The 64,517-nt window shown below is 44.1% G+C and overlaps 2 protein-coding genes across 4 annotated transcripts; both read left to right on the top strand.

Annotated features, from left to right (window-relative positions):
* The first annotated feature begins 8,745 nt into the window (after positions 1-8,745).
* lrrc75bb (leucine rich repeat containing 75Bb) lies at positions 8,746-33,883 on the top strand. The gene is made up of 4 exons (XM_061080347.1): positions 8,746-9,035; positions 14,475-14,603; positions 17,739-17,851; positions 33,286-33,883. The coding sequence occupies exons 1-4, from the start codon at positions 8,751-8,753 to the stop codon at positions 33,881-33,883; spliced, it is 1,125 nt and encodes a 374-aa protein (XP_060936330.1). The 5' UTR covers positions 8,746-8,750.
* A 14,239-nt stretch (positions 33,884-48,122) lies between these two features.
* On the top strand, positions 48,123-63,990 carry rnf34b (ring finger protein 34b). Of its 3 annotated transcripts, none has more exons than XM_061069434.1 (8): positions 48,123-48,231; positions 53,535-53,674; positions 55,293-55,511; positions 57,838-58,341; positions 60,651-60,713; positions 60,817-61,018; positions 61,105-61,128; positions 62,997-63,990. In XM_061069434.1, the coding sequence occupies exons 3-8, from the start codon at positions 55,308-55,310 to the stop codon at positions 63,179-63,181; spliced, it is 1,182 nt and encodes a 393-aa protein (XP_060925417.1). In that variant the 5' UTR covers positions 48,123-48,231; positions 53,535-53,674; positions 55,293-55,307; the 3' UTR covers positions 63,182-63,990. The 3 variants fall into 3 exon arrangements, with proteins under 3 accessions (XP_060925417.1, XP_060925410.1, XP_060925401.1); XM_061069427.1 differs by having other exon boundaries at positions 53,463-53,674; XM_061069418.1 differs by lacking the exon at positions 53,535-53,674.
* The last annotated feature ends 527 nt before the right edge of the window (positions 63,991-64,517 follow it).

Here is a 64,517-nt window from a genome sequence, read left to right as displayed (position 1 = left end):
AAAAAGCCGCCTGGAGTATTTTAGCCTAATAATACCTCCAAACCCTAAAGCCCACTGTCATGCAGATTCCGTGTCTGTCAAAGGAATGAAACCGGATTATGTAACCAGGCAAGTGAAATGACTTGGTTGCACAACACCAGAGATTCTGTTGCATATTACAGCGCACAAGCCACTTATATAAAAATCGCTGCAGCCTGCCTCCACATCTTTTACTGCCACAAAAGAGACACCGATTAAAACCTGTTAAATTGCCCGACACAAATTCTTATATGTAATAATTCTGTGATTCAGATTCGACTATTCCTCAGAAATTGCAGCTCCTGAATCGCTGAGACGAACGACGTTCTCTCTTACCTCAATTCCTCTCGGCAGGCCTCAGCAACTGGCTGCTCCCTGTGAGCGGTTGCCACGATGTGCAGCAGTTGATAGGTAATAGGGCTTCCGTGGTGCTCAATATGTAACTACTACAAAGTCATTAAACTTTAACCCACCCCACCATAAAACCCTAACCTGTGAGGGATAGCAAACGCACACACGCAGGCAGAAGCGACAACTTGAGGAGACATTTCGAGCTATCATTCAAATAATTAGTCATCTGTGCTCAATCTTCGCATAGCGGGGCAATTCCATGACCTTGAAACTGAGTGTAAACAACAAATCCGCTGGATGAATGGTTCATTATCTGCAGTGACACTTAAACGTATCCGTGTCAACATTAACTAGCTGTAGCCTCACTATGCTGGTGGTTCATTTCAAATAGATGACATATGACTGGAGGTAGTCAACAGAAAATTAGAAGGCAGGGCCCCTGTTTCACATGCTCCTTCCATGCAACGCAGCCCCATAGAACAAACTGTTTTTTTGTGCACAACTGCTGGAAAAAAACCTCTGATATTTAAAGTTTGAAATAAAGAGCCTCCTCACCGGGAAAATGAAGGCTTTCAGGGCTGCAGGGAGAGGATCACATCTGCCACGAGGGGAGGGAAGAAGAGCAAACTGCAGGGGGAACAGTGTGAAGGGGCGCAGCGCTGGACGAGCAGGGTCAGTTAAACAAGCAGGCAGGCCAATAGGTGGAGGGCAACAGGGACGGTGCCTGGAGAGACTCTCAACTCTGACTTAGGGAGCCCAGGGGAAATTAGGAAAAAACTGCTCAAAACTCTAATTTGTTTAAGTTCCACACGGCCTTGAATGTGTCTCCTTATCCAATTGTTATGTTTAGGGTCATAGGTTAGCACTTAGTTCTTTGAAGAAAAAACGGAATCTTCTCATTTCCAAAAACAAAATGAAATGTTATTGTGCCATTTTGGCTTTAAAAGACTCGGGAAATACTGGCAACACTTAGATTTGAAACTGATAGCGCCATCTTAGAGGTCGCAACAAATGCCGCCTCTTTTTCATTCATGTTGTCCTTGCGTAGGACAGTGAGCTCCAGCTGCGATAACACTAACAGTTGTGTTTTCACAGCTGCAGCCCTTCAGCTGCACTAAATATCTCTGGAGAGTCACAAAGCTCCGATGCAAACAGAGACACATGCAGCAGTGTGCCGCGGCCACGTGTTGGAGAATAAGCGCTGACATCCGAGCTGCTCCAGCCTCAACCATCACAGGGTCGGCCTTCTTTTTTTTTTGTGAAGTGACAAGTTGATGGCTAAATGTTTTAAGCAAAAAAATTCAAATAATTTAGCAAAGGGTTAGTTCAGGGCTGGTTGTTTATTTCAGCTGTTGCCTCAAATAGCTAAGGGAACAGGTTTTATTGGCCTTACGCCGTTTTATTGTAGTCCAACTAAAACTGATACTTAGTGTTAAATTATTGGGTAAGGTTATATTCATTCTGTGATTTTCTTGTGTGAATTTGTTTAGACTTTCATTTCGATTTCGATTGTGGCAGAATTGTTTTCCGCTATTGATTACTCGGCTTTATCAGCCAATAACAAAAACAGGGTCACTACAAATACTAGTTGTCTTCTGAGCTCTGCCCTGACGCTGGCGGCACACACCGGAGGGTTCGCCATGAGTGAAGAATTGTGTTGATGACATTTCTACAACGTGACAGAAGCAAAAATGTAAAATAAACTAAAAGAATACAAACATCTCGGGACAATACCGCGGTTTCATAAACGTAGACAACACAGACGAAGACGTCAAGAGAGCTTTTGGTGATAAGTGCTGTCCCCAGTGTGCCATGTTCTCCGCAGCACAATTAATACATTAGATCCTGCCTGCCAGCTACTTTTAGAATACAAAGAATAGATGACAAGCTTGATGATACATGACAAACTCATCCATGCCACAGTGGTGCTACAAAACCAAGGAAACACTGGTCTATAAATCACTTTGTGTGCTGGAGGGAGGTTTGTGAGACCACTGAGACACCTAGACGGAGAAGAATGAGTCAGGCCTGACGCTGTACAGAGGAGGACCACGTCTCCCAGAACAACCAGGGCTGTGATTCACCTCCAGTTTAAATTATTGTGAACTCATAAACCACAGAGTTGAAACTGGTGTCCCTCCTGTACTGAGAGCAGCCAAGGAGTTAAAACTAGAGACCATGAAAACTTATTTTCCCCCAGTGTAGTACAACTGCTCCTGGAGCGTGATTCTGGCTGCCTAACCCTGACACATCCAAGTTCACTGCATCTGTCCAGAGACAATAGGAAAGGTCAAAAATATTGTGTGCGATATACACAGTTGCAGCTCACAGCCTGTTTTATTTCAAATTCTGGAATATCCTCTTGTGCCTGTAGTCAGCCATCACAGCCAGCTTCCCAGTGAACCACCTCACATCACTTTTCAGGCCTTGCTGGTCGCGTTTCTCTTCAGCGGCTCCCGAACAGCAGCACCTGCCTTCTGCCATTAGCAATAATGATGCTGTCAACTTTATGCAGAGTGGGCAAACACAATCCTTCCCTTAGGGTTGCTTGAAGAAAGCCGGCGCTTCTTGCAGCCCAAAAGGAGACAGGCTAAATTGGTTGAAACATTGTTGTGATGAGAGTGCAATTTTGTCCCCGGACCAAATACCGTGCTCAAATCCAGATTGAGGAAAAAAGCAGCAGCCCTGAGCAAGAGAGAGCCAATTAAATCCCTAAATCCAGACAGACAGTGCCAGTGAGAGCCATTAGACTTTACTACAAGCATCACAAGGATACGCCAGGTGCTGAGGGATGACTCTATTATACTCTATTCTCCAGCATAGAGCCCACTATTGTTTCCATGGCTTTGCATTTAGTCTGGGAGATCATGGCAGGGATTTCATCTGTTTGGGGATGTATTATACATGTTGTATTTTGTCATTCATGAATTAATTATCCAAGGAAACAATATTGCAATGCCCATGTAACAATTAGAGTTAATACTGGAAGAAGTAGTAAGGACATTTTTGCATATTTCTGAGTGATATATCTTATATAACATATTTAGCAGCATGTTATACTTATTATTTATCACCTTAACCTGAATCTAATATGAGGCTTCAATGGTGTGAAGCCAAATTCTAGGTAGAGCATGCAGGAGGCCAGACATAGTCTAGTCTAAGTATAAATTATAGTGTTTTTTAAAGTTCTTGAATCTCATTGTGTCTCAAAGTTTCCTCTACGTGTATGGTCCCTCCTTTTTAGATATTTTTATTATTTTTGTCCTTTTCAGTTGTGCATCCGTCTCGTGTTAGAAACGTTGATCGTAGGAAACCTGTTTTAATATGCATATTAGCACTTGACTAGAAAAACTGTGAACATTTCCCATAAGGTTTAGTCATCCAGGGCATGATGGGATTAGATGCTGTTAGAATGACAACATTTACAGGATTGGAAGTCTTAAAGAGTAACTCAAAACCTGGCTGAAAAAGATGTGAGACGTCATAGTGGGGGATTGCACGTCAATGTCACTGTAGCAGGGTGAGATATTAAACCACTCGGGCAGCTGCTGATTTGTTACTGTTTAATGAAATACCACCGAGCACACGAGTCTCCAGATCACACATTCAGAACACGTTTGACTTTAATCTCATCATAAATGCACAGACACTAACAGAACAGAATCCTGAACCGGAGAATCAATTTACATCACAGATCGTAACACAAATCAAGAATAATATTTAGTTTATCCACGACAGATACAATTATGCATCAGCCAGTTCAACTTAATTCGAATATAAATTGTGGAGATGTGAAGCCCCAAGCTTACGTTTCACCACCAGCGTTTCATGGTAAACTAATGTGCCGCTGCCACTCGTCACAGGTATTAATAACTGTAAAACTATTTCCCCGCTCACCTCACTCTTATTGTTGAAACAGAATTGTTCCTCTGAACTGAGAACAAACCACTTTCACACACTACTAACCTGAAATACAGGAGAAAGGGATGAGCCAGAGAGATGTGGGTTGTTTTCGCTAATTCTCCATCGCTAGGAGGAGAATTAGGTGGAGCATGATCTTTTGACTATGACTCCCGTTAAGAAAACCACAGTATCGCTTGGGGACCTACTGTCGAAAAACTCCTCCAGCAAATTCATTTTATCACGCTAAATAACGAGATGACTAATAAGAAAAGTGAAAGCAGGATTTTACTCCTAGCTCTAAGAAAATACAGATAAAATATGTGCACAAGTACACATATTTTCATTCACACAAATGGGATTCACACGTTAGTGGGCATTACAAACAAATATGGCTCCCAAAAAAACCCACCAAATATGACCTTGAACCCATTTCAACTGTTATCTAACAGATGTGCATCATGGGAGAGAAGTATGCAGATGGAGCAATAGCTGCACGGTAAGTTAGCATGTATGGTGATGGTGTGTGGGAGTGGCACACTGATGGCTCAAGTCGCATATCAGAAATATTTGTGGAGTAAACCTTCTAACATCTGAGTGAATGTGTCCAACATGGGGGGGGGGGCAAGGGTCGAGCTTCTGATTCACAGTCCAGTTACTCATTGTTTTTATTTACTTCCTCACACTCTCTTCGTCCTCAAGAGGCCTCTGAGCAGGTGAGTGCTGCCTCTCAGGTTCATTCCCCTCTGGTACCAGGGTAGCTTGTGGTTAGATATCGGATACATAGTGAGTGTCTTTCCAGGAAGGTGTTTTGACAGCTGAGCGTGCCCATCCTCTGTTTGTCCTTTCATGGTTCGGGTTCATCTGACAAATGCTGACTCGCCGGAAGGTAGAAAGTACTTTCTCTGCAGGTATCCCAAACCTGTAACCCGAGTTTCAGTCTTCCTTGGAATCACTATCTAAATTGTCACTCATGTCTGTTGTTTTTGGGTGTGTGCCATTCTATGTTTTATTGTCTGGATGAGTTTTCCTTTCGGCCTGCCAACCAGCAAATCGACTTAAAGACGTGGATGGCACAGAGGAGGAGCTGCTTCTCTTCCTTTGTTCTTGGTGGGGTTAGCCCGGGCGCATCTTGTGCAATGATCAACCGCAACTCGAGTGCAGAGTCTAAATGAGAGTCTGGGGAAAATATGTTGAGAGCTGCAAGGCAGGCAAACCTCCTTGAACCATACCCAAAAACTCCCACTTTAATATTCTGGTGTCGAAATAGGAAAGCTCCCTGTTCTGATGCAATCCAAAAGTAGCATGAAGGACATGTTCAGACACAAAGACAGTCGGGTGATAAGGAGGCTTGTGTTCAGTGATATAATCAACACGCTCTCAGGGTGGTCGCAATGGGATCTGGATTTTCCCTGGCTTAGTTTGGAGCCATTCAAAGATTGGCTTGGTGATTTGGGAAAATCCATGAGTGGTAATAGCCCAGGAACCCAAGTAGTTTCCCCACTTCACCAACTGTCTGTGGTGTCTTGCTAGTCAGAGTTGATACAGCTCCCAGGTGTCATTTGTCAGTTTGTTTGTTAGTTTAATTGAACTTTGCTGAGGAACTCAACATCTTCATCACATGTTTTTGCATAAAAGAAAGTAATCAACATGTGGGCATAAGCATTGGTTTTTGAGGGGGAAGATACTCTCCTCCATGCTCTGCTGAAATGCTGCAGGGGCATTTGATATTCCCAATGATGTGAACCCATTCATAGAGACCTTCAAGGGATGATGAAGGCAGTGAAGTGATGTGAACCCTCATTAATGGATTCCTGATGGAAGGTTTAAACTTGGTCAAAGATACTCAACCAGGTGCAGCCACCAAGAGAGCCTGTCAGGATCTGTTTCCTGGGAAGTGGCTGTCAATCTTGGAGCGTTTTCTTATTCAGGAGGCGATTGTTAATGCACAGATGCAGGCCACCATATTTCTTTCTGACAGAAAACCGGGGCGGAATAAAGTAACACTGACTTTCCCTCAGGCTTTCCCGCCGCATTAACAACACTTCATGTACGTACTCTTTCATATCTTTAAAGGGATCTCGTCCTCAAGAGTGATTGACATCTGTAGGCTTGGAATGTATCCAATATCCCCATGTGAAAGCTCAAGTTTCCTCACAAAGCATTTTGTTGATTGTTTTAATCTTAGCCAAGGTGACCGAGGTTGATGAAGAAAGCCTTTTAGCCCTCCTGCAGTCAGATCATTCTTATTCATCAACATATAGGTTTTTGTGAGGACAGTGGTGATTAATGCACAGCACAGAACTTACTCTTCATCCATCACAAGTGACAGACACATCCATGGCGTCTTCATCACATGTAGCGGACGGTACAGCCGAACAATTCATCAGTAAGTGGGAATGATATTAGATCTTTCTGGATGACGCTCGCTGGTTGCATCACTGGACCAGATACCAGCCTCATGTTGGGAGTGATCCAGCTTCCAGAAACACAGGAAAGAAGGATGAGACAGATGTAGCTTATCAGCCAAATACTCCACAACTATACCACAGATACAAATCTCAAAATCCCCCCAAAAAAGCAAAAGGCAGCAAAACTTAGAGGGTCAGTGAGTCTCGGAAGAAACACAGACAATTCTCAAAAACGGGAGGAAAACGGGTCCTCAGGGAAATATTGGGTTTAGATAAGTCAGAGAAGTCACACAAGAATGGAATAATAAGAAGATCAAATATGAAGCAGCACATTTGGCGTTGGCGACCAAATCAGTAGAGCATGAAATGGAGTGGACACTGATTTCATTTTGCTGTCGAAACACACAGTCCTGTTCCAATGAGAAAATAGTAATAATAATATTAATAAAATTGACAATATTGATAAGAAGAAGAAGAATAGGAATAAGAATACATTTAATAATAATAATTATCTCATGACAAAACAAAACCTCGTAATAATAATTCTTCTCTGACATTTATCTATCATTGATCCTTATCCATCATCCATCCTTTTATCAATTTACCCACCATCCATCCATCCATTAATCCATCCACACATCATCCACTCCTTCCATCCACTCCATCCACCCATCCATTAGTTAATCCATCCACCCACCATCCATATATCCATCTATCTATCTATCTATCTATCTATCTATCTATCTATCTATCTATCTATCTATCTATCTATCTATCTATCTATCTATCTATCTATCTATCTATCTATCTATCTATCTATCTGTCTGTCTGTCTGTCTGTCTGTCTGTCTGTCTGTCTGTCTGTCTGTCTGTCTGTCTGTCTGTCTGTCTGTCTGTCTGTCTGTCTGTCTGTCTGTCTGTCTGTCTGTCTGTCTGTCTGTCTGTCTGTCTGTCTGTCTGTCTGTCTGTCTGTCTGTCTGTCTGTCTGTCTGTCTGTCTGTCTGTCTGTCTGTCTGTCTGTCTGTCTGTCTGTCTGTCTGTCTGTCTGTCTGTCTGTCTGTCTGTCTGTCTGTCTGTCTGTCTGTCTGTCTGTCTGTCTGTCTGTCTGTCTGTCTGTCTGTCTGTCTGTCTGTCTGTCTGTCTGCCTGCCTGCCTGCCTGCCTGCCTGCCTGCCTGCCTGCCTATCTATCTATCTATCTATCTATCTATCTATCTATCTATCTATCTATCTATCTATCTATCTATCTATCTATCTATCTATCTATCTATCTATCTATCTATCTATCTATCTATCTATCTATCTATCTATCTATCTATCTATCTATCTATCTATCTATCTATCTATCTATCTATCTATCTATCTATCTATCTATCTATCTATCTATCTATCTATCTATCTATCTATCTATCTATCTATCTATCTATCTATCTATCTATCTGTCTATCTATCTATCTATCTATCTATCTATTTACCTATCTATCCATCTATCTATCTATCTATCTATCTATCTATCTATCTATCTATCTATCTATCTATCTATCTATCTATCTATCTATCTATCTATCTATCTATCTATCTATCTATCTATCTATCTATCTATCTATCTATCTATCTATCTATCTATCTATCTATCTATCTATCTATCTATCTATCTATCTATCTATCTATCTATCTATCCATCTATCTATCCATACAATAGTAGCATCCTGTGTGTCATGATGTGAGGTTAGATCCCACAGTCTCGGGCTGTGCAGAGAGTCGTGATGTGATTGGCTGAGGAGCGCTCCAGCACTGAGTGAAGCAGAGGATGCCAGAGTGCTCAGCCAGTGCATGGACGGATGCAAAGAGTGGGGACGACGGCGAGACCCTCCCCACGTTATTATTATTATCATAACTCTTATTATTATTATTACAGTGCTGCTTTAACAGGTCGGACTGGAAACTTTTGCAGGACCGTCCTCCTTCGGGCTGATGCGTGTGTGTGTGCACCTCGCAGTAAGTTCCAGTGTGAGATGTGTTGGCTGCACAGTGTGAAAACCAGTCTCTCCGCCACTTCCAGCCAGGAGTGACATGGGCTCCAGGCTCACCAGGCAGAGGAGCCTCGATCTGGAGAGCAGGTGGTCCAAGAGGAGACGCCAGAGGAATGACGCGCCGGGAGAGGGGGACCGGAGCGGCGGTGGGGGGGACTTCTTGTTCACCTCGCTGATGCTCAGGTCCGACAAGCTGCCGGGGATGATGCGCAGGAGCAGCCGCAGCCCGTACGTCCGCCGGGTGGCGTGGATCCGGGAGATCCAGCGGCTGCTGCGGGAGCAGAGGATGGAGCAGGCGACCGAAGTGCTCCGGCTGCTGCGGAAGGTGAGGACCAGTCTATTGTTGCTGTGCGTGAAACTTTGTGGTTGACTCTGCAAGCTGTATATGTGTGTGTGCATGCAAAAAAGTTTTCTTACTTACAAGAGGTGAGACCCAGTTTATTTTTAATCTCTAAAAAGAAAAAGAAAACACAGTAAATTTGGTGTCAGTCTGCAAATATTTCATCCATACAACATGAATGTATTCCACAATTTTCTCCATATGTCTTGTATAACATCAGTTTACATAATAATCCGCTCTTATAATAATAATATCTGACATCTGACATCAAATCATCTGAGCCACGATGATCCCAGCAGCTGGAACGGCCCTAACCCCCTCTGGCAACAGGCACATGCATCTACTGGAGTTTTTATGATAATATTTTTTTCAGAAGTTAAAACCCTTCAATCATTTACTTGTTACAACTTCTCACACGGGTTGTAGAGTAATCTTCACTCTTCAGCTGTAAAGACATGCACGGACTGTAAAGCAGAACTTGCAAATGCCTCTTTTGTTTGAGGCGCTGGTCTGAGTCCCCCACCTGTGCTGTGTGAAAGGGAATGGTGGTGGAGCCAGTTCATGTTCTGAATATTCAGTGAGCTCCAAACAACACTGAATACTGGGTCTTTTACGCCAACTCTTTAATATATCACAAAATGATTTAAAAGAAGACTCAGCAACAGACGTTGTTTTAATCCTTAAATCTGACCAACTTCCTGATGATTTGTGCACAGAGTTCAACAGAAAAGGAAATTTAAAGCATATGTTATCTCAGGTTTCCATTTAACATCGCAAATCAATTCCATATCTTTTCCATTGGCATGTTTGTCCACTATGAGTTGGCAGATTGCAAAGTGTCTACCTCACAAGAATAAAGGAGAGGAAACAGAAGATGGCAAGATCACATCATCCAGAGACTCCTGTTAACACCGTCTTTTCAGGGTTAAAAGAAAATCTTAGATGAATGACACGCTGCAGGTGCATCTGCCCCCTTTTCCTGACATTGTTTACTGCTCCCTGCTGTGAAGACGGTTTGAAATAAACATAAAAGAGAATATTAAATACATCGAGCCACATGTGGAGGTGCAGTTAATCCAAACTCAGATGCCACATATAGTTAAATAGTTCAATTCTGCCCCTGTTGCACACGCAGAATGGTGCAAACCTATGTATCCCTGCTTCATTGCTCCCATCTAAAGCAATAAGGTGAGAATGTTTCTGTCTTATCTGGTGCACGTCACTGTGTAACACCTTCCCTGGTTTAATCCTCCTCTTCTGGAGATTTATTCCAACTAGGGAGGAAGTCGTGTTTAGGGCTCAGCTTGAGCTTTCATGCTGCCTGCTGGTGTCTGCGCATTGATCAGACAAGAAGAGTTTTGAAGTTCAGACAAAAGCACTTCTGATCAAGAGAGGCCCCTGTCATGAAGCTCCCTGCCCATCTGTACAGTGCTGTGGAAGGAAATTATACAGATGTGTGCAGATTAAAGCAGCAAACGGCCCTGATGGGAAGTGAAGACGGCGGCACTGCACTCAAACAATAGACCGAGGGTACGAGACGGCGGGTGAGGGATGAATTTACATCTGTAAAGCTTTATATTCATATTTATGTGAAGCAGGAGGGACTCATGCGTATCTTGATCTACAACTTCAGAGTTTCCCCATATTTATTAAAACGGTCCAGTTATATATTGTTCAAGAAGGGGGAGAAGCATCTTAAAGATCAAGATGTTGATTTGCTGCTCATGAGCACGGGCGCCTTTCTCCTTAGCTCGGCATTTAAACTGCTCACGAGGCACGAACACTGTTGCCATCGCTCACTGAGGTGAAGCGGGAGTGCTGCCGCTGGTGTCTGTCGTTGGGAGTGAAGCCAAGTGTCTGACTAACAACACGTCAAGACTGTGGGGAAGAAGAAAAAACAAGCTGGCACCGGATCGCCTGTTGTTGTTGTTGTTCCTCTCAGGGACGGATGGATTCAGAGATAATCACCTTGAGATGATGGATGCCGGAACACGTTTCCTTCAGAAAAAAAGGGAAGTCATTACAGGAGGTGACTAATAACAGCAGCCTCAGTGCTGTACACCTCCATCGCAGATCTGCCTTCTGGGCTGTTAAGTTGATTAGTTTGGGATCTTCGAGGTATTCATGAGTACACAGAGAATAAGCAAATGGTCATATCAATTACACTACGGCGTGCTCACTGAGTAACCAATGGAGGGGACGCTAATTAAAGGGGTGTGGATGAGGAACATTTTTGTCATGATGTTTATTCATCCAGGCTTACACAGTTGTTGCATGTAAAGCTGCAAAGGTTTGATGATCAACAGAAAATTCATATTCATTCAATATAATCAACAAAAAAATTTTAAGTAGGAGGATAGAAGAGGATAATCACCGTTACTTGGGAACTCCTCCTGCTCTTTCTCTTTCACATTTCCAACCTGCTTCATGTCAACAGATTAAAAAAAGGAAACTCTGTAATGTATGATACACTGACAACAAAGTTAGATGAGAAGACTGATGACTCATGTCAGAGACTTCACAGCAAGCGACTGGGTGTGTTGGTGACCTTTCTACAGTGCGCAAAACTGAAAATATAAATTGCAAAAGAACATGTAGGCTGATTAATATGTAATCTCAGAAAGACAACGAGTTTCAGGAGCTTTTGCTGAAAAGGACAAACGGTGTCAACAAAACCATTTGCTTTCCACAGCAGAATTTATACATCACGTCCGGCCTTGTGTATTCTCCAAGCAAACTCTGGAAAATATCTTGACTCAATTGTCCAGACATTTTCTGAAGTTCATGTCTGAAAAAGGCTCCGGTGAGTGGGGTCTCAGCAAAATGCAAATACACATGTTGCCACCCGTTGCATGAGACCTACTGAAGTTAAGGAAGTTGAAAGCAAAAGAGTGAACCTTCAATAAAAATGCGGATTGGTGTGGATTTAAAGATGTTATGTAGAAAGTTCTCCTTTATTTTATGGAAATATTACATATACAAGTGTAGCAATAATAATGGAGATGTCAGCTGTATGCATTTTTCTCGAGCCATATAGTCGTGTTTCAGAATGTATAAGGAGAAGCTATCTCCTACACGTCCTGTCACTTCTGACTAAGCTGACATATTGACCTCATCCTCCGCCAAAGCTTTGTTGCCCCCGGCTGTGGGAATATGTGTCTTTGAAACTTCCGCTTCATGTTCTCACATGAAAACCACAGAGTCTCGGATGATTACATTGAGGATCCCAACAATGTGTCAAGTCGGTAGAGAACATTTAATCCCTCAGTCCGAGAAAGAAAGTGAACAAAGCCGGAGTTCACCTGTCAGCTCTGAGATGTTTCCTCCGGTGAAGCAGAAACACTGTGGCACTGGATCTGTGGCTCTGTGCAGTATATTTAATTGGATTCTAATGAACTGCATGTGTGGGATGATGCTCGGCAATCCGGAGCTCGGGCGTTTTATTCAGACTTGTCGTGATGAGGCAGACATCAGATTGGATATGCAGCTTTCACAAGGACATTTGAAGCGAGATCTGAAGTCGTCCATGCAAGTGTACAGCTCGGATCCTGATGGTGACAAGGACGGAAACATTTCATGCTTTCATGATTAGGAAGCAGCCAAATTAATCCGTGGGATCAGATCTCTGATGTGTGTATTTTAGTTTCAGCTGCGAATCCCCCACAGAGCTGCACAGGGGGAAAAAATCATATCTGATACTGCAGCTGCACAACACACACATTATCATCATTGCAGAATAGTCTCCAATTTCCTCTGTGCTCCAATATTTTTTTTATGGACACATGTGGAAGCCAGAGTCTGCACTAAATGAGGTTTATTGAAGGGCGGGCAGCGGGCTGGTCTGGAGGATAGCCCAACACCAGGGAATCCCACAGAGCTCAGCTGTGATAAATCTACTCAAAAGCTGGAGGAGGAGAAAATGCTGATGGGAGTTTTCCTCTTTGCCTCCGCCGTGCCCCAAAGTGTGAGGGGCTGTCAGGGCTCATAGAGCGTGTTTTACACAGGCTCAGCCTCCAGCCTGCTGCTGGGTAAAAGCTTTTCATTTCCTATAGAGCTGACACTATTTACTCCTCTAGCTGCTGCAATTTCACATGACAGAAAACACTCAAACGAGGGGCCGGTGGTCCCATGAAATGTGTTTTTCTACTCAGCAGCAGTTTATGTTAATGATGTAACATTGTGCATTGGCGGAGGAAATCGTCTTGTAACAGTTGTTATGGATTAACAGAGACGTAATTCATTTGACTTTCTTTCCTCAAAACATTTCATCTTCATCTTATTTTGTTTCATCTGCTTCGCCTCATGTCTTCCCTGCTGTTTGCTGCGCTGCTATTTTAATCTACTTTGTTGGTGTGTGTGTGTGTGTGTGTGTGTGTGTGTGTGTGTGTGTGTGTGTGTGTGTGTGTGTGTGTGTGTGTGTGTGTGTGTGAACTCGTTTCTTACCTAAGCTCGATCCATTTTTGAAATTTTTTTTTGTTGAAATCAATGTATATAGCTGCACAAACTTGTGTCCGTGTGTCTGGGTCTTATTCATGTTGTGGGGACCTAAATCGCCTATCTTCCTTTTATAGGGAGAATTAACAGAAATTATTTTAAACTGAGGATATGCTTTAAGGTTAGGTTTATGTTAGAATAAGGTTTTTGTATAAGGCTCCAGGAAATGAGAGTAAATCAGCGTAATGTCTTCTGAAGTCATGGAGATATGAGGGCACGTGTGAGTGTGTGGCTGCTGTTTGCTGGTGGGGCCATTTCATGTGTCTGAAGACATTATGTCATTTTATGTTAATGGCGCTCCAAGCCTCACCTGAAGAAGCAGCTTCAAAAACATTGCACTGCAAATAGAAACTGACCGAAGATGATATCGTTAACTCCTGGGGATGTTTCCTGCTTTTATCCACCGACTTTCTATACAGAAGTGACTCCTGAGCCACATCCGCCTCAATTAGTAAAGGGATTGGAGGTAGAAGTCAGAAGTGCATTTATCTAGAATCAAAACACGACGAGATAGTTCAGAGTTGTGTATGTGTAATGCTACAAGTGAAGAAAAGACAACACTGCTTTTAGTCTTATGTAAACCTCGCTCTCAATGCACACACAGACACACAGACACACACACACTAACACACACACACACACACACAAAGCTCAAAGAAAGAGCAGCCCACCCCTAATCAGCTGGGTGTTATCACGACTCCAATGGCAGAACCTTATCAGCCGTTGGCCCGATAAGAGAGCGAGATGAAAGGGAAAATAATGAACAAAAGCTTATAAACACTGACAATCTCTTTCCATTAAACTATCCATGAAAATATCAATCGAATATTGAATTAAGCTCGGCTCAGACACGACTGCTTTCATCAAACGAAGAGAACAGAGATAATCAAATCACTTCCCTGCCTCTCTCTATTTACTTTCCTCTCTCAGGACCTGGGCCTCCAGGGGACGTCGCTGAATGACATCTTGTACAAGAACGCAGCCTTTCTCAACCTGGTGGACCCCATTTCTCACGAGCTGCTGCTGAGTCTGGCTCGGGACCTGCAGTGTCCCAAAAGGGTAAGAATCTCTCTGACTCTGCATGAATGCACAGATCAGTAATTGGAATTTTATAACGTACGCAGTCAAGCTGCAACGTGTCCGTGTTAATTTGCCAAGACTAATTACATGTGTCATGTTTGTTGTCGGGCTATTGTGACAAAAATCAACTGTCAGTTTGTTTTAAACAAAAACAGAAGCTCGGGGACACACTGGTCATTTCATGATGTCTTTAAATATTTAAATTTGTATCATGGACGGAGCCTGTTTACTCTTCACAAATGTCATAATTGACTGGTTCATGTTTTTAACGAGGAAATGCCACAGCACAACATTTTAGGTCTAGTCAAGGTAATTTATTTACACAACACAAAAGCATACATTTGTCAAAATCCTTTACAATTTTTACAACACACACAACATCCTTTATCTCTGGAAAAGATGGACAGGAACACATACAGTAGATAAGCAACGTGTGTCACATAAGATCATCAGTTTCTTAGACGATCGTTTAAGAATAATAAGTAAAATAAGTAACTTTGTGCTTTGTGGACATTTTCAGCCGTTTGTACCGACTGATCAAAGTACATTCTGTAAAGTTTACGAGAAGTTTTAGCTTCTCGTAAACTTTACTTTTAGTGCAGACATTTTAATTCTTAATGTGGAAAATCTGGAGGTCAAAACTCGGACTACCTCATTCCCAGCTGTAAAGAGGGACACATGCAGGCTGTATGGTGGGGGGAAGAGAGTTCTGGATGGATTGTGAGGACACAGGGACCACGTGGGACAGAGTTTGACTCTGCAGCGTCACTCTGTGGTGCGTCTGCACACAGGGGGAAGCGGCAGAGCTCCAGCACCTGCAGGTTTGCGAATGAGATCATGTGGTCCGGTTGCTTCCTACTGGCAAGTGGAGGAGTTGCCCAGTGGCCGTCCTGCTGAGGTCAACAGGGCTGCTGGCACTGAGGCCTGTGAGTGACGTGGCTCTGGCACCGTCCGTGAGGGCACTTTGAGGGCTACGACCTTGTGGCCTTGGAAGAGGGGTGATGCTGGAGAGACCTCTCTTGTAAAGAACTGTGCTAACACTAGACCTATCCAGGGTGCGCCCCACCTTTCACCTCTCACCCAATATCAGCTGGGGCACGCAACCCTCGAAGGATAAGCTGTTTAGCTGATGGATGGATGGATGTAAAAATACTAATAAGATGGAGAGGCCCAGACAGTGGGCGGGGGTTTGTAGGTACACTAGTCTGACTTTTATAGCAGAGAAGCTGTGGGTTTTATTTCTTCTCATGTGAAATGTATATATATTATTTCAGCGTTTCTTTGCTTTAGTTACATAAACCACTTTATCATAAAAGAACATGCGTCATGGAGTTGCACTTTGCCATAAGGAGACGACAGCAATTCTGTGTATCAGGGCTTTATCAGTGTCTGCATTTATTAACGTCCAATGTCTAAGGTTTGTCCATATCAGTAATATTAGTAAACAACAGGATAACGAATGCACAGAAAGCAGATTTTTCATCATTTCATCTGCTCATGAAGGTCAGGTTTATTTGGTTGATACAAATCAAGGATACACTATCGGACCAAAAGTCTGCTCATCCGCTTCTAACTTGGCATACAAATCAAAGGTATTAAAATTCTAAATACATCTCAGAACTCGTGTATGAGGGCGAAGAAGCTCCAGCGGCGGCTCAGAGAAGCTGTAGAACATAGACCTCGGGGCCATTCCAGCCTATTATGGTCTTATCAGATTGAGGAAAAGATGGTTTCTCCTCCAGATAAAGTCGCTGTGGTGTCGTTTTCTACTTTGCAGAGCTCTGATGATAATCACCTGTAAGAAACTGATCCGATCTGTGTGTTTTGCTTGGGCGAGGTAAAGCCCAGGAGGACGAGATGGATAGCGAGGAGCTGGCAGCTCAGACTGGCCGGTGACCCGTGGCAGGATTCTGAGTCCGACGTGACGAGGATGTAGAGAGGCAGTGAGCCGGCTTCTGTGGCCACTGGTTTCCACTACACTGAGATTTATTCAGATTATATATATATATATTCAAGGACATATTGAGGGCTACAGCACGCATCATTTATAATTGTACAGTCATGGTCGTTACACTGGAATCTAATGTATGTTCCGTTTGCATACCATCAGATTTACAAACCCATGATTCACTGCTAACGTTGCTTTTAGAGTTACAGTGCTGTACATTACATGGTTGAGTCCTCCACACCTCAGTTTCCCAACAACGCTCTCACAACGTGAATCTGAGTGTGCTGCTGTAACGTTGTGCTCAGTCATCCGAGCGTCCGAAACAGCAGCGCTGAACGATTTCAGAGTATATGAGGCATGTTTTGTTTGTCGCCCAAGAAAAGAAGTGGCAGCGGGAATGGTTAATCGCCTTTAGGTAAATTGCCCCTGTCTCTAGCTCTCTCTCTCTCTCTCTCTCTCTCTCTCTCTCTCTCTCTCTCTCTCTTTCTCTCTCGCAACAGTGCCTCCTTCTTGTTGTCGTGTTGTACCATTAATTAGATTTAGCCTGCTCAGCGCAAACCCGTTCCGTTTAAAGCCTTTGACGGGGGAGGAAGAAGAGGAAGGTAAAGGCGCGGGGGAAACACAGAAGAAGACGGAGGCAAAAGGGAAAATAATTAGTGTTTCTATGTGGAAAATATTTGAAGCAGTTGTTTTCATGTGACATGAAAGAGACATTTTGTTACCTTGTGAAAATCCGTACATAGTTTGCTGGAAAAAAAAAATTTATAAATGACTTCTGCTTTGAATACGTTTAATCTTTAAGTTTATTGACATTTGAGTTAAGTTTAAACATGTCTATGAATCATATATGAATCATTTTACATCATAGATCTGCTCACTCCCTCCGTCCTCCCTCTACCAGACATGAACTGAAAAACAAACAGGTTCTTACAGTTCACTGTATGTGAGTTTTCCTGCCAGCCCACGAGCAAGAACTCTGGAGAACGTCACAATGAGCCCATAAGAGAAAACAGCACAATATTTCTCATAAGATATTTCCTATGGATATTTTCCAGAGGATATTTCCAGAGAAGGTCCAGGCCCAATTTTCCAGAATTCATTTCTGAAAACGATTTAATTTAACATTTTGTCATGTTCCGCCCTTTGTGTGTGTGTGGTTTTTGCAGGAGAAAGAATCCCTCAAGTCGACCAACAAGATCTGCCGCCAGCTGCTGTACCACCTGACCCCTCACTCCAAGTGGACGAGACAGAGCGTGCCCAGGAGGAAGTCTCAGGCGTGGTGAGTGTCTCCTCTCGGCCGTGCCGCTGCTCTTCAGATAGAAAAACGCCACAGATTACACGTCCTCACCGTGAGCATCAGCGCTGCTCATAATCCTCCACAGAGCCTCTCTGGAATACTCAGAGGAAGTCGGGGACAGGTCGATAACCTGGGATGAATTACCTCCAGGCATTTAGAGTGTTTAAAAGGTTGACTTAGATTTATTCCTTAGATTTCATTCCACAAGTGTAATAAATCTGTTTTCAGTATTCAGTTCAGCTGGTACACAAAGACCAGATTGTGGAGTCGGTATCGGGAAGGGGAAATGGAATCGGAACTCAATCCTATAACGACCAACAATTTATGGTTTAATAAAGCTTGAAATACATTGGCCCACCATAACTCTGAGAAAAATCTGAGGATAAATAACTTTTACTGATGAAACTTAGTTTGGTGGAAGAAAATAAAAATCCTGAGGTGACAAATTGCCCAAAAAACTGTTTCCCATTTGATAGGATTGTGATGAAAACAGCCTCACACCAGCTGAAACACTTCACCGATCCAAGCCAGCCAGAGTGTTTTTCTGCCGTTATCCCACATCATTAAGGTGTGCTCCTAAAAACTGATCTGCTGAAACACCAGGCTGAGATAACCAGCAGGAGCGAACAGGCTGAGATCTGAACCTGATAGTGATCCTTCGAGCTCGAGTGGAATGAAAGCGAGAAACGACAGAAAGCAAACAAACGAGAAAAGGCTCAAACGAGGCAACAGGTTAGTGGAGACGTTATCATGATAACGACGATCACGTGGCTCCCTCTCCCAGAGCAATTAACCCAGATTGAAAGACTTTTTTTACCGACAGCTTTGGTTAACTTCCCGCCTCTTGGTTGCAGGGTTTAAAAAAAAAAAAACACGCAACAAAATAACACAGGCAGCCTCTCGCAGTGAGCTCATTAGCGAGCTCGGCTCTGCCCCCCCCCCCCCTCACAGCCTCCACTGCCACCACCCAGACAGCCACTGTACCGCGGGACTGTTTCCTTTGCTCCACGCTCCCTGCCACTTGCAAGTTTACATGGTTTCAGGTGCTTTTCTGTTATCGATCCTCCTTTTGCTCCACCTCACCGTCCAACTTGTTCCCTGGCCCCCTGATTTCTCCCAGTTTTAAAATCCCTTCCTCGCATTGATTTCCCTCCTCTGCTCTTCTTTCCCCTGTGGGATTTTCTTCCTCTCCTTGTTTTGAGAGACCATTTGGCTCAACAGTTGCCACACAGCGGCGGTTCTGCAGTTTTGAGCCGAGGCTCTGGGGAAATTGTCTGTCAGACGGAGAGAGAGAGGGGGAAAGAGAGGTGAGATTACTGCTAGGTTGCAAGGCTTGCTTGGAATCTATCGCGAATGTGATCTGTTCATATTTAGGAATGGGAAAACCATATATTGCGCGCTTACATTCTCATTTTCTTCATGAGGCGATGGTGAGAACAATCCTTGATAAATCTAGAAAGGTGCGTTAGCCTGCTCTCGAGCCGGGCCTCCGATAAGATTGGGTTTCGTGACATATATGCAATTGGTTGCAAATCTTCCACAAACATAACACATAAATCAAAACTCAAGCTTCATTACTGTGGCTGGCTTTGCTTTTATAACCCTGCAAGTGCAAAGCAAGTGTGCCACGCTTATTAAATTATCAAGGCTATTTCATTTTTTTTTTTATTCCTCCGCAGCTGCATGTGCCAGGCTTCGGAGAAATACAGTATAGCCGAGTCCCCGGAGGATATTTTAATGTTATTGTAATTGGTATTGGATTTCAGATTCATCGAGCTCCAGCACATTTGGATGAGATTGGACTCACGACTGCAGATGCGAATTTCACTGCTCGTCTTTATTGCGAGGCAAATTGATGCTTACAGCCGCTATTACAGACCCGAGTATATTCAAAGAAATAACTGTGGTTCATGACGATTCCTCTGTTCAGTGTTTAGCGTCACCAATAAGACTCTGTGTGTATCAAAGGAGATCTGCGTCCATCTGGTGTTTCTCTCATTTAGCTGCATTAGTCAGCGTGGAAAACGTTGCTCAGCAGGATTAAGTGAAGTGCTGATATTCCGTCGTGCCGACTGATGATGAGAGCGAAACGAGTTGTGGCTCTGGCAGCTGTTGGGGCAGGTGCTATCAGCTGTGGCTGAGCATTGATAGTCTGTCTGAGTCGTGATATCTGACGCAGACCTCGCACTTCTCCGACTAAAGTGCCTCTCCTCCCACAGCTCCCTCTCTGAAGCCGGGCCAAGTCATGTTTAATTCATAACAGGCTCAGGATAGTCGCCACACACTGGGACATTAAGGACACCAGCAGTTTATCAGCTGCCCCCAAAAATGGATTAAATAACAAACAATGTCCTCGGATAACAGGAAGCTGATTGCGGCATCATTAACTACATCTGGAAACACTTCATGTCTAATGATGCACACTTCAGACACCCGGGAACATCTGCACATGGTCTCCATTGACGTCACGTCTTCAAATGTCAACATGTCAATACTTATTTATTTATTTTTGTTATTCAAACCGTCTTAATTATTTGGAGTTACAAAAACTTCATTAAACCTGAGACTGACCGCCGATTGGTTGAGTGTGTGTATCAGCAGGACTGTGACACAACAGCTGCACGACTGCACAGACTCTGGCTCCAAACGCACAAGATGGCTGCGTTCATATCTAGGATATTCTTCCTTTATTTTTGCGGCATGGGAGGAAGTGGAGACGTGTCATCCATCTTTACAAGCAGCATTTTATTGCAAATAGGTGTATTTTTCAAATTCTTCTCCGTCGTGCAAAGCATTGTTCTTGCTCATTCACATGCAAATTACTCCATAGCTGTGTAAGGGAAGACAAAAAGAGCTCAACAGAGACGTTCAGACTGAAACATTCTCTCAGAGGTGGGCGTAAAAATTCAACTCTCACACACACACAATACAGAAACTCAGATATAAAGGGTTCTGAAGCTGTTGACCCTCCGATCACCTCTTCTGATCGAAGCTTAAGTGTCGAGATGTGACACCGAACAATGTAGCGTAAGAAATGTGTCTGTAGGTCGAATAACAAAAATTTCAGCTTCCAACTTTCTCCACTAGCGTTTTTTTTTGCTCTTCTCACTGCTCAACACTTAAATCATCTCTCCATCCCAGCAGTTGAAACCCTCTTCCTTGCTCCCGTCTATACTCTCTTCCCCGACAAGAAATCCTCCTGTGCTGCTTTCGCTGGTTCCCTGTGGCTGCTCACATTTCAAATGCCCAGAAGCTGACACAGAGAATGAGACTTAAGTAACCTCGTCCAAACTGTAGAAACAAAACGCTGCACACTGTCCTGCACACCAGCCTGGGACCGCCATCGTGACCCTTCCAGACTATGCGGGTACAAATGTCCACTTTTATATCACTAATATTCATAAGATCACCACATTCTCCCCGTATCTGCTCGTATAGGATAAAAACGAATTTCCCTTAGTTGCACCAAACGTCATCCACCCTGGCGTCTTGACTAAAACTCGATCTTGTTGAGCGGGGGAAAGTTTCTGAGACGTCTGTGTAATTTTATGCTTATCACCATCTTTTTCAACGGCGTTTCAACAACTTTATTTCTATCCCCCGGTTTCCTTGACAGCGTTTCACCTGCTAATCATTAGAGAGGCGCACTGTGGGATTCTCTCTCCGGCTCCTAGCTGCTCTGCTCAGACTAATTTGCTCTAATCTTTAAAGAAATCCCTTTTCCTTCCCGTCCTCGCTGTTATTTCTGAGCTTTTCTCCCCGAACATGATCTTTCCAGGGCCACAGTGAAACTGTCACGGCACCGCTCACCTTTGTGCTCCTCACGGCTTGATGTGTTAATGATCCATGGATTTAAACTCATTCTGATGCTCATTGCCAATTTAAAATCCGAAAAATAAATTTAGATTTTTTTGTTTTTCTCTTCCATCCACAGTAAACTAGCAAACAATATCTAAACTCTGCTATTGGATGGATGCAATAAGTTATTTCAGATTCATGATTTCCAGAAAGGTAACATTATTGTTTACTGGGTAAAATTGACCCATTATAGCATCAGACTGGTTTGATTTACAATAATAAGCCATCACCCTTTTTTTTATTTATTTTTCTTAGGGTTTCCCAATGTGCAAAACACATCTAGAAATAAACAAAGAAGACAGTAATATAAATACACAATCCAATATACATACATCAAAATCAAATCAATGTAAGTAATATCAGAGAAACAGTTTTTCAAAATGTTACCACACATTTCACATTTTCTCTGTCACGCAGCCGCTGCAAAAATGAAAAAAACAAACAGTCTCTCCTACAGTCTGTTTACTCCCCATGTGGCATCTGTACACTGATCCCTGTGTCATCTGCCTTTAAAGTGTGTACGTCCTATTTCTGAAGACGACTCACCCCCCCGAGGTGAGCGCTGGAGGGTCAAACCGGCTCTGACTCAACACGCCCGACCTCTGCCGAACCCACAAGGTCAACCTCTGAGGCGTGGGCGAGAAAGTCTTGGGAAAAGAATATGTGAAAAAGTAAGAGGTCGTATTTTTCTTGGGCCCGATCGCAGACGGCAGGTTTTTTTGAGAGGGTTTTGCTCACGTCTCAAGTTGGACGTGGAATATTCCACATGACTGCACGCCTCACTCCGTCTGCTCAAGTTGCTTTTCTATGTGACCTCCACTTTTAATAGAGACTTAAAGATCCAGCCGCTATCCTCATCCATCAATAATTGAGGGCTTCCCGCGGCACAGGCTGCTGGAGGATGAGGGCGGAAGAAGGGAAGAGATGCTCGGTATCAACTGCTCCCATCTTCAGGGCACGGGGGCCGTAAAGAAATGAAAAGAAGGAGATTTTAAATTAATAGAATTTTTAAAAAGTCAAATGACTGCATTTCCAAGTTTGTTTTCATGCAGGGAATCGACCACTCTTAACCTCTCATCGCTTGGATATTAACTGTAAATCTGAGATGAAGCTGCTGCTGCTTGAGAATAAACAGAAACAAGGATTATTTTGCTCCTTATGAATCCTGGGTCTCGATCCTTTACTTTACGGTCTATGAAGATCACTCCCCACTATCCAGCCCCTCTCTCTCTCTCTCTCTCTCTCTCTCTCTCTCTGTGTGTTCGGAGCCCTGCATTTTAATTCCGGTTTCATAACTGTGCCTCGACATAATATAGCAGACCCAGGCGCACTGCTCCATGATATACAGTTATGTAATGCAAACTGTTTTCTACGTGTTCCGTCGCAGTATTCTTCTCTCCTCAGCTTCCACTTTGTCACATCAAATCAAATCAGAGGAGCATTTATAGCTCCACCGTGGAGGACATTTTGCATTTTACACGCCGCACTGTTGCATTATGGTACGCTCCGAGCCAAGCGGTTTTGTAATGGTTGGCACAAGCGTGTGTTTGTCTTGGGGCAGGATGTCAAACTATTAGGAGCGATCCATGTCACTTTCATACTGTAGAGTCCTAATAGTTTCTTTCTCTTTCTTCTTTTCGCTGTATTTGTGATGTGCTCCCCCTTCCGTTGCTTGCTATTTCACTTCAGTGCAGGTTGTGTTTTGCATTGAAGGAAAACATCCCTTTCTGTTTATGCTATTTGGCCTGTTTCCCACATTCATGTCCAAAGAGCCCATTGTCATTGTATGAAGAAGTAGCTGAAAACTTTTAACGGCCCCCTTTTCTAATTTGACACAAATGACTATTGGGAATTAATAACACTTCATCTTCAGATGGGATTTTAATGATTTGTATTTAGATTCTTCTGCTTCTCTTTCTAAGGGCACATGTGCGGCTCCTCTCTCTGCTCTGGCTTCACTCCATTTTCACATCAGCTCTGCAGAGCCCCCCCCTCAGATTTCAAATTCGAAGTTACCAAGAACCCAGTGACTGCTCTGAGATGTCAAAACACTGCACAGCCCCGAGCTGCTCTGCCGATGCCGTACAATGGTCGAAGCCTTAATCACTCCATTCGCTAAATGTTTCACTGAAATTTAATCCAAATCCAAATGAGCTTTCAGGCTTTTTTTCTTTTTCGTTTTCCTCCCCAGCACATGTGCCATTATCCCTGTGAAACTGGAGGGCACGAGATAGTATATGCAATCACCACTTTCATGTTTCCCAGAACATTTTCTGCAGAACCGTAGTATCAGTGTGACAGAGAGAAAATGGCATATTTAACGGATTTTTTTTTTTTTTTGCTCAGAGTGACTGTAAAGGATTCTCATTAAAAAATGACCCTAAGGCATGAGTTACATCATTTGATGCTGAAACGGAGTCTAGTTAAACAAACTGGTTGAGGAAGTGTTCATCTGGTAAGTCTGCAGTCACAAGCCCGAGGGCACGTTCACATAAAACACAGGCACAGAACTAAAGCCGTCCTTTCCCAGCTCACCTCTCTCTCCTGCATGAGTTTGTACATTAGACCCTCGGAGGGTCTCCCACGGCTGAGCCAGACTTCCTGTGCATGAATTAAACAGACGCCCGGAGGTAAAACCGCTCCGATCGATACGAGGAACAAACAAGTCGAGACCAAAGCGTTGATGAAGCAGACATTGATCCGGGCGATCCCACGAGTCTGTGGAGCTGGATCCACATCCAGTGTTTCTCAAGTGCTTTTATTTCATTCCCCCTGAAATGAGTCAAGAGTCTCGCTGCGCGCTCAGCAGGACGTACAGTACATTTGCAGAGTTTCTCCTCTTAGCTGAGTTATCTCTGTTCAGTGACACACGGACGTGAACCAGAGCGCTGGGCTTTTAAACCGTGTGGGCCCGGCTCAGGGTTTTTAACCAGAGCCACAGAAACAATCCTTTTAAATTATTTCTACAGAATATTAAGGTACAAATATTTTCTCGCCCGTTACTATCAAACTGCATGTGAAGCGATCTAATGAGGTTTGCTTTATAAAGAGTATAAAGTTGAATTAATGGTATTTTGTTCTGCCATATGTATCCCTCTCTAGCACTAATTTGTTCTCGCTGGCTACTCATCTATAAAACAGAGAAGAAATAGTTCCACATTTAGGGAAATGGATTAATTTGCTTTCTTGCCACTGATTAAAAAAAGATTTATATGACTGTCAGCTTTTTAAACTTGTATGTTAATTTAGGAGTTTATGTTTAAATGAGAGTGGTATTCAGACCTAAAGCAATTCATGAGTTAATCGATTAAATGACGGATGACTAATCAGCCGCAATTTTTATAAGCAATTAATAATTTAATCAATTCATCATTTCAAGCTGGGTTGTGTTCTGCAGGTTTGACTATATAATACACATGTGTCAAACACAAGGCCCGCGGGCCACATGTGGCCCGCGAATTAATTATATGTGGCCCGCATGATAAAATCTATTTACTATTAGAGCTGGCCCGCCGGCAGTGTTTTGCAAGTTCTCAATACAAAATAAGTACTGACAATTCCTGAGGGTCAGTGAACACATCGGGATGGGGCACGTGACAGTTCTAGACCAATAGCAGGCTCTCATTGGCTGACGAGTGGGCGGGTCAATGGTGAATGACAGATCCCACAATGCACTGCCCGTGTGTCGGCACGTCAATCACGGTCCCGCGACCGCGCACCTCACAGTCTGTATCACACATCACTTGTGACAACTTTCAACTATCCCGCTCCCCAAAAATGGCTAAACGAAAGGTGGCATTTGAAAACAGGAGCTTTCAAGACAGGTGGGAGGAACAGTATATGATCGCGGATGTAAAGGGTGGATCCGAGAAAAGATGAAGGAGGAAAAAAGTGAGGAAAAAAGTGAGTTGACAGCTTATCACTGCATCATACACCAGGAGTCTTTGTGTTGCAAAGCCTTGAAAACGAACATGTGATGAGCATCATAACATTAGCGGTTAACTTAATCAGAGCCAAAGGTTTAAATCACCGCCAGTTCAAGTCTTTTCTGAAAGCTCCGAAATACAACGTGTCTGTGTGACATCACGAGCCACCCGAATGCGCTCAACCTGCAGCTTCAGGGGCGGGGGGGGGCGGGGCCGTGTCATCACTGACATGTACGCTACAGTGAGGGCTTTAAAACCAAGCTGCGCTGGTGGGAGACGCAGATGCTGCAGGAAAACTTGTTTTTCTCTTGCTACTACAGGACATTTGATTTTTCTATGAAGTCAATTATTTTTGTCTGTTGTTTGCCTGTAGAAAATGTTTTCAGTGGAAATTACTCTGGAAATACTGCAGATAAAGCTAGAAAGCAATTAATGAAACTGATTTTATTACTTTTATATTTATTTATGTATTATTTATTATTTGTTTTCATTTATTTCATAATTAATGTTGTTTTATCGGCAATACTCTATAGGCCTTGTTAGTTCCAGGTTCAATATGTGCACTAAGGTTCTTTCAATAAGTTTTCAATAAACGTTGAACCCATGTGGCCCTGGAGAGAAGATCAGCAGATTAAAGAGTAATAAAAAAGTTATTGTCAAAAGCAAAAAAAGCTAATACGCAAATTTCCCAAAAATGTTTAACCAACAGCTCTAGTAGCTCTGGAGAGGTCACAGGGACCAGTGCTGAAAAAATGTAAAACCATCTTGAACACTCATGGTTATGAAATCCCCCAGTATAAATGAACACGGTCGGGGGTTATAACCTTTACCACATTCCCCCATATCCCTGGAGCTATCACTTATTCATGAGAGTAAATGGAAAGGAACATGTATTCCATGTGGGAGGGCGGATTACAAGCTTCTCCTGCCATTTCTTTAAAACTCTGGAACCAGACTAACTAAGGTTTGTGAGTAATAATGTTGCCGTGGTTTAATCCTGGAGGGTCAGCCGCCTCCACCTCCTCCTGGCTCACCAGTGTTGGTAATGTTTAAAGGTTCAGTGTATAGAATTTAGTGACATCTAGTGGTGAGGTTGGATGTTGCAGCTGAATACCTCTTACCAGTTCAGTTTGGACGATTCAAAATATAGAGGGACCATTCTCAAGTAAAGAAAGCAACAAATCATACAATTGAAATGATTACCAACATGACTAGGATTATTATATAGAAGGACAACAACACCCTTCACCTAAATCGTACACACTGAGGACATGCGAAGGAGAGTGGCACTAGATCAGGGGTGGGCAAACATTTTGACTCGCGGGCCACAATGGGTTTTAAAATTTGACAGAGGGGCCGGGCCAGGAACAGATGGATGGAGTGTTTTTGTGAACTAATATAAATGACATGGAAAAATCATTACATGAAAGGATTTGGCCTTTACCAAGTAGCAAAGCACTTATTTGCAAGGCCATTTAACAAAAACTCGTCTTCAGAGAAAGGCTTGCTAGCCTTGCTATTTCGAATGCCCCCCAAAAAACATGCCTTGGTAGATGACTCTTTAATCGCAGTTTGTCTGTGAAAAAAAATGTTGCTGAATCTGTAAATTAGTCTCCAGCCTCTGAGCTGCAGCCACCCGTTCTTGCGTTGACTGCTTGCTAGCGTAGTTAGCATGCTTCATAGCAAAGTGACGGCTGATGTTGTACTCCATGAAAACTGCGACAGTTTCTCGACATATCAGGCATACAGCCTTCAATTAGACATCAGTGAAAAACTATTTTGTTGTCGACTCCGTGTTAAACACTCGACACTCATTGTCCACTCTTCGTTTCCTTGATCCTCTAATTTTACAGAAGGGCTCACAGGGCAAAGGGAAAAAGTGAAGGGAGATCATGTGCCTTTTCAAGCCCTATACACCACACTCCCGGGCAAATTTAATTTAGCTGACGCTTTTATCCAAAGCGACTTACAATAAGTGCATTCAACCCCGAGGGTTCAAACCCAGAACAAGAAGAATCAAGAAAGTTTGATTTCTTCAAAAATAAAGCAAAACTACAATGTGCTATAAAACGTGCCATTTAAGTGCTACTAAATTTTTTTTTTTATTTAATTTTTTTTTTTTTTTTAATTATTTGGACAAGTTCGGCGGGCCGGATTAAAACCCCCAACGGCCCGTATACGGCCCGCGGGCCGTACTTTGCCCATGTCTGCACTAGAAGAAAGAAAGAAAGAGTCTGACCGCTGAAATCAATCGCTCCAACATGACCTTCAATCGAGAAGCTTTTACCATGTCTGGGAATGTAAAGCACAAAGCAATAAAAAGAAGACGATAAAGAAGAAGAAGAAGAAAATATTGTAAGCTGTGTCTCAATTTAGCGGCTGAATCCTTCGGATGCTGCAGTTAAAGAGTGATTGCGTCACAGTGGAGCAACTAGGCTTCCTAACTTCGAATTTCTCCGTCAAATGTGGCCGAACGAATGCAACCTTCCATCCTGGAGAAACAAAGAATCCAATGGATGGACCCTTCCGGGCCCAACTCATACCAACCTATCCCATTATCTTTCCTCGAGCAATGCTTCAGTATCACGCTTCAACTGAACAGAACAGCGAGGTGAATAAGAACACTATGTAAGTTAACAGAGCTTCAAACATACAACCTGCACAATCAACATCTCAATTTGAAGAAAAAGCGTAACCCTGAAAACCTCCATGATCTGTTGCAGGATTGTTAGACTGGGATCGTTTTAGCCACTTGTTCCTTTCAGGCTGAGTGTTTTTGCACAAACTCATTTCCATCGTGTTGCGTAAGAGACGCAGCTGGAGCTGATGCGTGGTGTGTGCAGTTGTTACAGTCGTCTCTGGGCATCGGAGCCTGTCTGAGTAAATCTCTGTGTGAGCCGCAGCCGCCTGTGAGATCCATCAAACCGCTGTAGGTTTTGTCAGCCTCTACAAATCCCATCCAGTGTGGCTGAAACAAAGATTGAATTGCAGATTCCTCAGCAGCGTATCCCTCAAAATTCCCTTTTATGAAATGCTTCGTTAAAACACAAGACGTCCTCTGTTTGGGGGTTTTTCCGACCTTTTCTATAATTGCGATGTCTTCGCCTGCATTCAATTTCGACAGCACAAACCCCAGATGTTTTATTTCCTACCTCTGGGGTTTGCATAACTACAGAGCGGCGAGGACCCTTGTTCAGTGCGTAAAAGTTAACAACATCCCCGAGGAAAGATAGGCTATGAAAAGCAATTAGACCGTCTGCCTGAACCCACGTTTAAACAGCCAATAGTTTGACACAGGAGAGTCGGCTCTTATTAGATTCCTGTGCTGTTGTATCAGTCGCTCCTGAGGAAGCCAATAGATGGATTCGCCTCAGTTGTTTGCTTTTAAATGAATCCAAGTGCAGCCGGAAGACGCTCAAGGTTAGCATCGTGTTTACGCCGGTCGACTACAGTTTGAAGTTGTTTGTGTCTGAGCTGGTCCAAGAGGATGTGCACCGCTGCCCACTAGCATGGCAGCCACATCAGAGGGACCCGGAATAGACGTTTTGGTTTTTTTGTCATCTTTTCGTGGTGACGGACTACAGTGTGTAAGATGTGGCTTTGGAGACGCTAGCTGCGGGCCCGGACCAGCAGCCTGTGGGTGGAGCTGTGCCCACGGAGCAGGGAGGCCCCGGGTTTGGAAGGAAGGAAGTCGGGAGTCGCCCTCACTCAATCTCATTAAAACCCACTCAGCTGCAGGAGCGACCCTGCCTGATGCCGTCTCATGGAGCGGCTCCTCCCACACAAACCCAGGCCGCTCAGACGAGAGGGCAGGGATCCAGTTGGGGCTGGAAAACCCTCGGATAAGTACGTCCACGAGAGCAGAAGTCAATGCTCATAATTAGTTTCATTACAGTAAAGTGCATAAGCGGCACAGTGGTGCAGTAAACCTCCCGTGGTCGAGCGTGCCAAGAATCTGCCCGATGCAACGTCTGACTTTTAAAAAGACGACAGTTAAAATCAATAATATTTGATTGAGCTCAGGAATGTACTGGTCCTATTCCCAGAAAATGAATTATTAAACTTCATTTCTAAGGTCAAACATTTACTGGTTTCAGCTTTTAAGTATAAGTATATATTTTCTGTTCTAGTGATTTTAATTGACTATAGGTTTTGACAAGACAACGGACATTAAATCTATGTTTTCTGTAAATTTATCAGACCAAACTTTTGGACTTTCCGACTCGTTAACCATCAAAACAGATATTTTTACAAACCACTCGAAATTACAGGTCGAAAATACCGACAGGTTGAGGCCAAAATAACGAAAGAATGAATTAAATCTTCCCATTTTTATGGTCCTGAAGAAATACATTTGCATAATGCTGGATTGTTTTCACATGAAATGCTATTCATTTTTGTCAGTTTAATCAAGCTTCACCAAATTCCACACACTCACTGATATCCACTCAGAAAAAACAGGATCTTTCTCGTTAAATGCTCTCTCTCACAATGTTAAAGAAAGTTTGTAAAATCCTGGATCTGCACCAAAGTTTCATGGGTTCTTTCAAGACCCAAATATCGCATCCTTCCACCAAGTTCTCTGGAAATCCGTTGAGTTGTTTTTGTGTAATCTCACAAACAAACAAATCAACAGAAAGACAGACAGGGCTAAAAACAGGTAGAGATGAGAGAGTGGACACAAGGTCTCAGAGACAGTGAGATTGCAAAAGAAGAAAAAGGGCCAAGAAACAGAAAAGACTTTAAAAGTGAGCGGCGGTGAACAAGAGTGAGGATATGAAAGAGGGAGAGATGAATTATAGCCTCCTCCTGGAATCAATAGTCTTGGAATCACAGCCCCGGCGGGCTACAGATCTTTTCTCCCCCCCAAACACAGCAGTGAGGGTGACTGATGTAGAGAGCACAGCCCCCCCCAGACAGACCGGAGAGAAGCAAGCGGGATGTGGGGATAATCCTCGCCTGAGGAAACAGGGACGAGGCAAAAGCAAAACAGACTCTTAAGACAAAGACAGGATCAACTTCAGGCCAGTTAAACACGACATTCTTTCTCCTGTTCGTCAGCTTCTTTAAAACAAAGTCTCACACACTTCCAATTCATCCTCACTTGTTTGGCAGACGTCTTCGCTCTGCCTTCTAAACAAAGGGGTTTGAATGCACTGCGGCCGGATCTCTCTTAACACTTCACCGCCGCCTATAGTCCTGCACGCAGCCGCCTCATAGCTCCCATGAATATGTAACCACCTTCCTGAATAGAGAGAACACTTAGTTTCACTTTGCCCAGCGGGAGTTCCAGTGATCCAACCCAACAGGTGTGATGCTCTTAGTGGTGCTCGTCCCTGAGACGGATTCACCTTACACCTTTTGTCCGAAGTCATTTGGACTGAAAACAGATGATCACTTATCGCTCTTGTTTCAGGACCGGCTTTGTGCCTCTTCAGCGTGTTATCGTCCATCCATCATCCAGCCTGTTATCCTCCCGTCTGTCCCGCACTAAAGCTCCAAAGACCTCTGACTGAGCTGAAAGGAGAAGTTTTGGGGAAATCACACATTTGCTTGCTTGGTTATAGAGTTAGATGAGAAGGCTGCTTCAACTTAAATGTGTGTGCGCTTATTAGATAAAGCTACAGCCAGCAGGTGCTAACTTAGCTTAGCATAAAGGCTGTTTAGCTGTATCAAAAGTCCCAAACCAGCATGATTAAATCTATCTAATTAACATGTTTTATCTTATTTGTTATATTTGTTGTGTAAAAATCTGGATTTCTTTGTTTATTGGTTTCAGGTTTATGTGTTGTTGCCTTGCCACACCAATGCAGATATTTTACAAAACAAAACTTTTTCCTCAGTGCATACAGTCACAAATGGTGAAATATGTGTAGGAAAGTACCAATGCAGATTAGGCCTGTTACTGTGTCCACGGCCTACAAAGGAGACGGCCTCTTCGGCCACATAGAACATGAGGGTCAAAATGAGACGGTCTGATCTACGGAGGATTTACGTGATTTGGATCACAGGCTTGTACTGCCCTTACGGCCGTTGCCCAGCAACAGAGCTGCAGCTGGACACAATAAGAACATTTTAACGTATACTGTTAGCTGTTTCATTTGGCCTGATACTTACTTCTAAAAGTGTAACCAAAGCACTGGATGTTTTGGTCTCGTCACTTGCTGCCACAACTAACTCTTCACACTGAAGAGCAAAGAATCCTAGGTTGGCCTGAGGTGGATCCATTCGTGGGAGTCTTCATTGCTCAGGGGTGGAGGGGGGTTATTTGCCGCCTTCGTTTAAAGGAGCCATTAAAATGGGAAAGCCTCAAATGCAGCCTCTGAAGGACGCAGCCCCTGAATTTGGACACAGCCCATGTCTAGGCCAGCTGCTTGTTATAGCTGCATATTTAATGTACAGATACATTGGTATCAATCTGCAATCAATCTAACTCTCAGCAACAAAGCAAATCCACACTGTATATTTCCCAAATGGCAAAACTTTTCCTGTGCTTGTTAAATCGCTCGCCACACTTCAAACACAAGTGACCTGCTTTCTTAAAATCTAAAGAAAAGGATCCGTATCTCTCCTGAATTCATGTTTTCTGTTTGTCACATTGTCCCGAGTGAACAACTACAACCACAGCACAACAAAAACAAGTTGACACATTTGCTTCTAATAGGCTCGGACATGTTTGCAACGTGTTCACTTTTTGCCTTGTTGCTCTGATCGCCGATGATCCAGGAAGAAAGTGATCCCGAAAACTGAAAACAGCTGCTGCCATTTAGACCATGACGTTCAGCCCAGGAGGCAGGATTTGTTGCTTGAGGAACTCGGACGGAGACACATTTAAAAGCAAATTCTCTGCATTATTGATCGCAACGCTTTCTACACTCTATTTCTTTTTGTGCATACGTTGCAGTTTCCCCTGTACCTGTGGGACCGAGTGGCACCTCATTACAGACCTTTATAGATCAATAACCTCTATCATTATGTAAACATTGTTTGTATTTACACACTTTGCTGACTGTTAATAGTGAAGAATTTCAAAGTATAAGTATATATTTTCTGTTCTAATGATTTTCAATTGACTACAGGCATAAGGCACAAGACAACAGACATTAAATATATGTTTTCTGTAAATTTATCGGACCAAACTTTTGGACTTTCCGACTGGTTAACCATCAAAACAAATATTTTTACAAACCACTCGAAATTACAGGTGGAAAATACCTACAGCCTGAAGCCAAAACAACAATAGAATTAATTAAATCGTAACATTTTATAGGAACTGAAGAAATACATTTGCATAATGCTGTATTGTTTTCACATGAAATAATATTCAGATTTTTGTCAGTTTAATCAAGCTTCACCAAAATTCCACACACTCGTTGATATCAGTTCAGTAAAAACAGGATCTTCCTCGCAAAATGCCCTCTTTCACAATGTTTAAGAAAGTTTGTAAAATCCTGGATCTGCACCAAAGTTTCATGGGTTCTTTCAAAACCCAAATATCGCATCCTTCCACCAAGTTCTCTGGCTGCTGACTGTTAATAGTGAAGAATTTGCACACTTGGATCATTTTGACATTTGTGCCTCAGAGATAGAACTTGAAACAAAATGAGCTTTGTTTTGTCTCCTCTGTCCCAGTCTGAAGACGACGCTGAAGAAGAAAGTGTCGGGCGATGTGGTCAACCTGTCCGGCATCCCTCTGTCCAGCCGGGACGTCCACCGCGTGGCCTTCTACCTGCAGAGCGGCAGCGACGCGGTGACGGCCGTGGACCTCAGCTTCACCGAGCTCCAGGACGAGAGCTTACGGCTGCTGCTGCCTCACCTCGGCGGCCTGCCCAAACTCACCATACTGGCCGTCAATGGCAACCGTCTGACGGTGGGCATTCTGAAGGAGCTGACGGACACGGTCAAAGATCCAAAGAAGTTCCCCTGCCTGGCCTGGATCGACCTGGGCAACAATGTGGACATCTTCACCGTGCCGCAGCCGCTGCTCGTAGCCCTGCGGCGGCGCTTCGGCCTGCGCAGCAGCCTCCCGACCATCTACGAGTACAATGAGGCGCAGGCATTCGGTCGCTACAACCCAAACATGGAGACCTCAGTGGAGGAGCCCAGCCTGTGTGAGGAGGGCGAAGTGGAGGAGAGGGAGGAGGAGGTGGACAGGCTGGAACTCCGGGCCTGGGACTTTGGGGCAGAAAACGTGTCAAAAACTGTCCCGCTGCACTTCAGTGGGAGGTGATAGCACAGAGCTGCTTCCTTTCAGACTGCCTGGTTTCCCTCTGTGTAGCCTCCTGTGTGGGCTGCTGCCATCGTGGCACAAGATGAACCCAGCTTCTGATAATAACTTGTTGTGTTTCCCTCTGGATGCTCTGACCTCCAGCGATGTGACGCAGACAGTTTGTACAAACACATTGATTCCACCTCCATTTATCCAGGAGAAGTCAGACTGAACAGACTTGCTGTTTTTCGTCTATTGTTTTTGTAGAAGCTTCCTATTATCTGTCTCTGTCCACTGAAGCAGCTGGGGGTTAAGTGCCTTGCACAAGGGCAAAAAGGCAATGGGTGTTAAAGGTTGGTTTACTAATTCACATTTCCCCTGGCACATTTTTTCTACCTGGTCCTGCTTCTCTAACAGCTTTGCTCCTGCTGCCCCTTTTCTGTGAAAAGTCAGAATAAATCAAAGCAACTACAAATCCCTCACTTAAGAAAATCAATCAGTACACTTTCTCCTCATGTTTTTTTGCTTTGACAAACAGTGTCTGAACCCGAACCTCCATATACAGGATTTATTTTTAGTCAGAACTCATCTGCATTGAGATTATGTTCAAATAGAAATATTCTTCCACGTTTTCCTGTTGGAACACAGCATTTACGAAAGAATTATGTCCTGAACACATCTGAATTTAAATCCAAAGCACCACTGCTTCAGAACACGTGGATCCTTTGATGTCGCAGCCTGACACATGCAGACGACAGTGTTCGCTGCCGATGAACCGATCTCCGCCTCCATCAGGTCTCATTAGACCCGCTCAGTCACAGATGGCGAGCCACAGATCTATTTTCTCCCCCCGCAAATAGGACTAGCCCCAGATAATTTTGTCCACTGGTGGTTCATGAATGATTCTATTTATAAAGCGAACTCATAAGCATTGAGAAACGCTCGGTTTCCAACGGCGCACACAGAGTTAAATGAAGGCATCACTAACAGCTGTTTTATGTTCTCCTGTGTGGGGCTGCAGTCTGCACATAAATCCTTGTTGTAGCATGAATAAATTGCAATGCTTTTGTTTTTTACTGGTGTCTTTTTTTAGATGTGTAGGTGATGTTTTTTCCATTTTTGAAAAGGTGGACATGACTGTTTACTGTCGGGCAATATCAGACTGCACAGACAGAGAGCGTTGAGTCCAAAGACCTTTTCCCTATTTGATTGAATAGGAAAGACCTCTATAGTATAACCTATAGACTGTGGAGGCAGATGGATGCATCTCTTGGCAAACGCCACCATCTCGTGCACAGGGAGCCAGAGTCTGAGCATGTACAGCCACTCGGGGGATTGAGCCGCAGCAGCGAGGTCGTGTTGATACACACACTCGACCAATCGCAAATCAGTCTCAGCTGTCAGTCATTGTGTTTTAACCTGTTTTTTAGCATCAAATAAGTAATTACCACCAAACTTACTAGAAAAATTGACGTGATAAGAACTTTCTAAATTGAGAGAAACCATCTTCAAAATAGATTATTTGTAATGTAGCCACCAGGGGGCGATCGAGATGCTTTGGCTTCACTTTTGGGGACCTGTCATGTCGTCCATCTTTAAAATTGCCGCATGTGAAAGCAACTCTGCCAGAGCCAACGTCGTTTCCTGCCTACAGATGTTTTCTCTCCATGCTAATATTCAGGAAAATCTGTTTGTGTTTACAGGGATGTTAATGAGCAGGATGCTTGGTGTGTGTGTGTGTGTGTGTGGGTGTGTGTGTGTGTGTGTCCATGAGAGTATAATTAGTGTGTGCTTCTGTGTGCATGAGTGAGTTCTGGACATGCAGAGTAAATTACTACCTTTGATCATAGAAATGAAATGTTTACTCATTTGCACTTTAACGACGACTCTGCACGAGCTTTGTTTTTTAGGGGGAAGTTGTTGTTGACATGAAAACACACTGATTGGCTCACATCCTCAAATCCTCAGCATTCATACAATCACTGCCATGATCAAAATATAACACATTGGTACACGTAGTTGATTTTGTCCTCATGAAATCGTGGCTTGCTTTTCAAGAAACAATGTTTGCCTGCTGTTGCTTCAAAAATAAACATGATTTGAATAAAGTGGGTCATTTGTGGACTTGTCTTCTTAAGCTGTTGGAGCATTATTTATTGTATCACAATATTATTACATTTATTTGGATTCATGTTTCTGTTCATCTGATGAATGTAAATCAAATGTTGACTCTTTATTTGACTTTTAGCTCTTTATTGGTCTTTACTATATAAAGTACATATAATAATAACTATGATTTATGAAGTGGATTCCAAGGTGCCCAATGCTGCTTTAAAGAGTTAACTAGGAGAAGAAAATACAGTAAAATTAAATAAATAAAAATAAAACCAAGGACAATGCTGAATATTAATGTGGAATATACCTTTAGCTGCTATATTAATGCTCCAATGCATTAATAAGGTGCCCCTGAGTTTGGAACTTGGGCGTGTTTAACAGGCAAAACCATTAAAGGACAGAAAAACCTAAACAGTGAGTTAAAAGACTAATACGAAGAAAGATGAATACAAACTCTTTCACATCATAAGCAGCCGTTTGAGCCATTTTTAATACAAAGATATAGACACGTCTGCAAAAATTAGTTCTATACGTAAAACCAATGTCCTCCTGCAGATGGGATGTTTTATGGTTTTGCTGTGTACCAGGATTATTTAGAAGCTTTTTGAAAATGAGCGACATGACTGAAAAAAATATGGAAATCGAATCTATCAAGAGATATCCATTCATCCATCATCCGTATCCTTTTAAAGGTCCTTGGGGGAGCTGGATCTTTATGTCTTAGGAATGTGGGAGGAAGCCAGAGTTCCTGCAGAAAAAAACCCACGCAGACAGGGCAGAACATGCACACTCCTATCGAGACGTATCACAATGATTTTATCTGTATAAACAAAGAAAGGTGGAGCATTATTTTACATTTTACGTCGACAAAACTTGCTCCAAGCACTTGATCCTGCATCACACATAATTTGGACGTTATATGAAGCTAAAAATGCTCCAACACTTCAGGGAGACATTAGAAACTCTACCCCTGCACCTGGTTTCCACGTCAGCATTTCATATTGTGTGTGGATGAAAATGTTGCCCTGTATGGACCCGTCAGAGGCTGAATAATAGCAACATCCTGCTAGCGAGGCATTTTCATATTTGCAGTGGGGGGGGGCTGAAGCCATCCATCTTCTATTCCCAGTTTGTCCCTCTGAACAGAGGAGCGTCAAATTACACAGGATCCTGGGCTTGTTTATGGCCGAGGCTCAAACAATCTGCCGACACTCTGCGGTTCAAATCGACTCGGTGCAGTTTATCAAACACAAACAGTGTCTCGTGTACAGTCGTGGGAAGTAGAGCATATACACAAGTCAGGTAAATACAGTGCAACAACACGGAGCAGTAGAGCAAACTGACAAGGCCCAACAATCTGCTCCAAATTGCACAAGATCTTAGAGAGAAGAAACCAACCAAAAAACAAATGGGCAGACATGAAAACATCACCTCCTTGGTTCGAGGTAAATATTCTATGTAGCCGTCTACTGCTTTCAAAAGGAAATAGGTCAATATCAATTCTGTTCTGTAGAAATAAAAATATATATGGAGTCTTTTCCAGAACAAAGTAGTATTAAAGTATTTGAGTTTAATCTGATAAAGCTCTCCACATGCAACAGAAACATTAAAATTGTACTCATCAATTATTCATTTTACACCCAGCTTTGAAATGGAGATGAGAGCCCATTGTTTGTGTATTTTGTCCTGTCCTCATTGCGTATGAGTTTTGCCAACAGATGCTCACGTGCATATGACCAAAACAAACGCTCCAGTTGAGTCATTATCCTCGGGTGACGGGAGCAGGACGCAGGTTGGTGCACGGTGACGTGGGAGGCAGACGGAATGTTTTCATTCCCAGAGCGAACTCTCCCACATCTTCCTGTCAATAAAACAGAGCTCGGTTAAAGACAATAATACAGACCGGGCTGGCTCACGCTGCAGTGCACGTAGCACCAGTATGAGAATTCAGATCCTTTACCTGTACTGTAAAGCAAATCGCTGGTACCGCATTCAAATACTAAAAAGTACCATCAGCCAACAACATTTTGAGGTAACATATTATTTCCTGCCACCAGGCATCAGTTTTTTTATCAGTATGAATAATCTTACAAGTCCTGAGATGATTATCGGAGAATGGGGGGTAGATTTCACAATCTGAAATGGCCTTTAAGCAACATCTTCCTTTGAAAGGTGTTAAGGTTTGTTAGATCTAGGACCCCACAGCAGACACGGAACGAGAAGTAGAGGTTAAGTAAATAAAGTTTATTTCCAGGTAACATGGAAACAGGTTGTAGTGGCAGTAATCTGGCTTGTAGATCCCGAGTGGAAGCGAGAAGCGGCGAGGCACACGACGGTCGACAACATAGTATAATCCGGCGCCGGAGTGGAGAGCGAGCCAGGCATATATGGAGGAGATAATGATGATTGGACTCCGGTGTGCCTCATCTGCCGTCGCCAGGAGCCACACCACGCCCCCTGACACACACAACACACAGGAGGAACACAACAGAGAAGGAAGAGAAACAAAACAACAACAACTCACAACCCACAATCCTCACAGTACCCCCCCCTCAATGGACGCCGCCTGGCGGCCGGCCCGGCCTGTCCGGGTAACGAGCATAAAAGTCATTAAGGATGTCAGCGTCCAAAATAAGGGAACGCGACACCCATTGTCTCTCCTCTGGGCCATATCCCTCCCAGTCCACGAGGTATTGATAACCACGACCACGCCGGCGTACGTCCAAGATCTTATTAACAGTATAAGCCGGGTGGCCGTCTATGATAAGGGTGGGTGGAGGAAGCTCAGCAGGAGGGCTTAGAGGACTGGTGGACACTGGCTTGAGGAGAGAGACGTGGAATGTGGGATGAACTTTCAAAGACAAGGGGAGTTTAAGTCTCACCGCACAAGGATTTATGATGCGATCCACCTCGAATGGACCAATATATCTCGGAGTCAGTTTACGGGATTCGGTCTGGAGAGGCAGATCCCGGGAAGATAACCAAACCATCTGTCCCGGTTGGTAGTCCGGAGCAGGGATGCGGTGACGGTCAGCCACTCGCTGATTGCGGGCTGCCGTACGGACGAGGGCTGCCCGGGCCTCGCGCCAGACCCGACGAGCACGCTGCAGATGCTCCTCCACGGATGGCACTGCCACGTCAGCTTCCTGGGATGGGAAGAGAGGAGGTTGGAAACCATTACAAACCATGAATGGCGACATACCTGTGGCGGAGCAGACCAGGGAGTTGTGCGCATATTCGATCCAGGAGAGGTGTGTGGCCCAGGAAACCGGATGTAGAGCTGAAACACAGCGTAGGGCTGACCCCAGATCCTGGTTAGTCCGTTCTGTCTGGCCGTTGGACTGCGGATGGTAACCGGAGGACAAGCTGACCGACGCCCCCACCGCTTGGCAGAACGCCTTCCACGTCCTCGCGGCGAACTGAGGACCCCTGTCCGATACGATGTCCACCGGGATGCCATGCAGCCGGAAAACGTGCACGACCAGCAGGTTTGCTGTCTCCAGGGCGGATGGAAGTTTGGATAGCGGGATGAAGTGTGCCGCCTTAGAGAAGCGGTCAACGATGGTAAGGACAACAGTATTGCCTTCAGAGGGAGGAAGACCCGTGATGAAGTCCACCGCGATGTGCGACCAGGGGCGGTGAGGGATGGGTAAGGGGCACAGCAGTCCCGCAGGGGCCTGATGAGAAGCCTTGCTACGGGCGCAGACAGAACAGGCAGCGACGAATTCTCTGGTATCCGCCGCCATGGAGGGCCACCAGAAACGTTGTTGCAGCAGAGCCAGGGTCCGACGGGCACCAGGATGACAGGCAATCCGCGAGGAGTGTCCCCACTGCAGAACTGGAGACCTGACGACCTCAGGAACGAACAACCTGTTCGGTGGACAGCCTTGCGGAACCGGCTGGTCCCTCTGGGCCCCCTGGACCACACCCTCGATCTCCCACCCGGCTGCTCCCACCACGCAGGCAGAAGGCAGGATGGTGTCTCCGGACGTGTCATCCATAGGAAGAGCAAACTGACGTGACAGCGCGTCCGGCTTGATGTTCTTGGATCCAGGCCGGTAGGTGAGTGTAAATTGAAAACGTCCCAGGAAAAGTGCCCACCGGGCCTGGCGAGAGTTGAGCCTACGAGCAGAACGGAGATAAGACAGGTTTTTATGATCGGTCCACACAATGAAAGGTAGCGTAGATCCCTCAAGCCAGTGCCTCCACTCCTGCAGAGCCAGGACAACCGCCAGCAACTCCCGGTTACCAACGTCATAGTTTCTCTCCGCAGGTGAGAGCTGGCGGGAGAAGAAGGCACACGGGTGCTCCTTCTGGTCGGTGGTGGTACGCTGCGACAGCACGGCTCCCACCCCGGAGTCAGAGGCATCCACCTCCACCACAAACTGTAACGCAGGGTCAGGGTGAACAAGAACAGGTGCCGATGAAAACAAACACTTAAGTTTAGCAAACGCCCCCTCAGCTGTAGGAGACCACTTAAAAGGAATCTTGATCGAAGTCAGCTGCGTCAGAGGTGTAGCAACAATACTATAGTCTCGGATAAATCTGCGGTAGAAATTAGCAAACCCGAGAAACCTCTGCAATTGCTTCCTTGATGTAGGAGTGGGCCATTCGGCCACTGCCTTAACCTTGGCAGGGTCGGTCTTGATTTGCCCCTTCTCCACAATGAAACCCAAAAAACTAACAGAACATACATGAAAATCACACTTCTCCGCCTTCACATATAACCTGTTCTCCAGGAGTCTTTTGAGCACAAGCTGGACATGTTGCACGTGCTCCTGGTGGTTACGGGAGAAAATCAAAATATCATCTAAGTACACAAACACAAAACAGTTAAGCATGTCCCTTAACACGTCGTTCATAAGGCATTGAAACACAGCAGGAGCATTGGTGAGACCAAAGGGCATAACCAAATATTCAAAATGACCCAGGGGGGTGTTGAACCCCGTCTTCCACTCATCCCCCTCCCTAATCCTCACTAGGTGGTAGGCGTTCCTAAGGTCCAATTTAGTAAACACAGTGGCCTCATGAAGGGGTCCGAAAGCAGAGTCAATGAGAGGGAGGGGATACTTGTTCTTAATAGTAATGTTGTTGAGGCCCCGAAAATCGATACAGGGTCGCAAAGACTTGTCCTTCTTCTCAACAAAGAAAAACCCCGCCCCCAACGGAGATGACGATGGCCGAATGAGACCCGAGGCCACCGATTCGGTGATGTATGTCTCCATGGCGATACGTTCAGGCCTGGATAAATTATAAAGCTTGCTGGAGGGGTATGGAACATTCGGGAGAAGCTCAATGCCGCAGTCATAAGGTCTGTGAGGGGGAAGGGATAGAGCATGGGCCTTACTGAACACCTCCTGGAGGTGGTGATACACGGAAGGTACGGAGCTAAGATCCACTGGCTTGGGAGGAGACAGCGGCATAGGGGGAGTGGAGGGAACGGCGGAACGTAGACAATGGGCATGGCAAAATAAACTCCAATTAAGCACGGAAACAGAGGACCAGTCAATGTGGGGGTTATGTAGCTTTAACCAGGGTAGACCAAACACCACAGGGGAAGTAGGAGACGGAATAACAAAAAAAGATATGGCCTCATGATGGTTACCGGATAACAACAGGGAGATGGGGCTAGTGCGGTGAGTAACCTGAGCCAGGAGCCTGCCATCTAAAGCAAACACCCTCTTCGGTTGAGCAAGAAGCTGACAGGGAACCTGAGCCTGTGAAACAAAACTAGAGTCAATAAAATTGTCATCCGCCCCCGAATCCACCAAGATGGGCAGCGAACGGGAGGCTTGATCCCAGGAAAGAGTACCTTTGATCAGGAGACGTGGAGGAGACGAGCACACAGAAGACTGACTCACCAACGCCCCTCCAGTGGTTGGTGAGCCCCCCCCTTTTGGCAGAACCGGGCAGTTGTCTCGGAGATGTCCATCCTGCCCGCAATAGATGCAGAGGCCCTGTAGCTGACGACGCTGACGCTCCCGTGGAGGTAGTCTCGCCCTCCCCAGCTGCATGGGTTCCTCGGCGCCGGAAGAAGATGAAGCAGAGGCGGTCCGCTGAGGAATCCGGTCCGGACCGAATGGTGGTGGTGTGGAAGGTGTAAATCCACGCTGAAAAGGACCCAGTGTCTGAGTCACGGGAGGTGCACGGCAACCCCCCCCGGATCTCTCCCTGCGTCTCTCGTGGAGGCGACAGTCTAAGCGAATTGACAAAGAAATTAATTCGTCCAGTGAGGTGGTCTCATCACGAGCAGCTAGTTCATCTCTCACCTCGTCTCTTAATCCCCGGAGAAACACCCCCTGTAACGCTGCCTCGTCCCACCCGCTCTCGATGGCTAAAATGCGGAAGTCCACCGAGTGTTTAGCTACGGAGTTAGCTCCCTGGCGTAGCGACAGGAGCCGGCTACTGGCCTCCTTGCAGCGCAGCGGGTGGTCAAAAACTTTGAGAAACTCCTCTGAGAACGAGGTAAACGAAAAACAAACTGGGGACTGACTATGAGCGAGGGCTACAGCCCAAGCCGCGGCTTTATCAGAAAGCAGGCTCATCACAAAAGCAATCCGTGACTTCTCTGTGGAATACGTTAAGGGCTGTTGATCAAAAACAAGCTTGCACTGAAAAATAAACTCCCTACCGGAACCTGCCTGGCCAGTAAACCTAGCGGGTGTAGGTATGAAGGGCTCCCGAGGCTGAGAGGGAAGAGAGCCCGAAGCAGAGCCTGATGGTGCTGGAGCTGGAACCGGAGCTGGCGGAGACGGCTGCGAGGAGAGGTGCGACGCTATCTGCTCCACCCGACTGCCGATCAGGCACACCTTGGAGGTAAGTGTGGTGATTGCTTCCATTGCTTCAAGTAGCGCCTTCTCGTGTTGTCCAACCCGGTTCTCCTGAGACGACAACGCCAGTCTGAATTTCTCCGTGTCTGTGGAGTCCATGTCGTGGCCGGATTATTCTGTTAAGGTTTGTTAGATCTAGGACCCCACAGCAGACACGGAACGAGAAGTAGAGGTTAAGTAAATAAAGTTTATTTCCAGGTAACATGGAAACAGGTTGTAGTGGCAGTAATCTGGCTTGTAGATCCCGAGTGGAAGCGAGAAGCGGCGAGGCACACGACGGTCGACAACATAGTATAATCCGGCGCCAGAGTGGAGAGCGAGCCAGGCATATATGGAGGAGATAATGATGATTGGACTCCGGTGTGCCTCATCTGCCGTCGCCAGGAGCCACACCACGCCCCCTGACACACACAACACACAGGAGGAACACAACAGAGAAGGAAGAGAAACAAAACAACAACTCACAACCCACAATCCTCACAAAAGGTTAGTGTGCATAGCTATCTTATTACTAATAACCAGCTAGCTAATTGGGTATTTAACAGCATGGCTATAAAAAGAAATAATTTTAAAGGCTATTCAAATTATTGACGTGTAAGTTTTTCCAGAGAAGGCAGGAACTGGGGTGAACTTGAACTTCCAGTCGTACAAGTGGTACTAGAAGTAAAGTAGTACTAGAGTAAAGTGCATTTACACAGTACTTCAGTAAACCTTCTTCCCACAAATGTGTTTTATTCAAAAACAAGTTACTTGATATTATTTAAATCTGCTTCTTAGGTTTTTTTTTATTCAACTTATTGCAATTAGTTGTTTTTTTAATCAACTTCTCTGTAAGTGCTATACTTTTTAGGTGAGTAAGTTTATGTTGCAGTTTAACACAAGTGATTAAATATATGCAGAATAAAGAACCAATGACAAAACAAAGCTGGAATATTAAAATCAAGTTTATTTTTTATTATTTTCAACTCAGGTTTCTTACACAACTGTTTACACATTTTCCAGGAATAGCAAAAGAAACGTAAAAGACAAAGAGAAGTGGAGTGCTGTGATTTGGAAAGAATACATGCTCCATCTGGTGGCAATCGTTGGCATCGCAGAACAGCTCCATTTGAAATGGGGCCTGTCAGAACAAGAGGTGGCTACATCTGCTGTGAGTGTGTGTGTGTCTGTGTGTGGTCTGCTCTGCTCTCACATAATATGAATAAAACTCTGTTGCCTCATCAGTGAACCTCAGGTAGAACAACTCCCATGATTCCACTCTGCTTCACAACATCAAACTGGGTCTTTTGTTGTTGTTATGAATGAGACGCTCCTAGTTGTTGAAGTTACATATTGGACATTTACATTTTTCTTTTTGTAAATTAACTTTTGATGAATCATCTTCTCATGCGTGGATTCAGGAGTGTGACCATTAAAAGGAGGAGCTGTTTTAATCAGTTCATCTAAATGATGTTTAATTTGTGTCCCTCTCAGTTGTCAGAGTGAACCGAGCCGACCCAGAGAACTTTGAGAGCATGGACATTTGTTTCATCGGCAAAATGAGTCGCGCTCAAAATATTGTATTGAGCATTAGTTGATGAGATCCATGACTCCTGCGTCTGTGTGTATTCAGAAATATATGGACACAGGTAGATGCGTCTTTTACATTCATTTACAATTTTTACTTACAAAAGCACACAGTGTTGGAGGGTTTGTTTTGGGGAGTAGGTGATGGGTAAGGGTTGGGAGAGAAAGGGTGAGACTGGGCGTTGGATGAAGGGTAGGAAGGGAGGAGCAGGTAAGGTGGGAAGGGGCAATGACCTCAGTGTGCGTAGACACAATCAGATTCTGGGGGTTCAAGAAGAGTGCGAGATGTTCATTCAGTTCAGAATTAAATCCTTAATTAAAAATGGGAGATCTGGAATGGACGACTATAAAGAAAAGAAATAAAGATTCCAAGTAAAAAACAAATAACTTATTTCCTAATGTTTATGAAAGTGAAAATAACTGAAATACTGAGACCCATAGACTGTATATATAAGCTGAGACCACAGTGAAACGACAAACTTTAACATAAATAGCCGGGACTATTTTGTATGAGGCAACGTACTTACCACAGGGAGATGATATCACAAACCCCAATAGACACAATACACTGTTCAAGTCAGGAGATATTCGTTTTCCTGTTACACGTTTTTTGCATTTATGCATCTGGTTCACGTTAGAAGCGTCAACCGCTCTCTTGTGGTGAATCCATCGGGGATCCCCTGCTGTGTTCACACACGGGATTTTCCTGGATTTCCACAGACCTTACACGAGGAGGCCAGGTGGTGAGAGTCTCCCTCGGATGTTTACGTTCATGCACCTCCTCTGAGTTCAGTGAGTGTCTGACGGCAGCTTACATGTAGGTCAAACAGAATCAGAAATGGTAGAATGTGTGTGTTTGTGTGGGTCAATCTGAAGAGGTTGTTTGAGTCTCCCTGTGCTTTCTGTTGCTCATGTTACACAACTCTGTAGACAACTGGGTGTTGGACTCTCTCCAAAGTTCTCCCACGGAGTTTGATGTTATCGTCTGCTACTCATTGAAAGCTGTAAAACTTGAATTTTTATATGGAGAACAGATTTCCCTTAGAAAGGTACGAGTCATCATCTGCTGTAATTTCCAGGACTTGTTGCCTTTATCATAATCTGCATAATTAGAAGCAGAGTGATGGAGGGGTTGGGGGGGGGTTACATTGTGAAGGAGCTGGATTGTGCAACTGGGTGACTGCATCTGTAAGAGAGTAAGCCCTGATCTGACGTAGCATGGGAAGAAAGAGGGTGTTTTAAACGTGTGTTCACTGCTCAATAAATCTGGTGTGTATATGAGCAGGTGATCAACAGGTGACAAAATAATCACAATGAAGACATCGGGTTGGGAACACAACTCCACATCAGTTTCTCTCCACATCATCATGTAGAAACATTTAAGAGCATAAAGTAACACTTGAAGGTTGTTTTCATGCTCATCTGCTACAGAAAAATTTGCTCCATTGTCCCCTGAAAGGAGAAATATGACTTTTTTTTCCATGAGCATGTTCTATAGTTTTTGTTTCTGTATATGTAAAAGATGAATGTGTAGTTTAAATCTGGGTCAGACATCTCCTGGCTGGTGTGCACATTCAAACACACAATCCACAACAGGTGGATGGTTGGAGGAATGGAGGATTTCTCCGAATAATCATTAATTAACTTATAACCATCCGTGCCAGACAGAATAAGATGATTAAATAATGTTACTCACATAGTCTTTGCAGCCACAGAGTCGACAAAAGCATCTGCATCCTTCAACAAGAACACAAACAAATATCATCACCAAGCGTTAGGGGCTATTAGGGACCAATAAACATCCAAAACATAAAGGGAATTTGGGTGTGCAATTAAGTAACATAATACAAGGTAAGGAAAATAAAATCAACAATAGACACAATGAAATCAAACAAACTTGAGGTGCAAGTCCAAATGGTCTCAAACAAATGAACAAGGCTGGTCACTCCCAGACCCTCCCCTTTCAAAACTCCTCCCCTTGACAGGTACGTGACTGCTCCGTCCCTGGACTCACACAACGGGCCTTACTCCTGGTTTTAGATTATTTAACAGATATACTGCAAATGTTTAAATACCAAACACTGATCCTGAAGCCCCTCAAAGGCCTCATGAGTTGTCTAGTCGAAGTATCCACAGGCATGCATACATATTAACATAATATTTGCATAATGCATCTAGAGACTCCAGAGAATCCTCTCGAATTTCATGCAAATGTTCATTTAGAACCATAGATAAACTGATTGGATTTTGTAGGTCAAAGGTCACAGTGGCCCCACAAAACATGTTTTATGATCTAAATTCTGCCTTTGGAGAATTTCTTTGAATTTTCTTTAAAAGAATAATCAACTGATTGTATTTCATGGTGTTCAAAGGTCACACTGACCTCAAATAAGTCTGGTAGGAAAAAAAAAAGAGTGAAAATGAACTGGTTGAAAAAAAACACAGGGTGGTAATTCCAGGTAATCTCAGTATGTGGGTGGAGGCGGGAATCTTATATCAACTCATCTCATGTCGAAACCTGCACGAATATGTATCTGCATTGCATGTGCCAACTAACCACAAGTGAAAACTCTAATTTGAGTGTACAGCACGTTAAGTCACAGGCACATCTACCCGAAGTGGTTTTCTCAAATAACGCACACGTGAGGGAAGAAAAGTGTTCACTTCCATGTTCCAACACAACTTTGAAGTTTGAACACTGTGGATGAATATTCAGGCCGGTTCTGAAGCTGTAAAGTGTGTCACTGGGGGCCCGGAGGCCTTAACAGATCCTTTAATGTTGGTGTGTGACATAAAATCAACATATTGGGGTCACTGTTTGATGTGCAGGAGATGGCAGAGAATTTAAATGTACTTAGGCAGCAGCTTAACACTGCAGTTGCATCACTCTGGATCTTGGTGTCTCCTGCACACATGCAACAGTGGCAGTCTTTATGATAGGAGCTGCATTATAGAGCCAGAACAAACATGAGGAGCCTTCCTTCCTCCCCTTGAGGCTCAGTTATCTCTGAGTGATGACAATAACGATGATGCAGCGCTATCTGCTGCCCCCTTCGGGCTCACAGCGAGTACTGGCGCTGTGATGGAAGAAAAAATCCCTTTAACCTCCTGTACTGCAGACAGCAGCCTTGTGCGCATACACACAAGCACTGGAATGCACACATGCACGTACATGGGTTAAATAGTGAGGTCAAATAATATGTACATGCAAATACTTTAGGTGTAAAACAAACAGAAAAAACACTGCATGCGTTGATGTAGGTTGAAATAAGACCTTATATAATAAATACAGTTAAAATTATAGAATTGCTTTTGCAAAAGTGGTTAATTCTGCAGGGGAAAATCCAAAACCCTAAAATTAAATCCTACACCTAGAAAACCCTAAACCTAAAACCCAAAAAAAAGACTTAGCCCCAAAGAATCTTAAACCTAAACAATTATAAACCCTTTAAAAAAATGCAAGCCTATAAAAATCCTGCCTGAAATAACACATGATAGAATAAACCATTTTTGAATCAGGGCTGTTGCAGTTGAGCGCATTACTTTCCGCACGTACATGTGAAACCAAAGCTGTGAACGTAGCATGACGCGTCCGTCGGGCACAAACAAGCGTCTTTACGCACGGCTAGGAACGCCCACTCCGGTGCTGTGCGCAAGCGGATTGGCTGCTAAAGATAACGGTGACTCTTTCCGCGCTGTGATTGGCCGCGGCTCTCCTTGGCCATTACGTTATGCTTCCTCCACACACACAGGCAGCCGGAGAGAGGGAAGACGTAATGGTTTGATTCCCTGTGCACTTGCCATGGTCGTCGTCCTGACATTACTCGGCAGATTCCTGGAACGGGAGGTCCAATGAAGGTACGCGACTCCCTCCGCGGTTGCTTTGTGCTTCGGATTGGAAGGTGATGCGGGTTTATTGTGTTGGGCTTTGCGCACGATGCTGCACCGCGGGAGGGAGAGGGATACCTCCATCCTCACGTCAATTCATGTTGTTGGTGTGACACTTAAGTTGCGATTACATCAACAGGCGTTCTGCGTTTTTACGCATAATTGGCTGCTTGGTTGCTTGTCATCAGATATCCACTCGCCTGCTGCTGCTGGTGCTGCTGGTCCTACTGGTGCTGCTCTTGTCCGAATGATTTTCAATTTCTTGGCGAGTGTGCAACCCTTTGGAAACGCTCTCCCCTGCGTATAATGAACAGTAGGTACAGTGTGTAGCCTTTAAATGAGCCCGATGTGACCCCAGTGAGATGGTTCAGTGGACTAAAGCCGGCGGAGGGACGTCCATTCACCGTCAGGCTCTAATCCGCTCTAATGAGATAGAGACTGCGGTCATTGAGAGAGAGAGAGAGAGAGAGAGAGAGAGAGAGAGAGAGAGAGAGAGAGAGAGAGAGAGAGAGAGAGAGAGAGAGAGAGGGTGTTTGGGAGACATCTCGGTGTTGACACACACACACACACACACACACACACATACCGGTTCGGGTCTCCTCTCAGGTCCGGTGCCAGAGGAGTCTCCCCGCTGTCAGCCGGTGTGTGGATCCAGATGTGGTCCTGCAGCCGGAGCAGAGCCGGGCTGCAGCGGCGGGGGGAGCGAACAGGGGGACGGGGATGTCTGAGCTCAGGACCTGGTCATAATGAAGATGCTGGCGATGATGTCATCGGTGCACCGGTAGGGCAGGTTTGTGGCTCAGTGAGAGGTTAGACAGAGCTGGTAGCCACCACCATCACCACCACCACCACCATCATCAGCATCATCAACATACATACATGCATTATATAAGAGTAATGAGCTGCTGTTTGATGCATCACATGTTATTGCAGTGAGGATTTGTTCTGCTGTAAAACATCTGAAAAATATCTGTTATTGCAAAGTAATTACATGCATATACTCAAATACTTTGAACTGGAAAAATACAGCCACTATACTGTACTGTATTTATTCTCTCTGACCTTCATTTCATAGAGAAACATTATCATAATTGTGAATGGGGGGGGTGGGGATGTCAGTGCAGGTACATGCTCTCTAGAGGTATCTAGTCCTGGCCAGTCACTTAAATCTATATTTAAATATCACAATATGCTTAGGGTGAATGAGTGTGGTCTATACGTGAAGGTGATACACATTTCATAGTGTTTGTTTTGGGAATAATGTCATTCTCGAGTTAAGGTTTTCAGTCAACATTGGACAAAAATATTTCTTATTTAGTATTTCAGCTTTCATACACATACAGAGTATTGTAAGGTTTGCAAATTGACTCTTCTAAAATGGGGGAAATGTACCTTAGCTACCCACTTTTCTTAATCTAAGTATATAATCTTTTATAATCAATTTACCTGCAGCACATTATCATCACTGTGTCCCTATAAAACAAAACAGACTTTATGGTTTTTGTTTTCTAATCTGATTCATATTGAAAAGCAGCTGTATAGCCGCTGTGGAACAGACGGTGTTAGCATAGCTCACATCTACTGCCCTCACAGTGTATCTGTTATCAATACCAATCAGTGATGCAGTCTTGGGCTAAATATATATTTCAATGCAAATGCATATTTGATCATTTTTTAAAATTCTTTCCATTCAAAATCCTCTTATCATTTCATATAAACTGGACGTCACAGACGCAAACACTAATCTCTGCTGAAATTATAAGATGTCACAGGGCTGTAGCTCAGCGGCTCATGCTCATATTCCCGATGAGAATGTAAGTTGACTTAGGGCAGACTTCTAAAGTGGATGAAGAGGTCTAAAGCTATAGAGAGAGTCCGGGGGGCACGGCAGATCTCTGGAGCGGGTTGTAAAACAGTCTGGTTATGCTTTAATATTCCAGAACAAACTCTGCAGCAGTCAATATGCGTTTGCATCGCCGAATCGAAAGCTCTCTCCAGGCTAGATCCTCGCCAAGTTCTCCTCTGCCCTCGGAGTAAACTGCTTAAACATTTTACTTTGCAGACACAAATCCAAACTTAGCCCGTAGCCGACTTTAATGTTCATATCTCTCTCCAGACTCTCTCTCTCTGCATGTGATGTCCGCAGGCTGCAGCAGACACGACTGAATCAAGTACATCTTGCGCATGATTCACTAATGTGTAGTTTAAAATGAAGAAAGAAAAAAAATCACATTGAGTCTGATCATTTTCGACAAACAACGCAAGGCCGTAAATGAATTAGTTTATTTTCTCTGGCGAAATTACTCCCCGGTCTGAAGTGTCGGGCGACTGGATCCACTTTCACCGGCGTGAGTGACATCTCCAGAGAAAAATCAGGATTCAGCCGACAGAGAGCGGAAATGAAATGTGAGAGAGAGTCAGCTCCTGATGGAAATATGGTGAATGATGACGCTTTATGATAGTGCACAGATGTTTACTCTGCAGGCATCTTAATACTCTCAGTCTGGGTTACACTGTATCTGTGTATTGATCGCTGCTGATGTGTGCAAATGCATAGACTGTGATTGAGACTTGAGATGATACATAGCATTAGACAGAATTTGTCGAGGACCAGAGATTTTGTTTTACCGCATACAGATGTAGGTCCTCCATCAGTTTAGCTCTCCATCCATCCATCCATCCATCCATCCATCCATCCAAACATTCTCTACCATTTATCCTTTGAGGGTCGCAGGGGGAGCTGGAGCCAATCCCAGCGGACATTGGGGCGAGAGGCGGGTCACAACCTTGATAGGTCACCAGACAATTTAAAATCTCCAATTAACACAATCCCAATCTGCATGTTTTTGGATTGTGGGAGAAGATGCAAACTCCACACAGAAAGGCCAAGGTCAAGCTGGGATTCGAACCAGGAACATTCTTGCCGTGAGCTACCACTGAAACACCTTAATGCTCTGAATCAATATTCAGACTCAAGATGGACAGTGTAGAAAAACTGGATCAAAATATATGCAGCAGGACTAGAGAGGAGTAGTTCTCCCCAAGTCCTGCAAACTCATTTTGATGTGTGAAATTGGTGGATTTCTCCTTTAAATAGCTCCACTGAGATGTGGTGGATGGGGCTGCAGGTCAGGCACAACTGATTTATGCCAATATTAGATTTTTAGAATTCTCCAGCAGGGTGAGCAGTGTCGACTCGCAGCACAAAAGGTTCCCGGTTCGAATCCCAGCTTGTTGTTCCTGTGCAGAGTTTGCGTGTTCTTCATCTGTCTGGTTTCCTCCGACAGTCCAAAGACATTCATAGTCCGGATATAAATTGTCCGTAGCTTTGAATGGTTAATTGTCTCTGTGTTTTGGCCTGTGATGTGCATAGGATAAACTATAAATTATAGTTTTTTGCTCTAAGAGGTTAAAGTATCTATTATATTGCTATGAAGATATATACATTTGTGATGAATCATCAATGTGAGGAAGCACATTGATTTTTTTGTACTTTTATTTTAATAGTCTTTAGTGTAGAGATACAGGAAACATAAGGAAAGAGATGATAAGCAAAACAATTCCACACTGGGATTCAAACTGTGGATGATTCCTGTTATGTGGTTTCTCACTGTTACCATTAGACTCAATGGTTCTGGGCACCTGGTTGTTTTGAGGTTGTTAATGCCCTTGACTTGATTGACATTGACGTTAATGCATCAATGACATGAGTCAACTTTCTCCAGTTGTGTTCAGAATAAATCTGAGAGTGAACCTTTTCGGCAGAGGTTGCTCAGAAGCCACCTGGCGCTGCTCGGAGGTATGAAGTCTTATCTCTCGGTTTCAGACTCGTTCCAGCTCCAATCTCCACACGACCCATTTACTCCTCAATATGGTTCCGCCCCATATGTGTACACTTGTCTGTGTCGATACAGTTTTTCTTTTGAAGCTGTATTTATGGGGTCAGATTACTGTTTGGGGAATCAGGCCTGAACGAAGCTGATATTCATTCCCAGGTGGTTTTTCTATTTAAATCTGTGGCACAGTTACTGGTTGCTGCTCTCCCCTCTCGCTGGCCCCCTGGTTTGTTTGTGCACTGTGTCCTGGTTGTTTGCTGGTTGTGTTTCAGCAGCAGTGTGAGAAATGCCTCAATTATGTGGCCAAGTCCTGGAATTCAGAGTGTCCGGAGGTGATTGGAATCGACAGAATCCATCACTATAATACAGTATTCCCAAGGAAACTAAAGATACAGCTGATAAAGGGGTAGTGGTGTTTGCTCTTGTTCCTTGTTTGTGTGGGACTCCCTGCCCACACAGCTAACCGTTCGCTAATGGAAGTGACAGAGGGATCTCGTGCTGCTGGCTCACCGCCGGGTAACACTGTTTTCATTGGAGCGCTGTCGCGGAGGATGCACTAAATATTCCTCCTCAGTGACTTCACTCCCTCGTGAGGAGGTTTTGTATCTGACCTGCGAGACTTTTTGAGCAGCCGAACATCGGGTCAAGTTTAAGCCTCGGGCAAATAAATCAAGTTGTTATGCATCCTGGTTTTATTGTGTGCGCATAAAGCTACGGGTGTATGGCAAAGCAAGCTGCTTGTGGCAGATTGACATCAGGAGAAGATGCATGAAGCTAAGACTAGTCTGTTAACATGAGATGAATTAATAGCAATTAATAGATTCCATTTTAATTTATTTATCAAGCAGAAGGTAGAAACTTTTACTTCCTCCGGCTTCTCAGTTTTAAAGAATGTGTGTCTTATCTAAGTGTAAATTCAATATTTGTATGTTTTGGACTGTTGGTTTGATAAAATAAGGTTTTTTAAAGATGTCACCTTGAACTGGGGGCAGAGGTGATGAGCATTTTACTCTATTTGTTCTACCTTTTGTTGACCAAAGGATGAAGTATTTAGTCTAGATATAAGTTTGGTGAAAATCTAATAAATGAATGAAATATGTGAATGGTTTGAGACCCATCCTGGCTGTGGGACTGCAGCAGGGGCTGGACCTTCCTCCACCTTCCTCTCTGCCTCCTAAGATTACGTAAGGAATCCCTAAGTAGATGGAGTGAGGTCGGATCACAGGGTGTTTGTGACAAGTCGGAGCGGAGCACTGCCTGAGGAAGAGATGTGGCAGGACCCTGTGAACTCCCTTACTGTCCCGCACAGAGCCGGGGAACCACAGAGGGCCTACATTATGCTCATGTCAGCTATTGATTCTGCAGGCCGGGGGGGAACAACAGAAGACATATTCTCCTCCTCGCTGACCTCCCTTCCTCCCTCCTGCGTCTCATCAGTATGCTCCAAGGGGCCGTGCCTCCCATCACGCCATCTTTGCTCCGTGTCTCCGGCCCGTCTCGTGGTCAGCAAACACATCCGGCCGAGTCTCTCCGTGGTGGCTGGGATCGCTCGGCTCTAGTTTGCACGTTTTCCTCAGGTCAATATAAGATTCTCACCCTCTCATTTGACCCTCAAGGTGCATGCCATCATCTGCTTCTTATGTGGCGTATTTATGTATCAGATTGTACAAAATAATGCAGTGACTGAGAAGTTTAACCCACAGATCTCTTTGGAAAATTTCATTAATAGGAGCTTTTAGAGGCTTCTCCTGCCTAATTATCTCTAACCTCGAGGACTGTTCAAGAGCACTCTCGGTAATGGGCTGTCCAGTATCTCCCCTCCTCCCTCGCTCCCTCCCTCCCTTTCTTTCCTACTCATTCATTCATCCCTCTTGTTTTACTCTCTCACCCTCCGTACCAGAAAAGAACGTCTCCCAAAGACATGCAGGTTACAGTAGAGGCCGGGGGTGGATGATTCAGTATAGGTAAAATTAATTGTTTGATTAGTAAGGGCACCAATAAAAGGAAAAAACTAATTTATAGAGCATGAGGTGAATTGTTTTAGTGTGAGAATAATAATCAATCATTCACATTTTATTTGTGCAGCCCACATTCCATGATCACAATTTGATTTATAACACCCTCTGCCCTTCACCCTCGACCAGAGTGAGGAGAAGAAATGCTGATGATTTGCTGTGGTCCTCTCAGTCTCCAGGTGTTAGACAGTGTCCATTAGAGGGACACGTCCTCCTTACTGTTAAACTCAGATTCAGTCTCTAAATTATTCCATGTGCTCGCAGCGTTGAAGGTTTTGCAGACAGTAGTGAATCATTTCACTTTTTATGCCCTGGATTTTGAGTCTCAGGCGACTCGCAAGCTGCCCTACTTTGTCTGCGGAGGTACTGCAGGCGCTATTCAGGGCTGAGAGAAATCCCCAGCTCGTCTGCTTTTCAGTTATTTACTCGTGATTCTGCTAAAAAAAGACTCAAGAGCCGATCATCAGATCTTTAGTGAAGATAGAAACAAATGAGTAATCATTTAATTACCTCATCGTTGACATGATAATTGTAGTTTTTACACAAACACAATTCTGTCTCCATGAATTCAGAGGACATATTGACTTACATTGATTTCCTGTAATCGTACTCCAACCTTAATCATAGTTATTATTTGCTTAACCTCTAAAACTAAACTAAACCTAAGCCTTAACATTAACATTAAAACACGTCTTCATCTTAAAATGTATTGATTTACGTGATGGGAACTTGATTTTTGTAACTATAAGTAAGAAAAGTCCCCATAATGTGAATGTGTGAACAGAGTTAGGTCCCCACAACATGAGTAATACCTGGACCACACACACACACACATTAAACACACATACAATAAACAACAACATCACAGCTTGGTAACTAATTTAATCAGTATATATTGTTTACTACATGACGAAGTTTGGATTCTAATTTATTACTGCTTGAACTTATAACTTTGTTCAAAACTCACTGATCGTTTCTTCAGTGCAGAAGTGCAGATGTGGAGTTCAGGGTTTGAATATTTCATAAATATGTTGTTTAGCTTCAATGAGGAGCTGGAATGAGCTGATACATAATACATATGATTCTGTCTGTGACTGTGGATTAAGAGATAATTCCCTCTTTAAAGCTGTGGAAAGATTTCTCTAAAAGTTTCCCTGTGTGTTTCTGTCTGTGCTCACAGGCCGGGGCATCGTCCATGTGGGCGTCATGTTGCGGGCTGCTGAACGAGGTGATGGGCACGGGCACGGTGCGGGCGCAGCAGCCCGGGTTCGGAGCCGGGGCCGGGCCCTTCCGCTTCGCCCCCAGCGCCGGATACTCCACCTACCCCCCCACCAGCTCAGGGAGCGCCGGCCAGCTGTGCAAGGCCTGCGGACTGGCCTTCACCGTCTTCAGACGCAAGGTAAACAAGAGCCGAGGGAACCGGGTCCAGGGACAATACTGAAGAGAGAGTATTTCTACCCTCCAGGTCAGAGCAACATCAACATCAACCTGCAGAGATGAGGGAACCTGCTTAAATAACCCTTCACCTTCCACTTTTTAGTCAGCGTTTTCTTTTTTTGATGTGTGTCTGAGTTATGCAATCCTTGCGTGCAGCGGTGAGAGGGACTGCTCACTCGTGGTGCATTCAAGGAAACACTGACGTCCATAACTACTGATTCACTTGCTGAGCAGAGATCCTCTTAATGTAACAACCTGGGAACTAGGCCTTTCAATTAAGTGAATTAAATCCATGTTATGTTAAATCCCACTCAACAAGATCATTTTTCTCTATTTTTAAGGTTGTATTCTTTTTGGGAAGGGAAAAATATCAGCATCTCTATTCACATGCTGTTTCACACGGAAACACGGAAATAAAATAACAGGGTCAGACAGACATGAATTGACTGGATTAGAGCAGTAAGTGGAAAAGCACAGAACTCTAATACACAAACAGTTACAGGATCATCATGTTCAGTGCCACATTTACATATAACAAAATAAACAGAGGCAGCACGTTCTGCACTGTGACAACAAACTAATCTGAAGTTCAAAGTCTCTGGTGAAAAGTGCATTTACTCAACAAACTGTACAAGTACCTCAAAACTCTGCTTGTAGTTTATTCAAGTATTTGTGATCGATGTGACTCACTTCAATTCAGCATGAAATATATGTTTGACTCAACAAAACTCAACAATAGTGACTACCTTTCACATGAAGTACTCCTCATATAAATGATTAGATTACAGGTGTGTAGTTGCTGTTATCAGTTCCACCATGGAGGGATTTCTGCTCTGGATTTCTCAGTTCTTGGGCGGCAACAGACACACATATTTATTCTGGTATTTCCAGGGGTCTCTGCCCGTGTCAGAGTTTAATGCCGGCGTGTCCTCGCCGCTTCAGATCGCTCTATCGCCATCCAAACACCAGGTGCCTGTCTGCCGGCGGGTCGATTCCCTGGATTCGCTCATGTTTGTGTGCGAGCGTGATATTTTCACGGTTTGAAAAGAGACGTGCCGGAGGATTAAGAGCAGATGATTGAAGAACTGTATCTGTTGCGGTGGAAATGTGCTTGTGCGTGTTTGTGCGTTACTGATAAGAAGATGTCTGCAGCGGTGGTCGACCTGCTTCCCTGCACGTTTGAAGTGTCAGTCCACTCCAATGCTCCGTATCAGTGTTAAGCCTCTAAAATGTCAAACATCACCAAGAACTATTGACAGTTAAGTTTTTTTTAACTTTATTCTTTCCCAGAAAAATAACTGAGCGCAGGATATGAGCTACAGGATATAATGAACTCACGATGACATGTGCAATGATAGAAAACGGCAAGAAACAGTGAATCCTCACATCAGAGAAGCAGGGAGATACAGCTTTTTGGAAATTTTTGCTTCATAAATGACTCAAAGAATTTTTTATCCATTTTCAGCCAATCAACTTGCCACCTGATCCCTCATCTCGTCAATAAATCACTGACATTGACCTACATTGAAAATACAAACATTCATGACACAAATTTCTAAATCTTTTTTTTTTTTTTTACGTTTGACCTAATTTTTGTTCTCCAATCTTAACCTGTTATTTATATTCAGTTTTATTTTTCTTATTATAGCTTTACAGTAAATGTCTTCTACTTCTTTTATGTAAAGCACATTGTGTTTCATGAATCGTGCTTTATTCATCAAGTTTGTTATCATCAAAGTTAGAAAAATCGACGCTCATTTACACTTTGCCTCAAAATTGAAAACGAATCATTTTGTGAAACGATAACAAAGTTTATTCCTGTTATCGTGCAGCAGCTCCAGTGAAAGTTAATAAATGTTAATTCTGGATTATCGCTCGGTTCCAATCGACAGTATCTTGCAAGTCAAACTCTTGGCTGGTGAATTATTGTTTTTCAAACTAAAACAACGTGAACATAAACTGTTGCTATCTCAGTTCCATCGTACGACCCACTTTCCTCAGCTCGAGTTAATTAAATCCCTGTTGTGATTCATTTATTCATCAAAAGTGACCTGTAGCATAAATAGTTTCTCATGCTCACAGAAGCAAAACATCAGGGCCGAATTATCAATAATGAAAAGCACATTTTCTTAAGTGAATGCTGTGGATTGAATTACTCCAACGATGAGTTTTGTTGCTTCAGTCAGAAGAAAAGGAATCGTTAATCACCTCACGCCGGTCGCTGACTCTCTTCCTCACTCTTCCTCTCTCTCTCTCTCTCTTCCTCTCTCTCTCTCTCTCCTCCCCAGCACATCTGCTGCGACTGTAAGAAGAGTTTCTGCGCCCTGTGCTCGCTGCTGCAGGAGAACCTGCGCTGCTGCTCCACCTGCCACCTGCTGCGCGGCACGGCCTTCCAGCGGCCCCGGCTCATGCAGCTCCGGGTGAAGGACCTGCGCCAGTACCTGCTGCTGCGCAACATCCCCACAGACACGTGCCGGGAGAAGGAGGACCTGGTGGACCTGGTGATGTGTCACCAGGGGGCGAGGGAGCCCCAGAGTGCGGTGGTGGTGGTGGAGGAGGACGAGGAGGAAGAGGATGAGGAGGAAGAGGATGAGGAGGAAGACGAGGAGGAGGACACACACGAGGAGGAGGAAGAGGAAGCGGGAGATGACACAGACAGTCTGCACTCGCTCCCCCACTCGCACGCCGCCTCGCCCCGCTCCGCCACCCGCTCCGCCTCGGAACAGTCAGTCCTCTCCGCCTCTCAGGGAGACGTGCTCAGCCCGAGTGACAGCTCAGGGACCCCCAGCCAGGTCGGATGCACACACACACACAACCACACAAACACACACAAAGAAACACACACAACCACACAAACACACACAAAGAAACACACACAGGCACAAACACTCACACACAGGCACAAACACTCACTCACACACACACACACACACACACACACACACATACACACACAGGCATTCACTCACTCACTAATCTCCATATGCCATCCTTCTCTCACATCTGGCCTCATTCTATCCAAGATAATTAGTTTCAGAGGTGAAATCAACTTATTTACAGGTTTCCAGTCAGGACCAGGCTCCTTCCTTTCAAATCCCCAACAAACAAACAGCCTCTCGTGCAAATCTTCAGACGTCAATTCGTTGTTTTTTTTCCCTTTACTTTATTCTTTCCTCTTACCTTCACCGAGGAGGTTTTGTTTTCACCCCTGTGGGTTTGTTTGTTGGTTTGTTTATTAGTTAGCAAGATTACACAAAATATACAGGATAGATTACTAATGAACTTGGTTGAAGGATGTTGAAGGAACCCATAAAACATTGGTGCGGATGTGGATTTTTTTTCAGTTTCTATAACAGTGCAAGTTTCAACATTTTCATTGATTTCCCAGTGAATAATTCAAGGATGTAGATGAAAACAAGCGTACACATTTAAGGAACTGATATCTTGATAACTTGATTGAATTTAAAGGCGTGGGCTGGACTAGCGCTCCACTGAGTGGTTTTCAGGTTTCTCTCTTTTGTTCGTCCTGTCATGGTGCTTTGCTCTGAATGAAGTGTCTCTGCATGTAAATCCACAAACTGGGAAGATTTGATTTTCCTCCACTGACATTGAAAAAACGATTTTTTTTTGGGAAGTTAAAATGTGGTTGAAAGGTTCAGATTATAATTAGAGGTTTGATTTATGCATTTAGTTCTGATGGTTGAGGTTCGGGTGAGGAGACAGTGGATGTGTTATGTAAATGAGTGTCCTCACAAAGATAGAAGTACCAGTGTGTGTGTGTTTGTGTGTATGTGTGTGTGTGTGTGTGTGTGTGTGTGTGTGTGTGTGTGTGTGTGTGTGTGTGTGTCTGTGTGTGGCTCTCAGACCAGCCAGCCACGCAGCTTAAGCCCTTTGCCTTTTTTAGGTCTGTTACATATAGGCTGAGTCTGTTATGTAACAGCCACACAGGTTGAGAGACTCCCCACAGCATCCCAGCTGCAGAGAAACAACACAAACGCTGGAGTTCATCCCTCCTCTCATCCGCCCATAGATAATCTCCCTCTGTCATTTTCTTTTTTTCCTCCTCTCACTCTGTGGGACACGAGGGCTGTGAGATCCTTTTGTTGTTTGGATTCTTGACTAGCGACATTACTTTATTCTCCAAACCCACGGTTCAGTTCAGAGTTAAAGGGTACTCTCCATCTTGAGCCAATTAGGCTGGCCTAACGTTCACCACAGGCGGGATCCCTCAAACACAATTGGACCAAAATAGGGATGTGACAGATGCAGTTATAGGTGTTATGAATAATATTTACAAAATATCCTGACTTTAGAACTAGACTGTCCCCTTAAAGTCAACCTGTAATAAATTACACAAATTCATAGATATCAGTCCCTCGGTTCATCTCACAAGGTTAAATAAAGTGATAGAAAAAAAACCTGGATCTGCCCCTTTGTCAAGATCCATGCCAAAATTGAAACGTTTATTTCTTGGCCCTTGTCCCATCCTGTCATGGAAATCTGTGAGTAGTTTTTACACAATCCTGCTGGGAAAAAAAACTAGAAGAATACTCTGACTGGCCACTTTATCACCAGATTGTGTGTACATGTATTGAGATTATCCAGAAAATCATACACAGACACCTGTTTACACATATCCGTCACAACAAATACCAGATTTTTTTAAGATCTCTGCATTATTTGATAACTGAAAACATTTTCAGAATTGAAAAATTAACTTGGATCTGCACCCTTGATGGAATCCACTCTGAAACCTATTGTAATGAAAACATAAATTCTTTGGTGTAAGTAAAATGTGATAGATATTGAAGGGACATAAGGAATAAATCAGAGTTTGTGCCACTTAGTCGCTCTCTTGACATTGATCATTATGCTGAGCTAAATAAACTACATTCTTTTACACTATTCTTTTAAATGACGAATCATTTGACCCTGACTCTCAGACTGAGTCCATATTAGTCAGCCGCACATGTTTTACGAGGAGTTGATTTTATAAAGTGTGATGAATCAGTTACTGTTTGTTTCAGTAGACTGAGCGGTGACTAATGAGAGTTTAAACACAGTTGAATTGACTTCAGTGTTTTGATCTCCGCCCACACAGGAGCCTGAGGAGACTCCAACAGCGTCCCTCTTGAACCTGGAGCCCACTGAAAATATCATAGAGGTGTGACTCCTGTGTTTTTATTATAAATATGAATATATATACGTAGAAATGAATGATGTTGCTAAGTAAAAGACGCTGATCCTGTTTCCTGTGTGTGTTGTAGGTCAGTCCGGCCACACAGAGGAGGATCAGGGCTTCACTGTCTGATCTGGACACCGAGGAGGCGATAGAGAATCTCTCCGTCCGACAGCTCAAAGAGATTCTCGCCAGGAACTTCGTCAATTACTCCGGCTGCTGCGAGAAGTGGGAGCTGCTGGAGCGAGTGCATCGGCTCTACAGAGAGAACGAGCAGAACAGGAAATCCAGTGAGTTGGATTTCACTTTTTTGTTGAAGTTGTGTGACCTCCGGTGTTCCGTTTAATAAAATATTGTTTTCTCCTTTTTTCTTTAGTGGAAAATGTGAGCATAACTGCAGGTAATTGTCTCTTTGAATATATTTGTTACTTTTACATATGGAATAACTCCCACTCGACTTTAATCTGCTTTAATTCAACACAGTTTCCTACACTAATACATTTTCTCTATCACTGCTCATTCTTATCTATAAAGTGGTTGCATATCCTCCACCTCTCTGCAACAGTGGTGTTGGAGGTAAGATATCTTAATAATAAAAACACATTTTGCATCACCTCCATGGAGAGATACCGCACATTTCACTTTTTCACATTTCACATGTCTGCATGCTTCAGCCTTTTAGAGCCCGGCTGATCTGGAATAAAACATATATAAAATATTTAATCTTTATTATCACAGGATCTTTTTTTCTCATTAAACTATGACTTATCCTCATAAAATTATGTAAATAAAGTAATAAACCCGACATTATCGTCAATATTGCCCTAATACACTTAAACCATACATTTTATTATTACTGCAAATTAAAAGAAAACAAAAAAACAACCCGATTTAGAGAACTTCAATTGAGAGAATAATTGTGAATCTTTCCTGCATCTTTTATTCTGTAAAACACAGACAGCGATAAGTCTGTGAAAGGTTGATATCAGCTGTTTTTTGATCTGCCAGCTGATAAATCGGTCGGGCTCGAGCCATTTTTACCCTCTTGATCCTTTTTATCATCCTGTACATTATCCCATCATGGTCAATCGAGTCATTATCTCCTGTCTTTCTCTGCGTCTGCACGTTCTGTCACTCGTGTCTCTCCTCCTTTGTGCAGCGTCTCGTTTCATCCTCTCGTCCCGTCATTAATGCACTCTCTCTCTCTCTCTCCGAGCTCTTACCTCTGAGATGAGTCATCGCATTACTTCAGTGGCTCCATCAGGTGTAATTACATTCTCAGACTTCCTCTGGTTCTCCTGTTGACATGAAGGGCTTGACGATGGTATTAATGGTCCGACAGGCCGCAGCTCTGTGGGCCTTGTAAGCCAATGAGCTGATCAGTCAGCTGTCAGACGTTTAACTCCTGTAAACCAGTGATGGATTAGTGGCACATTTTGAATGAATGTTTAAAAATGTTAAATGTAGTTTTCATATTCTCGGTTTCAAGTGAGCAGAATTTATAAAAGCTGTCTTTTTTGTTGTTGTTGTAACTTTCAGTCCCATCACACGATCTGCAGCAGCAGCAGATGGAGTTTTGTGTTTTATGTTGGTTATTAGCTCCATCAAGAAGGTTTTGTTTCCATCAGGCTCGTTGCCCACTGGCTATCGTCTGAATCTGTTTCTAGAGATTAAGTTTTCATTGGTAATTAGTTAGTCAGCAGGATTGAATTTTGTGGAGGAGTGGGGCATAAATGAAGGAATGAGCCATTCGATTTTGGAGCTGATACACGGCTGAATTTCTGGTTTTTAATACGATAGCATTGGCATCTACTACGGCTCTGATTCTTTAGCTGATTTATTTACAGACGTGGCATTTATTAGGATTTGGAAAAATGCTGACAAAACATTTTAACAAGGAGTTGTACACTTAATAAGTAGAGAGTAGAGATTTAGATGAGACAGTTCACTGCAGGTCATAGCAAAGCCAAACAGAGGTGAATGATGTTACTGCAGGATCGGAGGAGTTATGTTTGTCTGCCTGTTGATTAGGGGAATTTATTTCATTTTGGTGCAGATCCAAATGAGTGGGGCGGATCCAGGATTTTATTACCTTGTGAAAAGCCATTTTTCAACATTTTCGTTGATTTCTCAGAAAATAATGTATATCTTGATAGAAAAATTAGACACATTTAGGGGACTGATGTTTATGAGGGTCCAACAAAAATCTGGATCTAGTGAATTTGGATGTGCTATCACTGGAACCTAACCTCATCTTTCCGTCCACAGAGGGTGTCAAAGCTCAGCTGACGGCTGACGAGAACCTGTGTCGCATCTGCATGGACGCCATCATTGACTGCGTGCTGCTGGAGTGCGGCCACATGGTCACCTGCACCAAGTGCGGGAAGCGGATGAGCGAGTGTCCTATATGCAGGCAGTACGTGGTGCGGGCCGTGCACGTGTTCAAGTCTTAAAGACCCCCGAGCGTGTGCACGTCGGAGCGGCCCCCTGTGGTGCGCACACGTGGACCCAAGCTCTAACTTCACCACTGAGGAGAAGGTGCTGTGCATGACGTCTCACACGGGGGGGGGGGTCTGATGCTGCAGCGGGCGGGAGCAACTCCCCGGACACCAGGCGGTTTCCTCTGGCCCACCGCGGTCTGGCTCCTCCCCTCTCCCCTCTCTACTAACTCATGCTCCGGTCCCACTGCTCCTCCCTGTTCAACCGTCATCAGCTGCAACCGGGAAACAAACACACACCCTCTCTCTTCATCTCTCTAGGGTCTGATGAACACACAGCAGGCAGACCCCCCCTCCCACACCCCCCATGCCATCACTTCCTACTCTCTTTGGAGGTCCAACTCGCCGGAGAGGAGGTGGAGAGGACGGTGGTCCCGCGGTGACTTGAAGCCGAATCGGTTTGTTCCGACGCAGCGTGATGAGATATGTAAGACTCCAGGGTGAGAGTGGGTACGGTTTACACAGTCGTGCCACATGACGCCGTGCGCTCTCTCCCTCAGTGTTCTTTAGGATGTGCAATATCAGAGGAAAAAAAAAAATTCAAGAGACTTACTCACACGTGTTTCTAGTCGTCTCGTCTCACACGCAGAAGGCTGTGAGGTGCCAAACGTCATGCCTTTGTCTGATATTTGGGTTTAGGATTCCACATCAGTAGCGACATCTCATAACCAGCAAAGCTCGGTGTGATAGTTTACTCCTTTTTTTTTCTTTCTGTTTTCTCAAATGAACTTTAGGAAATAAAAAGTAAATGTTTGAACACCTACTGTGTGAATGTGCTCTGACATTTCCCTCGGTGCACAGACGCGAATCCTGCCGGCGACCTGCTGCACGCTGTTCCTGTTGAGTGTGGAAGTTTCATTCTTGACCTTTGAGACAGCAGTACCACGGGAAAAACAGAATCATAACTTTGGACTCGTTCACAAACGGTCTTCATCAGATGTTTCAGTCGACATCAAGTGACTTGGAGATAACAGCTGTGTCTCAGTTCAGGGCCTGCGTCCTTCGGAGGCTGCATTTGAAGGCTCTTCCAAAATCGACCAATGATATGCTTCCTTTCTTTCCAGAGAAGCGAAGGCTCCAAATGGTGGATCCGTCTTGAGACAAACTATCCCAGAGTTCTGTACGTTGGCTTAAACTGAACTGAACATCTAATGCTTCACACGTTGAAACAAAACCAAGGGGCATAAAAACAGCTCTGTTGCCAGGTGACACCAGTAATATGATGCAGACGGTCATCCTCTGCAGACCGGACTGTCTTGTTTTATTTCGGCCTTTGCCAGTCTGATCTCTG

The sequence above is a fragment of the Limanda limanda genome, chromosome 1, assembly GCF_963576545.1.
Source record: "Limanda limanda chromosome 1, fLimLim1.1, whole genome shotgun sequence".
Classification (NCBI taxonomy): domain Eukaryota; kingdom Metazoa; phylum Chordata; class Actinopteri; order Pleuronectiformes; family Pleuronectidae; genus Limanda; species Limanda limanda.
Note: the sequence above shows the minus strand (reverse complement) of the source record. Positions and strands in the feature narration are given on the sequence as shown.

What these genes read in the sequence shown, in the direction of transcription:
- lrrc75bb (XM_061080347.1), top strand. Translation starts at nt 8,751, where the DNA reads ATGGGCTCCAGGCTCACCAGGCAGAGGAGCCTCGATCTGGAGAGCAGG. An exon ending in TGCTCCGGCTGCTGCGGAAG is followed by an intron (nt 9,036 to 14,474) that starts GTGAGGACCAGT and finishes TTCCTCTCTCAG; the next exon opens with GACCTGGGCCTCCAGGGGAC. An exon ending in ACCTGCAGTGTCCCAAAAGG is followed by an intron (nt 14,604 to 17,738) that starts GTAAGAATCTCT and finishes TGGTTTTTGCAG; the next exon opens with GAGAAAGAATCCCTCAAGTC.
- rnf34b (XM_061069418.1), top strand. An exon ending in TCACCGTCTTCAGACGCAAG is followed by an intron (nt 55,512 to 57,837) that starts GTAAACAAGAGC and finishes TCTCCTCCCCAG; the next exon opens with CACATCTGCTGCGACTGTAA. An exon ending in CGAGCAGAACAGGAAATCCA is followed by an intron (nt 61,019 to 61,104) that starts GTGAGTTGGATT and finishes TTTTTTCTTTAG; the next exon opens with TGGAAAATGTGAGCATAACT.